The sequence below is a fragment of the Thermobia domestica genome, chromosome 4, assembly GCF_964235325.1.
Source record: "Thermobia domestica chromosome 4, izTheDome1.hap1.1, whole genome shotgun sequence".
Classification (NCBI taxonomy): Eukaryota; Metazoa; Arthropoda; class Insecta; order Zygentoma; family Lepismatidae; genus Thermobia; species Thermobia domestica.
In genome coordinates, this window is record NC_137457.1 from 88,819,101 (window position 1) to 88,891,189 (window position 72,089).

A 72,089-nucleotide genomic window follows, 5' to 3' on the forward strand; every position below is an offset into this window, starting at 1 on the left:
TATGCATAGTTTACAATAGTTTCGACGTGTTTTCCGAAACTGGCTTTTGAATTAAAGGTTAAAACAATGTCTGTGAAAGTTTCCGATCTATAGAGAGAGTGTAATTTATATTTTTCTTTTCTAGTAAATGTGATAGTTTTGCATTTAGATATGATTATAATAAAGGTATTCATCTGGGCCCAGTATTTTACATTTTGCAAATCTGCCTGGAGGGTTTTGCACAATTCCAGTCATTTAATTTCAAAATATAATTGTACGTCATGAGCAAGGAGTAAAGTATGTAAATTTTTTATGTGCTTAGTTATGTCTTTAATAGATATGGGAGATAACAACGGCCCAACATTTGATCCTTGCGAAAATCCAGATTCAGCGTTAAAATTGCTGGAGATACGCCTTTGTAAGCTACAGCTTGTTTACAGTTATGATGTAAACACTTGTGAAAAAGCACTTGTTTAAAAAAGATCCATAACAGCTAGCTTTTAATTAAGATTTCATGTTATACCAAATCAAAGACCTACTCAAAATCTGTATACTTTGCATCCATCTGGCCTCCTTTGTCAAATTTATACTTGTTATAATCCCCAATTTATTTGTGGTGGATCTTTCCTTGAGAAATCCGTGTTGGTATACAGAGATTCTAGAACTAACGGGACAAAGTAAGCGACTATATATTACATATTCATAATTTTTTGCGAATGAAGATAAAAGAAGCAATTAGTCTGAAGCTTTCTATATGTCTTGTATTGCTAGATTTAGGAATGAGACATATCAAACTTTTTTCCATCGATGTGGTAAAGCATTATATTTTACAAACATGTTTATAAGAATACGTATGGGATGTTTTATAATATCAATAGTTCCCTTTGTCATGTAGTATGGGATACCATCAGATCCACGTGCTGTCTTAGATTTCAATCATTTAATTGCTTTTACGATTTAAGGCATTGTTATTACGGTAATATGGAAAGTGTCGAGTGAAATACTTGTGGATTCGAAGGATGTTAAACCTTCAACGTTATAACTCAAAGGTTAATAATTGGAAACATTCTTAAAATAATGTTCAAAAGCCTCTGCACTGTCCCTGTTATATTGCAACTGCTGATGTTGGTTATCTATAGCAACTAGTGGTGAATATTCATCATTTACTTCAATTTTGATTGTGTGTTACAGTACTACATATAGTGTAAGGTAATCGCTACATTTCTGTCATTATGAGTAGTTAAATTACACAATGACATGAAATTAAGAATGCTTTTGCACTTAGTTGAGGAATGAGTAAAAACATAGATTTTGTTAATTTCCTCGAGATTGAAGTATAAAACACAGAGAATGGAGCTTCCCATTCAAAAATTACTTTCAATCAATTATAGAAGTTTTCGTAAGTGATTATTTTTAAAACTATAATTTGTTATAAGAACAGAATCACATTTTGTATAATATAAATCAATAAACCGATCATTGTGGGCTGAATGAAATGAATTATTACACCTCCTCAACTTCAGTTTCCAAACACTTTCAAATTTCTGTCTCGAGAAAATACTCTCTCTCTCTCAAAAAAATACTCAGACTTAGAGTAACCATGACTAAACCAACTTTCAACAGCAATAGTAATATCGTAGTTAGAGGATATAACATTAGTTTAAAAATCATGACTTTTGGATACTAAACCACACACATTTTGAAAATGTGGTTACACAGTTTGATCTGGTCATGTCCTAAGGAAGGGCTCAAGCTGTGAAGTAGAGTCGCCGTACGTCTGTCTTTGCTTGTGAGAAAAAATGAAGAAAGAAGGATAGTAATACCAGGTGCTAATTAAACTGACAATTAACATCCCTTGACGATAAGCCGCCTGCACGTGCTGTCAAATGAGCCCTGGTTTTATGATTTCCTCAAATTACAGAGCCGCGTTTACACCATGTAAGAACAGGTGTCATTTTTTCAGCTTGTTTTTGGTTACGATAGACGTAAGAGCTAAAGAAAAACGGCAAAGCAAAAAAAATAACATGTGGGTAGAAAGACGTAGGTGAAACAGATTATTTAAGCGACAGTCAACCCCTGGTTTGTTTGCTTGTTTGACCGTTGGTGGATCGTTGACGGCGCGGCTTCTAACACTCTAAATTTGTGAAATACTATTAGATATCATTTTTAATTGTAGTAACATAGATGATTTGATGAGTTGAACATGCACAAGCTTGATCCGAGAGAGAGAGCAAAGTTGAGGCGCTCGGTCAGCGCGTGAGAATATTTCATATCTGAAAATTTGAGTGTTATAAGACGCATGTGGGTATATAACTGTATTGGGTTTATAAACAAGATGAAACATTCTTTTTCATCTCCTTCGTCTTCTCATGAAAATTGGTCGTTGCTATGATGATAGTTATAAGTGGTAGGACACGTTTATTATCGAAGAACTGATGGTGATGTTGCTTAGGGTCATCGATATTATCCTTAGTTGCCAAGGGAATATAGCATTTTATTCAAATATTTGAAGACGTGGTTGGAATTTTAAGGATGTTTTGACTAATGATTCAAAGTCAAAGCAAAGTTCTTAATTAAATATAATAAGTGCTTGATTCACGTGATGACATGTTTTAATGAAGGTATTCAAGTATGTGTGTGGGGGGATGTCGTGTACCTAAAGTATCATCGCGTGATGAGAAGTTGCGAATGAAAGGATGATGAAGTCGTAAACGGAACGTAGAGCGCAGACGTATGTGTTTTTTAGATCATTCCATTAGCAGCTGTTGCGAAAGAAGAAACGTCAGATTAAAGATGGCATCGTCAATGAATCTGTTAGGTAACACTAATATGCAATCATTGGAACCCTTTACAAGGATGCAAGATTTAGAGGGTGGAGTACCATTTCGTATTGTTTACAGTGAGACAATTACAATGATATATGGTACGGGTGCTTGTGTGACACTTGAAGGAGGTGAAAAAGTGATTTTACCAGGAAGATGTACTGAAAAATCAAAGTTGATAATGGTGCATTATAATCGTATCTGTAAAGTGGAAATGCATGTTTAACATATAAAGGAATGAAGATTAATGTATCTGGACGTAACATGCACGATCTTGAATTTAATAAATTTGTATGTTTTTCGTAAGTGCATGTAACATGTATAAACAAGATGAAACATGACCTTTCCTGTTTGTCCTTCCCGTCATGCATGTACAGATATCTGTGTTCTTAGTGCAGTTATTCCGTGCTGATCACCTACTGGAGTAACATGTCTGAGTGATTGTGCATAAACTATGGCTACTAAGAAAGAGTAATTGTTAAGTGTTGTGTATGCTCTTAATTCAATGAAAACCAAATTAATTTATATTGAGACGAGATAGTGATATTTCAGCCTGTGATTCATGTTGATAAATGACTTGTGCTTGGAGTGAAGTTAAATTTGTCAGAGTAGAAGAAACTTGTACATTTGACCCCGTTTGGTTCGGTCTATTTAAATTCTCAAGGGGAAATTACGTTTATAAATTCTCTTGGAAGGAAAAACGACTGGTGGTGCCTTAACTAAAATGTGAGAATTTAGTGATGTTACAGAACAAAGGAACAATTCATCCTCCTCGAAACACTGTGTACCTAAATCCAAGTGATTGGTTTTATTTCTTGGAAATATTACCATGTATTCAACATGCTACGAAAAACAGTAAAGTTTGCAGTGGTGTGCTGCGTGAATATTTTGAGTTGTGAAGGATACTATTCGCAAATCAAGTACAATCGCAATGTCTTACATGCAGAGAACTTGCCGGAATTCATACGTGTGTTGATGAGCAGAGTATTATTAATGGAATGAACATCAGTTTTCCAACTGAATCTCTTGATATGAACAGTGATGGTGAAAGACTAAAATTGTAAATGAAATTATTTTGCAAAAAAACCCTCATATATTCAATTATGGTTGATTCATTTGATACTGTACAAACACGGCATGGGGAAACCGATACTCAACCTTCGGAGGGATCGGTGAGGTAGACACATGTTAATAAAAAAGAAAGTTGCTTTGTTTTTATATTTATACTGAGCAGTTTAGTAGTGAATTTAATAATAAAAATATAGTGAAATTGTAATGCTTCATTTTTAACAAAAGTGTTTTGTGCTCCTTTTAATGCATTTCAGAACAATATGATTTTTTATTAGTGTACTAATGTTTTTATGACAAAAATGTCTTACCATATTTTTCCTTGTATACTATAATTACTGCGTACAATAATGAATTAACAAACGTGAATTGCCTGTTAAATACAAGGAAAATTCATTATTGTAGAACTTTACCTTAAGCATGATAGAATATTTTTTAATTTGAAAGAAACATTAATTTTTAAATCAGTCATATATTATTATTATTATTATTATTATTATTAATAATAATAATAATAATAATAACGAATTCACATACTTGTTTTACTTTACGAAAGAAAAATCTTATTAAGTATTTCAATTGATTATTATTTTTAGTTATATGATTACAAAGTACAAAATAAGCTGTTTTATATGAACAAAATCCGTAATATATATAATATAAATACACAATATATATAAAATGCATAATTGATCATAAACATATTTATTAGGAAGTGGGAAAAATATTAAACAAAACATGTTTTTCAAAACAAAGAATACCAATTATTTATTGACGATGCTAACAATATTTACACCAAGACAAATGATGGTATGTATAGTTCATCTTTTTAAAAAAACGGTTTAAAACACACTTCTTCAGTTTACACGCATTCTATAATAATATTCTTTCATATGTATGATGATGTCTCCACATACACCAGTCTATTATAATTTTCGTATTGGTGATGATAAAACATAGCTAAAGGTCATACTGTACAATGTTGATGACCATAGTTACTTCAAACACACACCATAGTAATATTCTTTCACATTGATGATGATGGCTCCATACACATTGCACAATATTTTTAATATTTATGATGATGATGGAACATAGCTAGAAGTCATACTACCCATAAACCCAAAGACGATTCTTCATTTTCTGAAATGAAAAAGTTGAAAGTAACGTAAACTTTAATTGATCTACCATTATGAAAAAAATAATGGAATGATAATTATAATAATAAGTATACAAAACAAACGAAAAAGGAAAAGTAGGAAAATGATAATATGCATACAGAACAAGCTTAAAAAAGGAGAAATGTTTGCCTTCAGTAATAGATAGAATTTAAAATTTATTTTATCTATAATAATGAAGAAGAAATAAAAAACTGATAATCAGTATACGAAACTAACGCAAAAGAAGAATAAATGACAATATGTATACACAGAATACGAAGTAGAAAGAAAAAAGAGGAATGATTGCTTGCACCTTTTTCGGGTGCTAAGTAGAAGGTATGATGAAATTCGTTTAAGAACTTTCCTTTAGCTTTAAACATAAGTGTAATCATGAATAATGTCCACATATGGACGATTTCACACTTTGAATTTGTATATTATTAAGTTTTTGTAATAAAGAAAATTTCTACTTAGAAATTGAATATGTTGCATTACAAATGAAGGAAATCCAACTGTATCGAAAAGTCGGCACGTCCATCAGTAGTAATAATTATGGATACCCAATGTGTACCGATTATAGTTGATGGATGTGTGTTTATGATGATAGGTGCAAGTAGCTGGGCATGTGATGATAATAAATTGCAGCAAATACGCCAACGTAATGATTTTGAAATAAAGAATTTGTTTGAAGTGAATTTAATAATTCTAGTGTAGAGGATATCATGTAAAAATGCATGTACGTATATGTGGTGCTGGTTAAATAATAATACGTACTTTTAAAAATTCATGATAATGTTCCTGTTGTGAGCCACTTGTAAGAGAAATTCAAATCGATCATAAGAACCACCAGAGTTCTTAAAGTGAACTTCCAAGGAACACATCCATGTATAATATGGTTCTAATGCTGCACAGCGCTGGCTTCTCCATCTTGCATAATGTGGAAAACGAAGATAGAGTGTCCTTAAGGAAAGTCAAAGCGAATATTTGATCCACACAATAAGGTGCAATATGAAGAAACACAACGGTTGTTTTCAAAATTTGTTTGTAGAGGTTTTGAAGGTACCCTGTTTTCCATCAATGTATAATGTGAAGGAAGCTTTTTCAATATGTTATAAATGGAACTGATTTGAAATTATCGTTCCAGTATAAGCATCTTTGAATAAATGTAGCAGTTCTATATTTGGTAATATTGCCATAAATAAATTATCGATTGTTTTTGACTGAAGATCCTATGGAAAGACAAATGACTTTATTTTCATCTATTGTGAGAGGATATTTGGCGGCTGTTCACTGTAGAAGCTTGTTGTGTGATTGTTTCATTGTGGCACTAACACCAGTTTTTTAGTATGTAAAGCAGCCTCTAAAATATTTACTTTAACCTCAATAGACGAATCAAAAGCGATGAGACAAAAGTTATTATTTGCGGGGATTAACTTTATGTGTAACTCTACTCCATGACCTAAAAACGCATACTGATTAAAGTGTCGCAATAAAGATGCCAAAGAATGTCGAATTTTGCATTACGTTTTGTTTATTCATAACGTTTATCGTCTATTACCACTAGATGTTGCACGCATATGTCCAGCAGTATCCTGAAACCATATTTTACACATAAGATGAGTGTTTTTAGTAGAATCATCGTAATTTAACAGTTTGTTGATATATGATCGATATGGATGATTATGAGATGGAAATGAAATCGGTTTGTTATTTAAATATATATCCACTTTAACTGAACCTATAATTTTAAATAAAAATCATTAATAGGAACAACAGCCCTTTTACTTTATCCAAATGTTGAACCATCAGGCTTATCGATTTGACTTCAATGTAAAGGAGAGTATGTGTTAGATTTATGTTTTCATTACTTGTAACTTTGATGAGAAATTCTATAGGTGCATTATTAGCTAGTGAACAGTTTGGTTTTTATGCAACAACATGATTATCTAATGTACTGTTTTGCCTTGGTTTGGTAGAACAAGATCTAGTTTACTTTTTACCCACTCACAGGATTGACGATGTAAGAAATACATGATAATGATGATGATGTTGAAGGTTTAATCAAATATATCATCTGATAATTTCTCTTCTTGTAAGGCAGATATTTTTTGTTTTCCGTGTGCGTTTCCTCTTTTTAGTCTTGGACTTCTTCTTTTTTCGCTTGATGATGTATAATGATCAAGAGTTAAAGACGGAATGATGTATATTCTTCTTTTCCTTCGCTGATATCCAAATCATAGCATAGATTTCATTTTCTATTTAGTTTTTCTTGCAAGATAGACCTCGCTCCACCCATTCGTTGATGAAAGGATTGGTTAATAGGTTGATTGTCGATGTTGACATCGTTAATAGCGTTTGCTTCAGATTTAATCATTCCTTTCGTATCGCTTCATCTCCTTGTTTTACTAATGGCATGACAGAACGAAATAATCGTCCAAAGAAACTTTCAATATTTGAAAAGGTGAACGAACATAAACGTTTCCAGTTCCAGAAAGAGTATGTTTTTATACTGTAAATAAGGATTATTCGTAACTGTTGATGATGTCGCACTGGTCGAAAATGTATCTTAACTCATTGAGTTCAAAAAATACATGCCATTGGAGAGCCAGTACTATATAATATATATTTTAAAGTGTTCAAAATGCATCTTCTCTATAGTCACATAATGTGGATTATTAAAAGTTTCTATACCACTGCTTCCAAACATATGATTCACAAGATTCATATTTATGATACATAATAATGAAGCTACTGTATCTCCAATAAATACTTATTGAAATATATCACAATATATGTTCTTTGTAGATGGAAGTCCTAAGCGTAAATTTGGAACCCTTTGGCAGGTCGCATATCCTTTAAGTAAACCATTGAGTCAATTCCCAATATCACACTAACACCAGATGATAATGAACTGTCCATATTTGTTACTTTACGAAGACCTCATATAAAACAAGTATTACTTTCAAGAATGTACGAAGTATGTAAATTTGTGAAACTATTGTGTGCATTAATTAATTTTACCAACTCTAAAATATCAGTATAGTAACATAACGTAATAGTTACAAACTTCCAATAATCACTATTTTCAGGTATCTAAAAATGTTATTTTGTTCACTAATATTTAAAATTGAATGAGGATGACGAATTACAACAATACCCAGTTCCTACTTTTCACGGAATTCCAATCTTTAATGTAATTTAGTAGTGTATGATGTTAATGTGTTATCATGAGAATAGTCCATATAACTGTTACTGGGAAGCGTAAGGAGAAATCTCCATCAGGTTCCATTGTATTTCCTGATTTTTTAAAAGAATGATGAAGGTATCCAGGAATTTAAAAAGAACGATGTCCTTTCCAATGAACAAGATATTCTTTTCTTGCTTCTTTTTTTCTTATGAGTATGATTTTATCTATGTAGAACGTTTTTCATTCCTCTCTACAAAATAATTCATTTAGTATTGTTTAAGTCTTCAAATTCTTAAACAGGTGGAACTTTAGGTTTTATCTTCTTCACTTTAAATATTTCTCAAGTTCAGTTGTTTATGTATCCTTTATCAAATATACGTTCACATTTACTAATTTGTAGTGTATAACCAATCTTAAGTTTGTTTGAAAAATCCGCATTCTTCTTCTTCCTCATTTGATTATATTACCGATTATGCCATATTTGTAATAGTTTATTATGAGAAACGTTTGCAGATGCCGTCTTAATAATTAAATGATAAATTTATTATATGATTTTTACAAGAAGAGGTAATAAATTTACATAATTTTACGTTTGATACTTTGTGAAATACTTTCACATTTTTTTTATTTTAGAGTGCTGTTAAAACGCTCTGGACTTTTAGTTGTAATGTTTTTATTTTGTCTTCCTTCAAGTACTTCTCTATTGTGTTATTAGTAAACTCACTTCCTTTATCTGCTTGGAATGTAATAGGTTTTCTGTCTTTGAATATGTTTGTTTTTCAGACATCATTTGTACATTTAGATTTTAATAGTTGAACAGTCAGATCGCCTAAACACGCCTATAACTATAAGAATATAACCATATTCATCATTAGTTTATGAAGAGACTGAAGATCGTTAATATCATTTTCCAACTCATCTTCAATTATTCATAGAAATCTCTCTCGAAAGGTTCTTGTTTTAGTGTAACGTATATGTTGATTTTTCAGTAACTATTTCCCTATATATTTATGGGAATTTACTTCTTTGTAGCTATCCGCAGTATTTTAGGAGTTGAAAACGAAGCAGGACGTGAAGGGTTCTAATAAAATTTTTAACTGTTTTTATGGTTTCCATCTTGACCATACTAGACGTTTACACGCACGTTTCTTTTTCCTTAAAGGAGATAATACTTTTTCCTTTCCTTCTTCTTCTTCTTCTGCTTCTTCTTCGTCTTCCGCAAACGATTTCAGAGGCTTTTATCTTGACTTGATGCTACTGGTGATGCTTTGTTTCGTCGTCAAATATATGACAAAGGTTTTGGATTTCAAATACGTCCTTGTGGTGTTATTAAAAGATCAATAATTTCAAAATTTCTTCCATCCACATCCACTTTGTGTGTTTCCGTGCTTCTGACACACCACAAATTTAATCGACAATGTGAGATCCATCTAGCCGATCACCTTTAATGTAAACTGTTCCTTTATTATCCCACGTGATATTATCGTGTTTCATTCTATGCAATAGTAATTCAAATTTTTTACGAAACATTTTGTATATATATATTTATAACATAATTTCTTCTTTTACTTCATGCTTTTCTGACTCATATTAAGTATCACAGGTTCTTCTTTGTTTTCCTTAAATTAAACAATTTTGAAGAACATTATTTTGATTCTATTTTTCTTCATCAGTAAGACAGGATAAATGTAAAATCTGTTGCATTTCTTGATCCAAAATAGATTCACGTTTCTCCGGGACTGGTGATGATGATGTTTGTATATGATTAAGAACTTCAGGTGGAACTAAAATCATTTGCTTTGTGTGTTCCATTGCGCTAACAGAATAGTAAACATGATAATGCACCATTTAAGAAAAGGAGCTAATAGTGTCCGTAACAATCCACCTTGTTGCTCTAATAAATGCTTCGTATTATTTTCTGTGGTGTTCCTTTTGTTCACAAGATATCGAAGCATCCTCTTGTATTGCTTCAATATAGCTTGCTGCGTCCCTTTTGATACATTATAACAACATTCGAAAATACTAAGAATTACTCAAAAGTCTGCCAGTATAGCTTTACGTAATTTTGGATTTGCTTTTCTCAGCGTATGAAGATTTCCGTGTTTTACTCTTGGAGACATATTGAGAGAATGAAGAAATGAAGTTTAGAACTAGCATTATAGACACAACTTTTTCATCTTCTTCTTGTACTTCGTTGGAACATAAAAGTAATGATAAACATCATTACGAAATATATTAGTTTGAAAACGAATTTTATCGGGCATATCCTGGTTTAAGTCAATAAATAAATATCGAATGTAGAGTTCGTTGCGTCGTTAAAACTTTCTTCAAAAAAGTTTCAATTCTCAGGATGTAGTTGATAACTCGTACGCTTAATTTGTAATTTACCTCCTGGATTTTTACATAATACATGATAAGAACAATTCAAGCTTATATCTCTGCTTTCTTTTCCCTGATGGGAAGTTTTTTTTTAAATATATTACACTAAGATTTCTATGATGAGAACCCTTTGTAAAGAAATCTACTATATTACGTTTCACTTCACAAATATAATCATCAATAATAATAAGATGAAGTCGAGTTTCAGGTAAGAAGTGTTTTGTCTGAGTAATCCTTATATAAATTGTACTTTCATTGAATTTATCTGTTTTCATTTTGCCATTCTTCCTAGTATCAATTGATATTACGAAACGATGTATTAACCATGCATAAATGAAATAGGAATCGTATTACAAAGGAACTTTTTGTCCACTTGCTCCTGCAGCAATACATGAAAAGGGATTTTTCCATGTCGTATTCATGTTAAGGAGTATGATGATTCTGTCTTCATCCGCATATTTACAAAGAACCGTATTACATTCTTCTTCTTCTGTTGTTGTTCCGAGGTGTGTATGCACATGGAGTACAATCACAAGAATTTGGAATTGTATGTCGTTTTATGTTATTAACCTTGTAGACTTTTGTTTCGGGCCTGCTAACAATAGTATGATCTTTTCTGAGGCATTTTTTTTATCACTTGTCATTTTGTCTTCGGTGGGACGAGATTCTTTTTCTTGTTCTTCTGCTCAATCTTAATTATCTACTATCATTTTCTTCATTACATCAAAATTAAGTGTTTCGGACATTCATAATTTAATAAAAATAGCCTCTTATTTGACATTCTTGATACTCTTTTTTTCGTACTGGGATCACAAATACGTAACGAATAGTTCTTGGGTCCAGCTGACACATATTCTGAGATATATGCCTCTTTATCCATATTCGAGTAATTCATTTGTTAAATTACCCTGAAAGTAACCAGTTGGAATTGTGCTTTCAACAGCTTTTAGGCTATAAATTACTCAAGCATCATCAAAATACAATACTCTTTCTTGTATGGGTTCCAAATACTTGTGCAATTCCAATCTAGATTGTGCTGTTGTGTATGCAGCTATGACAAAGTTTACTGTTGCTAGTGAAAAGGAACTGCCATGTGTATTGTCAATATACGGAGAACATGTCATCATTTACTGGAAATATTTGACGTACGTCTATATCATGTGAAGGAATTTATCATATAATTCCTTGGGTCATTAATGATGTTAAGATAACCCATGTTATCACGTTGACAAAGTTTCCCAAAAATGAATTTAACAGTAATTTAGCTAAATTCCTAAGTGCAGGATTATTTGTAATTTTCTTTACATGTAGACGTATTCCTTCTTTTTCATAAAATTGTTGTATATACTTCTATTTTAGCTTATCTGTTTCACACCATGATAGCCTGCTACTACATTTCGTTTTTGCTTTCAAGAAAGTCTTTATGGTTCTATAAATAATCCGCTACTTTTTGTTTCTTAGTCATATTAAAGAACACCATAAGCCGAAATTTTCTGATTATATATTTTTACCATCTTTCCAATGCTTTTTTAACTTTATCTGCTACCCACGTACCATGTAGAATATGGTCTCTATCACTGCGATTACAAGGTGATAAAGTGCAACATGTACGACAAAGTGGAAACATTATTTGATTTATAAGGCACCGAATGGAAGAGTTGTTGGAGGAAGAAAATTTAACTAATCATTTTACCTCTTTAATGCTGGGAATATTTGAATCTCCCGGCAAATAGATACTTGTGTGAAGAATTTATAATTTCATACTTTTACATACTTAGGGATAAAGACTAATAGTATCTTTGTAAGACATTTTTTCCTCTTCAGGGTCTGGCGGTATGATACAAACGTATGATTTTCACACGTCCCCCGTAAAAACCGTCAATAGGTTCAATGGAGTTTTCTTTGTGAACGAGTGATTTGTAGCATATTTCTTCATCTCTTCATTTTCTTTTCCTTGTTTTTCAAATACACAATCTTAGGTTTCATGAACTTCACAGTCAAAATCTTCCAATTTTTGAATCTTCATCTCTGTTGCTTCATACTGTAATTCTATGGTGTCCATACCATTGTTATATATCAGTTTATCTCTGTCACTAATGTAGCAAAAATACAACCATTGATGAAATATCCTTCATAGTCCCAGCCGTGCATTTTCCCTGTATCGGGGTCTATCCATTCATCATCTACTTTCATTGATGCAAATCGTTTTTCCTTACCACGTGCATGATTGGTGATTTGAATGTTTCTTGTTTCTTCTTCCCAAGCCAACCATTGTACTGCTTCAATTGATTCTTCGTCTCAGCATCCATACCTCTTCTTTGGTATGATACCAATAGTATTTTCAATTTAAGAAAATTCTTCGATAACCAAGTTACATTCACTAGGGATTGTAATACAATTAAATAAAGGATTTATATTTGTTTCAGACTCAAATGTATTCATAAAGGAAATACATGCTTGGCCTAAAGCTTTGATATCCTGTACAAGATAATTTATGAGTTCTTATTTCATTTTAAATGTGCCTTTACAGTACACCATTCCAGGAAGTTGAGTTTTTCGAGGTCCATCAACTTGGAGTGCGGAATCGGCAAATCCATATTAAACATGTTCATAATTTTGTACATATTTTGTACAATTTTGCACATCTTTAAAACGTTTTTGTACATCCCTGTGTTTCCAGTAATTTTCGATTATAATTCCGCACTTCAAGTTGACGTTTGAGTGCGGAATCACCAGATCCGAGATTTAAGTAGCTAAAAATAATCTGCAAATTTTGTACAATTTTGTACACTTTTAAAATAATTTTGTACACCCCCGTGTACCGAGAAAATTACCGTCAAAGTTTCGTACTCGACCATCAACTTGGAGTGCGGAATTCTCAAATCGAAAAATTAACTATCCAAAAACTATCTACGAATTTTGTACACTTTTGTACACCTTTTAAAAAAATTTGTACACCCCTGTATTTCGAAAAAATATCCTTCTACTTACGGATGCCACCATAAGCAAACCATTATGTTGGAATGCCGATTGGCAATATATGACATAAAATTTCCGCATTTGATTCAATATATGCCGTAAAATTTTGTACGCCTTCCGTTGAATTTTGTACATCATCGAAATAATTTTGTACACCCCTGTGTTTCCAGTAATTTTCGATCAAAATTCCGCACTCCAAGTTGACGTTCGAGTGCGGTATCACCAGATCCGAGATTTAAGTAGCTAAAAATAATCTGCAAATTTTGTACAATTTTGTACACCTTTAAAAAAATTTTGTATACCCGTTTGTCCCTAGAAAATTACCGTCAAAGTTTCGTACTCGACCATCAACTTGAAGTGCGGAATTCTCAAATCGAATAATTAACTATCCTAAAAGTATCTACGAACTTTGTACACTTTTGTACACCTTTTAAATAAAATTTGTACACCTCTGAATTTCCAAAGAAATTGGAATTCAACTTACGGATGCCACCATGAGCAAACCAATAAAATGCAGCGCCGATTAGCAATATATGACATATAGTTAGCGAATATGATTGGATATATCCCGTAAAATTTTGAATACATTACGTAGATTTTGTAAACCATTCAAATAATTTTGTTCGTCCTTGTGTTTCCAGAATATTAGCTATAAAATTTCAAACTCAACCATCAACTTGAAGTACGGAATCTTCATATCAAAGAAATGACTAGCCAAAAATCTTATACAAATTATGTACACTTTTGTACACCTTTTAAATATCTTGTATACCCCTGTATTTCGAAAAATGTCCAACTTACGGATTCTACCATAAGCAAACCAATAAGTTGCAGTGCCGATTAGCAATATGTGACATATAATTAGCGAACATGATTGAATATATGCCGTAAAATTTTGTACATCTTCCATAGAATTTTGTAAACCATTCAAATAATTTTTTCACCCATGTGTTTCCAGAAAATTAGCTATAAAATTTCAAATTCAAGTAGCAACTTGGAGTGCGGAATCTTCATGTGGAAGACCCAAGTAGCCAAAAATAATTCACGAATTTTGTACATTTTTGTACACCTTTTAAATAATTTTGGATACATCTGTATTTCGAAAAAATGTCCCACTTACGGATTCTACCATAAGCAAACCAATAAGTTGCAGTGCCGATTAGCAATATATGACATATAGTTAGCGAATATGATTGGATATATCCCGTAAAATTGTGAATACATTACGTAGATATTTGTATATCATTCAAATAATTTGGTATACCCTGTGTTTCCAGAAAATTAGCTATAAAATTTCGAACTCAACCATCAACTTGGAGTACGGAATCTTCAACCGAAGATTTAAGTAGACACAAATAATCTTCAGATTTGAAAATTTGAAATCTGTATTTCACCTTTAAAAATTTTGTATATCCGTGTATTTTGAAAAAGTTGAAATCAAACATGAATTATACTATTAGCAAATCCAATTTGGAGTGCCATTTAGTAATATCAGACATATAATTAGTGGATATGATTGTACATGTCATGTAGAATTTTTTACACCTCTCGTAGAATTTTGCACACCACTCTAGTAATTTTGTACACACATTTGTTTTAAAAAAATAGCTCCAAAATTTCGAACTCAACCATCAGCTTGGTATGCGGAATCATCATATCGAAGATTTAAGTAGCTAAAAGTAATCTACGAATGTTGTACACTTTGTACACCTTTCAAAAAATTTGGTTAACCCATGTATTTGGGAAAATTTTGCTTTAAGCTTACCGATTTTATCATAAGCAAGCGATCATGTTGTAGTGACGATTCGGAATATCAGACATTTAATTAGCGGATATTATTGTAGATGTTCCGTGGAATTTTGTGCAACTTCCGCAGAATTTTGTACACCTCTGTGTTTCGAGAAAATTAGCTCCAAAATTTCAAACTCAACGATCAGCTTGGGGTATGGAATCTTCATACTGAATACTTAAGTAGTAAAGTAATCAACGAATTTTGTAGTCATGTACATCCTTTAAAAATTTTGTGCAACCTTAAATTTCGAGACAATTGCTCTTAAACTTACACTATCAAGCATATCAAACCATCAACTTGGAGTGCCTAATCGCTATATCGGACGTATAGGTATTATTTTTTATTGCACATATTCCGTAGAATTTTTACATCTTTAAAATAAGTTATAAGTTATTTCTCTTCTTCTACTATATGTTTCCCAATATATCACAAAACATTGAGCAGAGTACACAATTCAGATTGATTGTTTCGGAGCAATATCAATAAGCAGAGCACTTTGCTGTTATTCCCAACGTGAAGTTCTCCCCTCCTGTAATCCTTGCGTCAGCACGCTGTCGTCATCCTAATTATTATTATTATTAAGTATTCTGCCTTTCGGCCGGTCCACGGACTAATGAGGATACTTTTTTTCAATTTTAGATTTGAGCCTGGAAATGTTTCTTCCACTTTAGTATTATATTTTATTTCTGGTGCTTGTACGTGGTCCGCTGATCTCACTCTAACATCAGCAGCATGAGTTGACCTGAAATATTGAATCAGCGTTAATAACGACAAGATTTATGGCATCACTTATGTGGCTCAGGAAGGTACAAAAGAATAACATCTCTTTATGGGACAGATGTATTCAGTAGCAAATGGCTATTTCTTTGCTATTGTTGGGGTTACTATTGAGCCTAATCATTTTTGTTCCAACCAAACTTAGCTTTTGGGACATTAACGAAACTTCCCTGGTAGTCCTTGTTTTCTCTTACACGACTACTATCTTGTTGCTACCCTTTCCCTTCGTCCCAGCTTTCCAATTCCAAACACATTAGGATTGCGTTCCATAATGTAACTACACAAACGTCCTTCGCTGTTGTCCGCAATCAAATCCACGATGTGCTGGGCAGGTGGGTTACACGTATTCCATATGGGTCGGTCATTTTCAGATATGGTCTTTTCCCTGCCAAATGGCTTAAATGATATTTCGTGAATTTGGCTAAAGTCAGTCAATCATCTTGACATACAGCAATCCGTACTCGGCATTCTAAATATCATTTGCCCTCTGCTGGCTCACCATGGAATGGAGCCCGCCAGATGCAGCCAAACCATACTGTCGCATATGTATTCTGTTACTTAAATTGGGATCTCCCAACCGAGAACCCCAGTATCTGGGAAATCGATTCTGGGTCTTCCGAGGCGTAGCCTGCCCATGATTCCATAGCTGGAACTATTCTGCACTCCAGGTGAGTATTAATACCTCGTTTATGAAGAGCATAACCTATGGCTGTCCGAGCTCATGCACAATTGAAATGAGGCAACAATGCGTTCTACAGGGTCGTCTCTGCTGTATTTCGCAATTGATGAAAGAAAACGACTCTTATGACTTCTATCCCCTAAGGTTATAACTGTCGCCAGACTTATCCTTTATTTTGGATATGAACATTCTCGCTTTGGTGTGCGATAATTACTTTCATGTCAACTTGGTAAGCTGAAAATTGTGAGTTTCCGCCACTCCTCTGACTGCCCTTATGCGTAATCTGTTTTATAATATTTGAAGCGATTGTTTTGATTACTACCAACACCTTTTGCATGCTCTCTGCACTCTATGGTGTGTAACCATATTGAGTACAACGATTTTGTTTATTTTTAACTGATATTCCTATATAAACATACCCTACTGAATTATAGCAAATATTACCTCATGATGAATAAGTCCTTATCGGTCCATCTACTCTGTACACATCTAGTACTTTTGAACAGAACAAGGTGGCCCTTTTCTTAGTCCCGCTCCACCTTTACGTCATACCTCCTATGAAATAGTCAGCTGTATCAGTTAATTTTCTAATTCCAAACTGCCTCTCTCCCTCCCTAGGTTCTCTAAGCTACTAAACAGCTTTCGCGTTATTATAGTTCTTTGTTAATATACGGGTTCTGTAGTCTCTTACCGCTATATTCCGTCTTATTTCCTTTATCTGGCAGGGCCAATCCTTGTGTGTGTATATAATTTCATCTACCTTGTGTAATACCTTGATATCTCTATCACTACAAAATCGTACATTTCTGCGATATTAACTTGTACCTGTCTGTTTCGCTTGTAGGTACACTCTTATTATTCAAATCCAATATTCATTTTTTCCATTTCAAAACCTAAACTTCGCTTAACCCCAACTAGAGACTAGATATAGGTTAAACTACTAGTCATCATTACCTATAGTTCTGTTGATCAGCATTGATTTTCGTTCTCACACCTACAAAATGAAACACGTTTCCTCCCAGTTATCATCCTAGTTCAGTCTCTGGGACCTAGTGGGGCGCACATGAGGAATATCCTTGCTGAATACGGACAATCCCTTGTATAGATCTTTTCAAAGTGGCTGTAGAGGGATCTTATAGACTACCTACGGAACGATATTTTCATGACATGTTTTCTATGTGTGTCTCTATTTATGATTTTTGCCGCTGTTCACCCAATCCTCGTACTGTATACACAGCTCCATGCTCCACTTACTTTTAATGTTAAACGTTCTAGTATACTTTCCCAATGTGCATTTTTCATGTGACCTTCTTTATGACAGAACAAAACCTATATTTGCTGTATATTTGCTATCCAACTTTCACGTAAGACAAATGTACATAAATCGCATCTCAAATTGTACATTATTTACTTCTCTACTGTTTGTGTCGGCATTTAAGTAATTTAGTACTAGGATAAAGCAAGTATAAGTTACACATGTAATTTGTGAACGATTGCATTGTTTAGAGAACGAATATCGGATAAAAACTGCAATTTCGACTATAATCGTTATTATTATGTTACTTGCATCAATTACCCTCTTTGCAGGGTTAAATGAAGACAAAATAGCAATATGTTTCGTTACCAGTCATTTTTTTATTATTACCAAAGCGCTCCTTGATATTATTCATTTTTGATGATTTTTATATATCCCTTCCGCTCCCGATGTTGCAGGCCACAGCATCTTCATCTCAGCGACCAAGAAAAGTATTAATTCTACACTGATATTTTCATTTTCATTTATATATATGTATATCCGTCCCCTCCCACAATATTTGCGGGGCTGAATTTGGATTTCAATGGTATCAGAAGTATTCAACTTAGCGACCTCAAAAACTATAGATTCGACACATATAACGGTCATTTTCGATCATTTGTAAATGTCTTTCCCCTCCTTCAAGTTTTCAAAATCAATGTGACATGAAAAAAATGTTCTCATGTTCTAACTTCATGTAGGTTGAAAATTTGACTGAGGTCGGCCCGGAGTTTTTTATTTTTATATATATCTCCCTCTGCTAAATCCTCCACTAATTCTATCGTAAAAGTGAATAGATAAATACCATCCCAGGCTCGAACCTCATTTTGTTGAAAATTTGATCCTGATCGGTGATGTGGTTCAAGAGTGAAGTCGCATAGAGAATCATTTCCATTTCTATATTTTTACATATATCTTCGCCTCCCTTTCCCCCTTCCCTAAATTTCACCGTTAAACTTTTGATAGAGATCGGTTGGGTTCAAGAGTTATTCCGCCTTATGCAGAGTCGTTTTGAAGTATGATTAGCATCATACAAAAACACTCACAACTGCAGGAGACTTATGTTAGTCGAACTCTTTATTACGGTACTAATCGCGCTTCAAAACGACCCTGCATAAGGCCCATTAAATTTTATTTATTTTTATATATCTGTTCTCTGCCCTAAGCTCAACAGTGAAAATGATATGATAAAATCCGCCCCATTACCAAACTTCATCCATATTGAAAATTTGATTAAGATCGTGTGGTTAAAGCGTGATGAAGTCACAAAGACGGTCACTTTTATTTTTACTATTATTATTACATATATCTCCTAGTCCCCCTTTCCTTCGTTGCACTCTAAAAGTGAAATGAAGAAAACATACCAGACTCGAATCTGATCTATGTTGAAATTTTGATCGAGATTGGTCGGGTGGTTCAAGAGTTATTAAGTTTTATTCATTTTAATATATTTCCCCTTCCCTCCCCCATAAGATCTACTATCAAAATGAAATGAAAAAAGAACTTACCACGTTTGAACTTTATATATGTTCAAAACGTCATTGAGAGGGATCGGGTGATTCAAAAGTAATTAATTCACGAATATAGTCAAATTTATTGATTTTTTTATTATTTATATATTTATTGATTTTTTTATATCTCCCTCTCCACTCCGTCAAAGTGAAATGATAAAAAACATCCCTGTCACAAACCTCATCTATATTGAAAATTTTATCAATTGGATCGGTCTGATGGTTCAAGAGTTATTTTTTATTTATTTTTTTTCTATTCCCCTCTCCCCTAAATTGTACCGTCAAAGTAAATAGCTAAAGATACTGCCGGGTCAGAACTGCACGTACGGTTGAAAATTTGATGAAGATCGGTAGTGCGGTTGAAGAGATAAAGAATCACAAGCACTCACTTTCAATTTTATAAACCTGTTAGAATGGCAAGACAGTTCTTCAATTATACACCCAATGTTTAATAAAAACTTGTCATCAGTAACCTAATTAATAAAATAATTTCAGTTTCTAAATCAAACAACACAAATGTTCGGAACTGGACATTTAAGGATTTCAGTTGTCAGGTAAGTAGAAACTGAAGCATGTTTGTAAGGAGAAACAACACATCTGACAAAAGTAATGATTTAAAACCCTGTTAACATATAATAGGGAAAACATTGCAAGTTCATTAGTAAACATTCAGTGTAACCATAGCTATTGAAGTATAAACTTTTGTGCAAAGTGACTCCGTAAGCGGGGTTACTTTGCACAACAAAAAAATGAAGTATTTTCAACATACGAACATTACATGATTATGCAATATTTTCCCTTAAGTATTGTTGTATGTTTAAAAAAAAAGTTAAACAAATGTTATGAATGTACAAGTGTTGGTAACACTGATAAATTGGTAATCTATGCCATCTAGTGACAGCTTTGAACGTGAAATTCTGTAGATACGGTTTACGTCAGAATTCAGGGAAAATTGAAACTGGTCGGACCTTTTGACCAAGAGTTGTTAAAGTTATAAAAATGGTGTATAATATTCATCCGTTGATAACTAATTAGTGTGATTTCTGGAAATAACATAGTGTTAAACATCTAAAATTGGGTGAGTTTGTTCCATGATATTGCTATTCTGAGTTAATTATATCTTTAGAATCTGTTATAGACCGTTATTCAATTAATTTGACAACTGTAACCTGAAGGTTAAAATTGCTTAACAGTCAACTTGTAAATTCAGCTTTTGTCTTTAAATTTAATTATATATATATTTCAAAATTTCGATATTTCATGAGCCTAAAATTAATATTAGAAATTGTTATAATTATTAATACTTGAAATTTCATGAATTATAGTTTGAGCTCTTGGGGTAGTTGACTACTGGAACCATTATTGAATGTTACATTTTTTGAAAGTTGTTGTACCTATTTCTTGTTCAATTCGAAAATAATAATTATTTACATTAAATTCAGAAACTTGTTATTCATCCTAATTGATTATTGATATTTGAACACTCGTTACTATTTTTGGTACGTGGAATTGAGAAGTTGAAATTAACTAACTTAATACCGTCTATGCAGATTAATTGCGTAAATTAAAAGTTGAGTGCTTATACATGCTTATATACCTTATTTAAATGTTTTAATGCTGATTACTCTCTACTATAATTTATGGGGGTGGCGTATTGTGACCCTGACCAGTGACGATGCGATATTACTGTTTCAATTCTTTATCTTTTTTATAAAACGCACGTTACAGTATTTATACAATTTACGTTCTACACAAATCTGCATACAGTCTACAAATATTGGTATTAGAATCAGGGTACCGGTAACGATACTTAGTATGAATTAAAAATGTTTGTAAAGAAGAGAATGTCTTTTTGGTACCGGCAAAGGTCCTCACTCTAATAGTTTAGCATATGTCCTACAAAAATGACAACTAAAGAACAGAAAAAAAGATTCCCGTGAACTGATTTGCCTTGTTTATTCCCTATATCCAGGAATATCATCCCAATCCTAATCAATGGAAGATTACGAAGTTTGGGACTTACAGGCTGAAGCGCACTCAAATTGCAAGACTTTTTAACAATCTGATGATAATCATTTCTATGTGTTTTAAGCTTCAAGCCCCTTCCAAAAGTATAGAGATTTCTGAAAAAATAATGCCTTTGTGAGTGAAACCTCTCTCAAACTATTTTTCTGGATCTGACACTGTTCATAATTTATTTTTCAACAATAAATTCATTCCGGCATTTACCTAAATAGGAAAGTTACTAAAATTTAAATTGCAGGAGGTTACAGTGGTAATACATTCATATGTAACGTGTATTCTGAACTGGTGCAAAGTAACCCGAGTAGAGGCTGAAACCTCCTTTTCCCAGTTTGATTGATTTATTACTTTAAAACCTTACACACTTCAATTTCAAGTATTGCATCAAAGTTCTATTATCCACAGTAGTATCTTTCGAAACTGACTTTACTTTCACGAAAATTCTTTACGTGATACCTTTTAACTTTTGTCGGCCTTTACAGTGACTGTTTTCCATACTTCTACAACAACAAACCCTCCAGGCATGTATAACTAATGTTATCCGCGAATATTATAGCAACAATAAAGTTAGATGATCTATCTTACGGTGGCAGTTAAAACTTCCTCCTAACAGTTCATGGTTTTACCGACAGAGGACTGCAAAACTGTTTTTATATTTTGTGCAAAGTAGCCCCTTATGTGTAAACTAAACTCTTCTTACGATATCCAAAGGAAAACAATAATCAATATCGTCGCTATAAACGGTAAAAGTTTACAGAAAACACTGAATCATTCCAAAATTTGAGGACCTCTATGTGACTGTCCTAACAAGGCAGATATGAAATATTACAAATCCGAAGACGAATAGTTATCCTGAATAATTTTGATTGTAAGTTGAGGCTCCGTCCTACGTAAAAGCGCCTATGTTCCAATAGGGTCATTCTCAAAAATATAAAAAGGGAATGGGAGTGACGCATGCCAAGTTTCGTAGCATTGTAACAATTATTATTTGTCTTTTAGAGACCTTGAATTTCAATTCTTGAAGTCTCCCATAATTCCGTCGTGAAACCCGTATTTCATTCAGGTGTAATAACTTGTACACGTTACCTCTTAATAGGCTTTTTAATTTTTCAGTTCATACATACGTATTCGTGTTTTGAATAGAGACAAATTGTATATCACGTGTATGAGATTCAACTCTTTTGGGTAAACAACACTAAAATTTAAAATTAAGTTCAAATAGGAACGAAATAAAAAATACCAGTGGATCACATTAACACACACAATTATAATAAAGAGAAAAACTATATTGCGGCTTCTTTAGTATACATTATTTGGACGGACTCCTGTTCGATTCTCCATTTCGTAATACTTCAGTCACCGCTATGACGACACATATGCTTTTTTAATCGAATTTGTTTCAAATGAGAACCCGTTTAAGCAATACTGGAATAACCGAATGTAAACTACTTCCTCCTACATGTTTCTTCAGCCTCCGATTTCTAGACTCGGAAATGCTCACATTTAAGTAACCCAAATTCATTTCCGCTAAAGCCGCTCACTTTAACCAGGGATAACCATGATCTAGGTAATTGATGGTACATAGTAGAAACATTACACGACTCTGCACAAATTCAGAATACAGAACCTGGTAGTACAAATCTCTTTAGTAACACCTTAATGTTTTCTTTTAGTACATTCGTGAACATTGATCTCACTTTTCTTAACTCCTTCTATTCTCATGGAGAAGAACTTAACATAGCCTGTACGTAACCACTGAGTCGTAATAGAATCACAAAGAATCACATACTACTTGAGATTCAGGCTATAACTCCTGACCAATCCTGAACTAAGAGTAACTTTTGGAAAAATCTTAATGATACATTTAATATTTTTTCACTTCACAAATGAGAGTCCTATAAATTGATAATGTAACTGAATTTTAAATTGGTAACTAGTTGGTTGTCCTAGAGAATGATTCAAAATAGTGCTTGGTTCAAGACAACCCAGGATCCTTCCTGCGATGTGAACCTGGCTAATCCATTGCCGCCATTCGTAATGAAACACAGCGCACTGAATCGAATGAACTGGTAGCTTTTCTCAATTGCATGCACACGCTATTTGCTCATCAATCATTTCTTTACCACTTTTGAAAATAATGCACCACTTTCGTGCCCTTAAGTAACTGATGGTGACATGTGCATCATTAACAAAATATTACTAAAAAGTATTTAAGACAGTACATACCGTAAGACAGGTCAGGGCAAACTCTTTAAAACATATATCGTTAGTTTTTGGTCGAATGAATATCCGCTCTTGTTTGAACGAAACTTCCCCGCTATGCTGAAAAGATAATCTTAAATCTTAAATCTTATCAACTGTAAATTGAACGAGCAAAAAAGAAAACATACTAGTCTAATAAAATAATACATACTTTTACTGGACAGCTGATTAGGATATTCATATGAAATTACATTACCCAAAGTTACAGTAATGAAAATACCTCTTTGGCTATATTAATCAGACTTAATTCGCTAGTAATGTGAAGTTTTCAAAAAAAAACTTTGAGAACAGTTTGCTTCTTTAAAACGAAGTTAAATATTTATATCTAACCAGTATTTTCACGCGGTTCGTATCAATACAAAATATATGTTAAATAACCAAAGTTACTGGAATTTCGAACCAAATTTCTGAGACAGAGTACCCTTTAAAGCAGAAAATATAGATACATGCTCTCAAACTTATAAATCTGACAAGAATATGTGAAATACAATTTTTAATACGTCTGCCAAATCTTTCTAGGAAACACAATCTCACTTGTTTTCCAGGGTTAGATTCTATATTATTTTTCGTTTGTGATTTCTTCTCGTTTTAGTATTTTTGTCAGAGTCTAGCTGCAACCTTGCGAGTAATATTGCACAGATAAAAATCCTGAATCGAGCTGAACCCACGGTTCTGGATAAGTATTAGATATCATATCTGTAGTCTACATAAGATTGCCATACAATTTAATTGGCCATAGTATTATAAAATTTAATTTGTCAGTGTAAAGGTAAGACAAGTTTCTATCCAAATAAAATTGTTCAAATTCCGGCCATACTGAAAAAAAAGTAAATTTTTGAATCAGTGGAATGGAGTAACAAGCACTAACTTTAAAATGGTAGCTTCAAAAGTAGTGCAAATTACCTTCAAGAGTAATAAGTAGTATCAAACAAAGGGAATTACCTCTACAAGAATTAGGGGTGACAAATGATAGCTGGAATACTTAACGTCTTGACAAAACGCTCCATGTAATTATTGAAATTTTACCACGTATTATCTTTGAAGCACTGTACGTGTACTAACTAAAATATAGACTTATGAATTTAAAGAATATTTCAATTATGGAACAACGCGTGCAGTCGAGTAACGTAAGAGATACCAAATTTCATGCCAAATTTCAGGCAAAAATTGAATATAGTAACAGACTTTGTCATTAAGAAATCAAGAACACTGTTGTAAGTGGCCAAAGTTCTTAAAATTTTAATATTTGATTAAACAAATAGATATGCTCCAAGGTACCAAAAATTAATCAAGATTACTCCAGATTAATCAAGTATACTATAGATTCAAACGTGTGGGATATACCATTAAGATGAGAAAATACGTATTTCCTATGGCCTACTTTCAAAGAAAACAGACAATAAATAGTTTGTGTTAATAAATAAAAAATAAATAAATAAATAAATAAATAAATAAAGGAAAATTATGATATGAATTGTACACATAGTTAACATATTCCATAATTAGAAACACAGTACTGCTTCCCAATTTAAAACAGACCACACCCATTATTCTAGGATTAAATATAACACAATACTCACCGGACGGCATCTCCTGTAGTTTCTGGTTCATTGCCATAAGTCGAAATGTTTCAACAAATACGACAATAACAGTATGAAAGACGATCGCAGACTACATCCTTACATAGCTCTCTGCCCTCTTGCCTCATCAAAGAGGTCCAAATTCAAGTTGTTAACATAAATTACAGCACCAAACGTCTCCATAACCTCTGAAAAAGAAACTATACGATTTAGGTTGGACCACACTTCCGCAAATTACAGGATCTTTCTTCTCATAAAATTCTAATTCTTTTTATGTATACTCCTAGTAACAAAAAACGGGTACTTATATTTCCCGTAAGACCAAATGACCACTGGCAATTATCTTAATTTACATGACGATCCAGAGTTGCAGCAAAAAGTAATCTAAGTGAGAAACATTGACTTCACAGACTGTTTGCCTCAAACTCCCAGGAAAGTACAAGATATACCACCTTGAACACCTCACAATGAAAAACTCAGACACACTCAATACATGGGATTCGGACTCACTAGTCATCGTAATTTAGAAGACGAACACAGTAGACAGCTTTTCTTTCCTCCTACACTGACACTTTGCTCAAGCGAAACTGAGGAAGCACCAGCAAATCTAACATATGTAAATATCTTTCTTGTCTTACTTCCTCTTTTTATTTATTTGCTAGTTTTCAAAGAAAAACAGAAAAAAAACTAATAATTCGGACCCACATGTACGTATTCACATTAAAATCTAACCAGCTAATGTAGGTATATGATGCGTACTTTATCTTTAAAGCAATACCAATACCAATAATGGTATACACTCTATTATTAGATTTCCTTTTCTATTTGGCTGATGTGTGGTCAGTATCGGTTCAAAATATAGCTTCCAGGAAATTGAAGGCTGTATTAGTAAGTTACTTACGCTTTATATTATACCACACTGCACAATTATACTTGACAATTAGAACAGCCAGTACATTTACACTACCCGTAATGGGTACTTTTCAATCATACACTCTGTGTACACCAGGTGATATATAGTAATGAACAAATGTGCGTTTGTATCATTGAAATAAACTTGTATTAATCCTTCTTTCAGGTTCTGATTGATGGCTTCCCACGTTGGGTTACCTAGCACGTTGGGGTCTTTATCATCAGGTGCAGCCACCTAGAGACCCCTGTAAGCGCTCCTTTGCTATCAATCGATGACCGAGGCTTCTGCCCAGAGGTCAAATTATACCCGAACTGGAACCCGATGGTAGTGCCAAAGTGTTGTTCATCAACCTCCTCCATCTCCTAATATCGACAGTAGTTAATCGAGCGGATCAAAGACACTCATGATCTGTGGTCATGAACGGCATACAACATGAATCCCTGCTGAGATTTCAAAATGAAACCTCTTAAATTACTATGGATCCTGTGAACTTTACTTAACTAAATTGTTAGAACTTTATTTCTCCCCTTCACCATAAAGTCATGCGACACAAATTAGGCTATCCATCTTGAATTTCCCAAAATGCATCTTAAATTCATAAAGAGAACAGTTAATCATACTATCGACGCAAGAGATCACATATAATATAGTCAACCCACAGTTAAAAGCTAAGAAAAATATTAAAATATAGCAGTAGTACGTATACCTTGATGGAGAAAAGGAAATTTTCATTATAATCCACGCATCTCTTAATAGGGGACCAATGTCCTAATACACCAGTGTCTATCCCTATTACATCGATCAAAGTTAAGCTATTTGGAAAGAGTGCGCAAAGATAACCAATAAGGAACATTCATACATAGCCTTTCTTCTGAGAGAGCAATTATGCATTCTACTTCCTAACCAGTGGGATGGTTTCCAGCAATTGTGGTAGATGTTCTTTCAATAATAGATGGAACAGAGCCGACGTTAAATTTCCAACAATAAACCAGGGCCCAATTACATGTGTTCCAATGATTCCACCCCACACATTGATGCTCCAACGTCTTTGTCGGTTGATCTGTAGTGTCCAGTGCGGATTCTGTTAGCACCTGTTAGCACCTGGCACAAGGAGATTTTATGCGGGTGGCGTTTATGCTTCCACAGTATACACAGTACACTTTTTTGACTAGTTCCGGGACTCCGAGATCCGAGATCCCTTTTGAGGATGCATTAGGACGTACTTCTACAGCAGCCAAACATCTATAACGACATCGATGTCATCTACAATTAGAACATGTTTGTGACACCCAAATTGAGGAGCTATGCGCCCTGCTTGTTTCAGACGATTTGCTAACCGTCGAAGTACATTATGGGAAATTGATTGTCGCTGTGGGAAACTTGCGTTATAAATTCGGGCTGCAGCTCTATTGTTTTGCCTACATTCCGCTTATACCATTAACATGTCAAATGCCTCCCCGTTCGTATATGGCACTGTTCCATCAATATGGTATATTTACCCAACACTGCACTAACATACGTTATTAGGGTAGTACGTACCATCTTCTACAATAAAATGGAAGCATTCTGACACACACATACACACACACACAACTCAATTCGTAGCGTGTATTACTTTTGCACGGCACAAGTATTTCACCACAATTCGTACTAACGACTTCAATTCAAGGTCGTCTGCGACTGTTTCTCTCGAAAGGAGTATGTTGTGTGCAACAAACATAAACCAGAAACAAAACAATCCAGTTGTGTAATCGTTATCAAAGATGTGTATGTTTATTCATTTGAGTATTTCATTTTACGTTATACGTTTCACGACATTAATGTCTCATGAATTTCACTTTTACAAGACGGATAGGGAAGAAAAGGGCAGATGAGAACAGAGCTGGAACCTTGCGTTAATCCCATTATTCGCCTGTTGTTACTGAGGAACACTGAGCTTAAGATAGGTATACAGAGGAACCAGGCTGGGACATCATTCAAACCTAGGTCGGGAATTGGGGGGAAAATGCATTCTCGAACGTTAATAACACAATAACGCGGAGACAATAATGGCTGGTGCTGAGCGGTCAGAGTGTGTGGACGCGTGTTTTTTCGCTCCGCAAAGGTAGAGTTTTTATCGGGAGAAACGTGTACAACAATGTTCGTTTTTTGCAAATTGGACGTTGAAGGTGCATTGAAGTTGTGTTATTAGTGAAATAGTGGTACCTACCCCCCAAGTGAGGGTTGCTACAACTTTTGTTCTAGTGAAGATACAGAATTGGTGACAACGGGAAAAGGACCGCAAGGACATGTTGATAAAGGTACGCAAATTCCATCTTATTCCATTGCAAAACAAGAACGCTAGAATTTTTTAAAAATTGACGTTATATTTTAATGAACTAACTATTGTTTTAGCATAGCGTTCTCAAAGACAACATATTTAATCTTTTATACGATTAACAGGAAGTAATTGTGTACATTGACTTTGAAAAATGCAACGTAAACATTTTAGTGCATGTTTGTGATTGTACTTTGTATTCCAATAGTAATTCAATGTTTTCTGGAATCTTGAAGTTTGACTGTTTCTTATGCAATCCCTTGATTGTTAAGTAAGGTTGGTTGCATAACATTTCAGGCATTGAGCTGCGAGTAGATTACTTTTCTGAATTAAAATCTCCAACTAGCAACATAGTGTTCGTTTGGGTCATAAGCATGAATGACTGGTGTGTAGGCAACCCATTTGATTTTGGTGTAAGGGAGGTTGCCTGACATTTGAGGTGTTTATTGTTTGTTCATTTAATTAATTGTTAATTCATATACAAATCAGTGAAAATTGTCTGTTTATCAACTGGCAGGTAGGCAACCCAGTGTACGTAACTGAGGTGTGGGTTATCCGTAATTTTAAGGGGTAATCGCACCAGTGAAATGGAGAGGGACAGAGATAGGTTTAAGAGTAGAGAAGAAAGAGCAGCCAGGAACAGCTTCGGAAGTTATGAGGAAATGCTGGATGCACAGCTATCACAATCTGGAATAAAAACATCAAGGAATGCAACCCAAACAGACCAGGACGAACGAGAGGTTGAGTTGATTGAAAATGATAAAATGAAGAAATACGAGGATGCGATTAAATTTGTAGACACAACCTTAGACACTAGTAAAGTTGGAAGATATAAAATTGAAGCAATAAAGAAAAAACTCACCGAATGGCTGGCCTATCAATCAAAATTGGAAGGAATGATTAGTTGTCTAAAAGAACAAGTAGCAGACTTGAAGCAGGAAAATCAGATACTAAGGGAGGAGAACAACAATCTTAAAGGAAAAAATGAACAGAATCAAGATCCACACTTCCCAACTATGACTTATGTTGAGGCGATAAAACAAGAAGAATCAACGAGAAGCAAATCAATCAAAGAATCTTTAAAGAAGCAACGTCCTGTGCTCTTCTTGAAAAGCACAGACAAAGAACTCGACGCTAAGGAATTACAGAAGAAATTGGAATCTACCTTTAATACTCTGATGAGTTTCTACTAGATACAATAATCAAACAGAATTTAGAGGAGGCAGACAAGGAGCAGGCAGGAAGGGAAATCAAGGTGCGGTTCAGAACTGGGCCCAAAAATACAGCACGATGCCATCTTGTAATAGAAGCCCCTTTTAGATTATACAACAAGATCGTATCTGGGAAGCGTATCTATCTCATGTACGAATCCCTGACGGTCAAGGAATTCCTTAGTGTGGCACGATGTTCAAAATGTAAGGATTATGGGCACGTTGCTAAATATTGTAAGTCACAGAACTCAAGATGTGGACATTGTGGAGCCTTAGATCATGACAAGAATAACTGTAAGGAAATAGGAAAACCGAAGGTCTGTATTCCATGTCAGATTAGAAAAAAGAAATGTAATGCGAAAACCGAACAGGAATGCTTGACATATAAGTATTTCTACGATAAAGAAGTAAGCAAGTATGACTATGGATACGAAGGTTGATCTGGAAACAACAGATCAGATTGTTACAAGCACATCGAATACAAATATTAATATGTCAAGCAGTTCGATAGAAGTTAATAACATGTCAACGGAGAAGGAAAATTCCTTATCAAAGAAACTGGAAAGAGACTGAAATCGTATAAAGAAGTATAACCTACAAAAGAGTAAGGAGAACTTTTTAAAGTGGGCAAAATCTAATATCCCGGAAAAAATAAGGATTATACAATTCTCAGACCCCTGACTGTGGAACCGGGGACTATAAATCTTGAATTGGAAACACAATGCGTACTTCATTTCATCAATCCGTCATTGAAAACTTTTCCAGGGGGATTTGCAAAAGTTGTTGCAAATTCTCACGATAACTTCAATATAGATAATTTTAAAGACCTGGAAATTCTTGATAAAGATGGAAATATTATCAGGGTATTGCTATCATCTAATAGACATTACTGTAAATTCATACATGTTATCTCTTGTAAAGATACCTTTTTGCAAGACCTGGAAACCGTCTTGAATTTTTTCCAAGATATTGCGAGGAAAATAAATTCAAGATTAATAACGATCCCAGCCATCGGAATGGGTCTGTGGAAGAAGCGACCAAAGGAAGTTTTAATGACATTCAAGAATTACTATTGTACTCCGAATCAGAGTTTCTTTTTTAAGATATATACTACCAAGACCCAACTTTTTACAGAAATTGACTGGCAAATCAAGAGGTTTGATTATAGCATGAGGAAGCCGTCTACAACCCTATACGATGAAATACAAGAAATGTATTCCAATTTCGATTCCGTTGCAAGGCTCTGTGGTATTCAAGAGATAAAAAAGAGTAAAATACCAAATCAACAAGTCCAATCGGAGTTCTGCGGGAAAGACGGGGTTAAAGAAACCCATGACAAGATGAATACTCAATCAAACGCGGAAAATTCTGTGGACAATGCGCAAAACTTAACTGAGATGGAAGCGGAAAGTATAGAAGCTAATCAGGATGAACTGGGTGCTACAGTATCTGTTTCGAAACCTACTACTGAACCTAAGCGCACTAAAGTCTTCGGATTGTTCAAGAATTGGATAAAAGAGCGTAAACATAATCGTGCATCAAAAAATAATTCTATAGATTTATCAATTCTATTATAGAAGAAAATATGGAAAGCCTCCAGGAAAACGAGACAGAAACAAATATTTCAAATAAAAATTTAAATCCTTCGAAAATTTACGAGTCCTTTGAACTTACTTTAAAACTATCTAAACTTGAGCAGTCAGCAATCCTCAGACTTGCACTAAGACATATCATAAGAAAATTAAAGGAAAACGGTGACCAGATTATATTTCCGCAATCTGAGGATGAGGATCTGATGGAACTCAGCATAAACAACTTACCTACGAACCCAAAGGAGCTTTTAGAACTCGTGGATGCAGCCTATGCGAGAAGAAATTTAAACCTGGATCTGAACAGAATATATACACATTTTGTCAGACAATATGGGCGTATAGTATATAATCATAAAAATGATTGGCCGAACGCGTGGGTAAAAACCTATCACATCTAATATGGCTACCTATAGAAGCGGCGAAATAAACATTGTCCAAATTAATGCCATGCACTCAAAAGTTGCTATGGATGAGATTATACAATTAAGCATTCTATGGAAAATTGACATTTTATGTATCCAAGAACCCTATTTTAATATCAACGACGTACCTACATGGAATAAAGATTTTAGAATTATCGACGCAGATAAGAATATACTAGCTTCCATTATAATTTTAAACAGTGACATTCAAATTTTAAGAATCTCTCAGTTTAATAATAATTGGACGAAGTGTCTTCAAATAAAACATGGACAATTGGATTTCATTCTAATTAACTCGTATTTTCAATATTCTCTCCCAATAAATAGCTTTTTAGATGAAATCGAAAACATATGCAACTTTTATACAAACAGGAAAATACTGATCTGCGCGGATGCAAATGCTAAGTCCCCTTCTTGGCATTCAAGCAGATTGGACGAAAGAGGAGAAATGTTGGAGAACGTAATAAATGAACACAACCTACACATCGTAAACCAGGCTGGCAATCCCCCAACTTACAGGAATAGGAATGGACATGAGTCAAACATTGACATAACACTAGTATCTAATAACTTTATTAATGTAATTAGTGACTGGACAGTACTAGATAATGAGACCTCAAGTGACCACCAGATCATAAAATTTAAGATAGCTGAATTCAACCAAATTAATCGTTCGGGAGTGGAACCCAAAACCTATTATAGAGTAAACAAAATAAACTGGAAACGTTTTAATCAAATTGTGAAGCTACCGTCAATAGACTGTAAAACCGAAGAAGAAGTAAATAATACGGTCATTGCCATTGAAGAAGCGGTAACTGAGGCAATTCAAAAATTAAGTACGAAGAAACCGAAAATAATGAATCCAAGTGCTCCATTTTGGAACGATACCCTACATATGTTAAGGAAAAGAACAAGAGCCAAAAGAAGACAGTTTCAAAGGACGCATGACCCATTTTTAAGGGCTGTAAGATTAAGGCAATACCTAGAGATGAAATTAGAATATACTAATAAACTAGAAGAAAGGAAGAAAAAAATATGGAATGACTTTGTTGCCGAAAAATTAACAACAGACCCTTGGGGAATGCCATACAAAATCATTATGGAATAAGTGAACGCGACGTTAACCTTAACGACGTTAGAAAAACAAGCCGGGGTATTTACTAAGGATATCGGTGAAACTATTGAGTTTATCATCTCAAGATTGCTTCCTGATGATGACCCAAGCACAGATAATGACAGGAATGCCCTACTCAGGCATAACTATAACAGCTTTAACTGTGACAGGTATCAAACAAATGAAGAATTATACACTACAAATAACGAAATTGAGCTTATACTAAAAGGTTTAAAAAATTACAAGGCGACTGGCCCAGACGGATTAAAAGGCGAGATTTTTAAAAACAATATTCAGTTTTGGACGCCGTATCTTGCGAGACTATATAATAAATGTATCCAGTTGAAAGTATTTCCGAAGAGTTGGAAAAAGGCCAGCCTTATAATATTACAAAAGAACAAAATAGGCATACCGAGCTCTCCAAAGGGATACAGACCGATTTGCCTTTTGAACATCTTAGGCAAAATATTTGAAAAAATAATAGCCAAAAGAATTTCAGACAAAAGAGGAAATTTAGATAATTGCAAATTACAATTCAGCTTCAGGAAAAGCAAAGGAACAAATGAGGCAATTAACACACTTTTGGAACACGTTGAGAAGATGAAAGATGTGGGAGAGAAATATACCATTGCCATTTTCGTGGACATTTCAGGCGCCTTTGATAATTTGTGGTGGCCGAAAATGTTCCATGAACTACAAGAATTAAAGGTGGATAAAGAGATTCTTATGTTAATTAAAGATTACTGCACAAATAGGATTGTTATTTACAAAGATCAAGACAATGTTGTCACCAAAAACATTTCTAAAGGGTGCCCACAGGGCTCAGTTTTGGGGCCACTTCTGTGGGATGTAACATTGCAACCTGGGCTAGGAAAACTAAATAACCTAGAAGACACTACGGGAATTGTAGCCTATGCGGATGATTTGGCCTTAGTAGTCAACGCAAAATCCAGATCAAAACTCGAAGAAAAAGCCAACCGAGTAATGCAAGAATTAGCAAATTGGACACATTCAGCTAAACTAGAAATCTCTTCAACTAAAACCAAATACGTGCTCGTTAAGGAAACACTGGAAAGAGATCCTATCATTAAAATACAGAACGACAATATCAGAAGAGAAGAGGTCTACAAATATCTTGGCGTATGGTTAGATGAGTCGTTGAAATTCGAGACGCATATATCTAAGCAAAAGGAGAAAATTATTGGCCTCGCTAATAAAATATTTTATGTCATGGCAAAAGAATACAGACTGACGCCCAGACATTGTCAAACATATTATAAGGCAATTTTTCTAGCCATAGCAGCGTATGGCTCAAGCGCTTGGGGCCACAGACTTAATGAAAATATTAAACTCAGAATTAAAATTGACAGCGCACAGAGGCTAATACTTCTGAGAATGTCTGAAGCCATGGCCACAACATCAGTAGAGGCTCTTCAAGTTTTACTAGGAATAGAACCCCTACACCTATCAGTTTTACGACAAACTGGTAAGTATTGGCTTAAAAAAGGAGACCACAAAAATTAGTGAAACTTTTTGAGAGAAGAATACAATCAATGGATGAAATAGATATCTTGCTCCATGAGAAATGGCAAAACAACTGGAATAATAGTAATAAAGCAAGAAGAGTCTATGAAATATTTCCCAACATTAGGCATAGACTTGAATTGGGCCAACTTAATTTAAACAGACACGCCATTCAATTCTTAAGTGGCCATGGCCCTTTTCGCACCACTTTTAATAAAATAGGCCTCTTAGATTATACTTACTGCGACTGCGGAGAAGACCAAACGCCAGACCATTTAGTGTTTGACTGTCCGAATATTCACCTCCAACAAGAAGATTTGGAATTAAGACAAAGACTACGCCAGGCCAAGAATCAGCATGGCATGATAAATATTTTGTATAACGATGATAAAATTAGCAACTTTAATAGATTATGTACGAAAATACTAGAAATAAATAAGGTACAGATTAGTATAGACTTAAGTAGAAGAAGAAGAAATAACTAGGATTTTCCACCCGATATCATGATAATTCATTTTAAAAAATATAACTAATATTATATAACAATTTTATAAAAGATTTATAAAGCACCTTAAATGTAGTTAATCTCGTGTCGTGTTGTGTATCGTGTTGTACGTGTTGTTTGTGTTGTGATATTAAAAGGATATGGGTCAAATAATGGAGTCTGGTGGAGGACCGCAGACTCAATATTCTCAAGAATTTTAAAATACGACGTATTGGTAGTTTTAATTTTGTAAGAGTATAGATAATATTGATCTGTGTCGGAGGACCGCACAATCACACTGGTGGAAACCAAAAACAGGTGAAAACCAAGTTAAAAATAATTATAAAAATAAACAAATGAAAAAAAGGAAAGAATGAAAACTAGGTGAGAAACCAGCACTTTACAGCACAGGTGAAAATCCATGAAATGTTGGTTAAAATTAAGTGAAGAATTTCGTGGTTATACAGGGGAAAACCATATCCAAAACTATTTTAGGTTTAAACGAAAAAAAATTAGTTTTATATTTGCGAACTCTTAAGAAATTTTAAGTAGTAAGGGGTTGTTACTGTATGTTTGTGTGTGCTTTGTGTTTTGTAGATTTTTGTTGTGTAAATGTAATATTCAGTTTTTTATTTCATTTTAGATTTGAAAATAAAGAAGAAAAAAACAGAAGCAAAACAGGGCCTGATATAATAATCAGGAATCAGGCTAATAAATAAGCCCCACCCCTTGCTTTGGGTAATAAGAACGAAAAGAGGGAAAGAGATAATAAATTAAAGAGAGAGATTAAAAAGAGTCAGGGGCAGATGCGTCTGCCAATAAGACCATAAGAATTGGCATAGGCAGGGGTAGTGGAGGAAAAAAAAAAGACAATAATCCGCAACGTGACACTCGGGGATTGGCAAGATTTATACGTCATTGAATAGCACACGGCAAGTCCAGAATACAGATCTATTTATACCGCCGTTTTGGGGTCTTTGATGAATGCGGGCAAATGATGCAAAACAACATGTCCCAGGGGAATGTTCTGTCTAATTGCTGTCCCTGAGAGTTATGGTGTGCATCATGGAAACAAATCATCTCGTAGTGTACACATCTGAAATATTTCGTCCGTTGAACTAGCCAGTCGGGAGGATACAGTGTTCAATTTCCTTGATATCGTAGTGTCGGTGGTCTGGGAGGGGAGAGGCCACCCTAAGAAGCAACATCAGAACTACCGACAACGGGCTTTCAAACACATCCTGTGCGGACACTAAGGTCAAGATCTGGGAAGAGCCCCAGGCCTCTTACAAAACAGATGCAGGAAACATTGGTAGAGCATGCTTGCCTCGTTCCACATCTCAAAGAATTATGTCCAAGTAAAGTGAAAACAGTTGTTTTCTCTCGATTGACTAGTGTCATTGAATGAATATTTCGGTTGTGTGCATCACTCACGGATGTGTTTTTATGATGAACACACAACTCCAGGACTACCGGGCACTGTCCAACAATTTTACCGCCAATTCCACTGGAACTTTTTATGACATTTTAACCCGGTTATAATTCCACCGTGGCAATTATTTTTTCTTAATTGATAGGTGTAGTTTACGGAATTCGTATTTTAATTCTAATGTGTACAACCAACTTTTCACGCCTACGTTTATAAATAACACCACAAATTTTACGAGAAGATACGAAACACCACATGGATCCACTACAAATTTGCAGACGACGGACTTATAGCTCCTCCCACGAAGCAGACGACTACAACGGAGTAGCAACACCACCGACCTCTGGGGACCCCAATAAATTTGATGGCCAACAGTGGACCAGTATTAGTTGTCTGGTGTCCCTCCTACTGTTTGCAATGAAACATTAGGAGTAACCTTACTCCAGGCCTCTAGTCTGCTAAGGGACTCTTGGCTTTTCTTTCTCCTGGCTTAGCCTGCTACGGGGCCCTGTCTGGAATTCTTACCTTAGTCGCTTAGCCTGCTACGGCGCTCTGTGGTCACATAACCAACCCACTGCTTACCACGAAACATTGTGAGTTCTAACGTCACTCTGCCTAGCCTGCTATGGAGCTTTGTGGAGATCCTGTCTGCGACCTTTTCGTCAAAGACTACCTATATCTAACCTTACAAACTTAGAGAAATCAACTTTGTAGTATTTTATAAATTAGTATTATAGTGGAACCTTATTATTAAAAAAGCTTTAGTGGGAGTCAATTCTCGACACTCTGTTATTAACGCTCTACACATCTACAACCTATAGGGGACAGTCTACAGTCTTAATATATATATATATATATATATATATATATATATATATATATATATATATATATATATATATATATACATGTGTGTGTGTGTGTGTGTGTGTTTTGCTCATACAAGCCTCTTCGGTTTCGGCACCTGAAGATTTGAACCGAAACGGGCAATCATTATTCCAATATCATTCGTCAACCTTTATTTCTTCAGTCATATTTATGTTTCAGAAACTGAGACAAGGACAAGGACGAGGACAAGGTTGGTTTTGCGAAACAACAACACAGTGGATAAGAAAAACAAACAAACAAACCAACAAAACAAAGCGATAAAATTTAAAGAGAAAAACCAACAAAACAAAAAACGATAAAATTTAAAGAGAAAAACCAACAAAATCCTAGCTATTAATTATCATTATCTAATAATGATTAAGTCTTCCTTATAGAATCTACCTAATATACCCTAATTTTGCATAGCCTTATACATGACGTGTCGCATCATTATTATCATCATTCATTGCTTCTGATTGTATATAATCTGTTTATTGCGTTATCTTTTATGGTCTTTTTTGTGAAAAGTAGGAAAAGAAAACAGAGACACGAAAAATATCAATGAAGCAAAAAATTACTCTCAGAAATATGTTAAGCCACCTATATGCGTAACTTGTTTAAACTAAAGTGAATTTAAAAAAGCACAAAAAATTGTCCCGGCGTGGGCTCGAATCACCTACCTTAGTACTTGTAGGCGCGTATTATTCCAACTTCGACACAGAGACGACGAAGATGACGTCGCATATAGATGGATAAACCGCTGATATTTTTTTTTAAATCTGGCTAGTCGAAGTGGTTCTATAAACGTGTATATTCTACAATATCTGTTTGGTATCAGATAAAATTAATTCCCATTAATTTGGTAATAAAATTACGTCTTCTATTTAGTTTTTTCCATAGCTCTCGCATATTAACTTTCTAATGATCGGCGACAATTGCCATTGGAATTCATACAATTATACGCACTCATCTCAAAGTTTTTCACTTCATGATGTGTTAGAAGGTGTTACTCTTGAACCCCGCAGCTCACTTCAGAAACTATTCTGCAAAAACTAATAAATAATAATAACTGCTTACACATGAGTGGCGAATTGTCGTGTTGGACCCTTCGTAATTTTTAAGCGACGAATCAGAGCAGTGCGTCGAAAATGAAATCCTCGCTGCCAGCTGCGGACTGCCAAGGGCGGGATTGCGGTGTTCCCGACTGGTTCGCTTGAGTTAATAATAATAATAATAATAATAATAATAATAATAATAATAATAATACTAATAATAATAATAATAATAATTTTCACATACTACCACCGAAGGAAAACTAAGTCCATCCAAACAGATACGGAACCCTTGGTACGGCCACGGTCACATGAACCTTAAAAATCTGTTTTATCGAATGCCTGGCTAGGCTTTCCTAAAATGACGTGAATCAAAAGACGTGTACACATTCCCATAGTAAACGATACTGTGATCAATATTCAAAGTCACTTTTGCAGATAGGCCAAGTATGAAATTACGTTAATCGAGCTTAGGAAAGATGTTTTAATGGTTATATATATAATCGAACTATGTAATTCTGACAAAGAGGTATAAAGACGTAAAAAATATTAATCCTTCGAGCTCCTCATTTCGAAACACTTTAATGCTTTGAAGTTTTTAATGCTCTCTCTCTCTCTTTCTCTCTCTCTCTCTCTCTCTCTTTCTTTCTCTCAAAAATACGACCCCGGATCAAAGTGGTGTTAAATCGTAAATAACAAACCGAAAAGTAAAAATGGGGTAGAAAGAAATTCAAAGAAACAAAATGATTGTAGCTGCGTTAACTTACGATTTAAGATTTACGATGTGCACAAAATCCATTTTGCTGTGAACTAGGATCGAATTTGATACTTCACGATCTAGAATATAATTAAGTTTGTCTTAGTGTCTTTTTCTGTACCGCACATACGTTGTTTTCTCATGACATTAGGCCACAGGGTGCATGCAGAGTATTGAATAATGTAATGATAATGAAAATAAAAACTAGTGATATTGTTGAGTGAACATTTGGGTTTCTGCAGCATGTCCTTGCATGGAAAAAAGAATTTCACGTATATAGCACTTCGTACTGATTTTCGTTTCACGAAAGAAAGGATCGAATTAACTTAATGACCCCACACCTCGTCCCTCATGCGAAGTTAAGAACAGAAGCTTCTCATAGCATTGGATAGCTATTATGAACCCCTTGCCCCCGTCCCTTCTGCATGGTGTAATAGACTGGACGGTGAGTGGTAAATTTCGAAACACGTTCCCATAGAAAACACTGGTTCGTAATCAAAACCACGAAACACGTTGTTGCTAAGTGTTAGGACCCTCTGTGCGAAACTTTTTGCCAAGGGAACGTTACCTGGGCGTTTGGTTGCTGAGAAGGACATCGCAATTTATGATTTTTTTAAAACGTGTTGGATTCAAATAATTAAGCATGATCTACTAACGGAAAATTTTCCCTTTTCCACCTCAGCGGAAACGATGCTATATCTAATTTTGTCTTGGGATTCTCATGAAATCACTTGTAAGTAAGTGTCCATGGGAATAGGATTTGTTAGCAGACTGTCCCTTGATGGAATTGAGGTTTGTTGCTAAGATGAATATCGCATTGCATGATTTTTCAAACGTAGGATGAGAATTGAAGAATTGTATTTCAGATTTCATGTATTGTTTATTGTGTTGAGAAGTACAATACTTGTTCTCTTCACATTCGTACATACATACTGCGGTTGTAGATAAAATGCATTGTCATAGCATTTCCGACTGCGAATGAGTAATATCCATATCTCTTTTCTGAGAAATGCCTTTATCTGAGAACTATGCTTATCATATTCTGATCTAGACCATTGGGAAAGGCTAAAAGAAGTAGTTTATTACTACATGTCCTGCAGTGTGGCAGAACGCTTACATCTGTTTCGTGCGGCCTCTAGTTCGATGACCGAACAAGTACGCTTATGGTGAACAAGATAGGGTCCGTGGGTTTTCATGGCCTACTTACAAATTCACATTCTACTAATTGTGCCGACTTCATTCATTCATTCGTACATTCTTCATTCATTTACCTTAATCACCGTCTCCATTAGCATAATGGGCATAACCATGGTACGTTAAACTGAGATATTTTCTTTCCAGTACCGGGACTATATGAGGTATGAACCACCAGTTTAACTGGCCCGTCACATCTCTCTCCCTCTTTTTTCTTCTCTCTCTCTTTTCAACCTGGCACGAAACATGAACACGGTGGATCAGTGGCAAAGCGTTTAATTTTCCGTGCATGGAGTACTTGGTTTAATCCCAGTTCATGACAAGTGAACTTTGTGATGAATAAACATCGTGTGCTTGGGTGTTCCCGTTGTTGCAATTTTCTTTTCATCATTTTCATTAATGTCTCATCATTACCGTCTAATTTAGCCTAACCTTTATCATCGTGGGATATAACACCTTACCTTCATGTTACCAACGACGTATTCTTAAAGATGGATACTTAATGTAGTAGAGCAATGTTACGCAATGTTTTGTACTCGCAGCACAGGATAGCTTATCCATCAAAATATATTTTAAGGACAGTGTTAATTTAAGTACATACTAGGACAAAAAAAATGTACAAAATATCACAAACACTAACGTAGTCCAGGAAATCTTAATTTTGTGGCGAGGACACGTCCCTCATGATACAGATCGTTCTCGAGACGAGACAGAATACTTCGAGAAGCAAGACCAAACGAGACTTTTGAGGAGGTTAAATGTCCGACTGAACCCCTTATAAAAATCGTAGAAAAAAATGCTTCATTCTGTTTGCACTGTTGTAAATTAAGGCTATAATTCTCATCAAAAATCGAAGGGTACTCGCTAAATCATGTAATATGGCAAGCCGACTTGGAAGCACAAGACATTACATACAATCTTGCCTTCCATTCTACATTTCCATAGTTCTCTCTGAATGGCTGTATACTTTCTAGATAATAAAACGTGAAGTTCCTAGCCTCAATGAATCGATACTTCACTAACTAGATCTTATTACGAGCCTTCATATAGTTCAACATTTAATTTTGTTTTCTTCAATAATTCCTTATTAGTCCACCTCGGAAATTGATCCCAGGAATAAGACGAGACTTTTTAAAACTAATTGTTATTTGTGATTAGGAGGTAGTTTTCCTACGGTTAAAACATTCATGGGATGTCAAGCAAACATTGCGTGAGTACTGTAGTGACCTATTTCTCGTTCCAGTGGGCCACGATGGATCAGTGGTACAGCGTTCACTTCTGGTGCATGGGGTCTTTGGTTCCAAATCCTGCTCCCACCAAGTGAACTTTGTGGTCTACAAACACCGTATGCGTTCACCTCTGGGTTCTCCCGTTTCCTCCCACTTTCTTCATTCCATCATATCATTCAATTCTCATAATCACCGTTTCCATTAGCCTAGCTGGCATAAATGTGGGACGTAAAATTCAAAGATTCTATTTCATTTTTTCTTCCACATTTTTATTCTCTTATCAATCACCTAGGGATAAGGCGGCTCGGTGAGCAGTGCCCTAACAAAACTCTTCTGGAACCCGGTGCAAGAGGCTTGTACACCTTACATCTGGAGAACTACATATAGTGTAGTCACTATAGTATTTGTGCGTTTACTTCTATTGCGGAGGTCTTTAGTTCGAAGTTTATCGGTGCACGATTAAGTTCGTCCTCAAAAAGTGACTCGGCTAAACTCGAATTCGTGTCGAACAGAGTTTAGCCCGACTCATGCCCAACCCTATTCTTCATTTGCTGCGAACATAAGGGGGATCTTGGGGAGGCTTGAACCCCAGTCCTCGACATTTCGAAGTTTCTGTAAATTTTGTCTAATTTAGAAATGGTATCAGAAGTTTGTCCTCGGTTGCAGCCATTCTTTATTTTTATATTACAAACGTTTTTCATTAACGGTTTGCACGAACGAGTTTTCTTTGAATCGCGACTCGACTTGAAATAACCGAACTGACTTTTCTGTAAATATAGGTACAGTATTACGTGAACGATAAGTTTTAGTTTTTTCCTTCTTCGCAAAGGAATTTATGACCTACCTTGAAAATTAATAAGTTCATGGAAACAAAATAGAATAAATGCTAATTACATGAAAACTTTGTGTATTCAAAGCAGACACAAATTATGTGACATCAAATTGTTTGAAGCACGTAGATATCAAACGAAAGTGATACAATCTAGATTTGAAGAGTTAATATTCGAAACAATTTCTAATAAGATCATAGGAGAAAGAAAAAGCAATACGTAGCATTAATCCACTTTGATACAGGGAACGGTACGCACCACAAAGTATGAATGTTAGGTACGGTTCAGATATTCTGAGGAGAAGCTTTTAACGTTTTTCGTTTGGGTGATCCATCGGAAATCGAACCCTGAATCCCCAAGATTGAACCTACAGCTTATTGTGCCCTGATCTCATCGTGATCAAACAAGAATCTTTTAGCTCTATACGTCGCGAATATTAATATACGTATTACTTGAAAATAACTAGAAATTTGAACAAAAAAACTTTCAGTACTTTGTCATCATAAGAGCAATAATAGAAAAGGACAGGCAATGAAGGCGTGAAGCAAACGTGTCGTTCTCGTAGTAAGAAATAATGCTGACTAACAAAGATAAGACAACATAAGTTTTAAGAAGAAATACTGAACCTACCTGCATACATAAACAGAGTTCAATATCACTTAAAGAGAGAAATATAATTACACACGAATGGGCGTAACATGAAAAATCATACACTTGATAATCTTATCAACATTTGATAAATGGTATAAATTATGATCTTCCCCTGTAAGTTTCCACCATTACCAATTCCTCTCCACTTGTAGTCGGAATATTCGTCTTAGAATCATGTTTTCAAATACTTACACTTTCAGTTTTACCCTAAAACTTAGTGATCAAACATACAGCACAATAGGTATGATTATCGTTTGTGTATGTTTTAAGCTTCTAAATCCTTAACAGAAATCGTTACGGCAAAAGATTTTTAACTGATTAATAACATGAAATTCTGCTTTCATTTAATATAAATTTCCACGTGATCCTAGACATTTGAAAGTAACTGTTTCGTTGGAAGTGTTATAGAGTATTTTAACACATCCATAAAATGCACTACTACTACAATCCCGCATAACGTTAATGCATTTAGTTTTCTCTGTATTTACATTTGAATACATATCCTTGCGAGTGTTAATTAATATTTCTGGGGGGAACAAATGGGAACGCTCTACCAATGATCTAACCTGTCGCTTACACATACATGCTTCGTGAATCCAAACTAAAAGAGTCAGTTTGTTTATATAAACATAAAGAGGCAAGTAACAAGCATCTCTCTTTATAATATAACCTAACCAAGCTGTAAAACTTTTCACCATTCAAATGAAGCGAGAAACATTTTTCTCTTGATTAAGAATCCTAGAATGAAACAAAAAGAAAATACATTCACAGATCTTTAATAGCATAGCCGAGCACTCTAGTACTGAGCTACCATGTCCCTGAAATCTTCAAATTCATTTTCATACATACTTTGTAAAATCAAAGCAAGGAAGACAGTTTGTTTTTTATTCAACATGTCTAACAACATGAGAGATGGAAGAAACATGTCTAATAGCAAAGGTAAACGCTGTACCACTGACATAACTGTACTTGTATACATACATAACTAACTCAAAGTTAACATACCTTTCGTATTATAATATTTCATTTTCTTTATCATCCTTCATTCCATTTATTTAAAATATGTACTGAGATCGATTTCCAATCTATGGATAATAGGTTATCCCCTGTATCGAAAAATTATGGATAATAGGTGAAAAGTTACCATGATGATAATAAAAGTGTACGAAACGAGAAAACCCACAAGATCTTGCGTATTCCGTAGAGAATGGACCTCGTAATCAAAACAACAATTACTTTAAAAAAAAGTCTCATTATCATGATCCTGGGAACGATTTCCAAGGTGGTATGATAAGTAAATATAAGGAAGGAAAGATTAAATATTGAACTATATGAAGGTTCATAATAAGACTATAAGAAAGAACTATAGAAATGTGGAATTGAAAGCAAAAATTGTATGTGATGTCTTGCGCTTAAAAGTAGGGTTGCCATATTACATGATTTAGCTGGCACTATATCCGAAATTCGAGAATTATTTTCTACTTAATTTACAACATTCCAAACAGAATAGTGCTCTTTTGTATACCTCCTCCCATGAAGGTCAAACCGACGGTGGACCTCCTCATAAATTTTTGTAGAAATCTCGTCTGATCTTGCCTCCCGAAGTATTCGATTTCGTCTTCATTATCAAAACTTTTATCGCCTCGCCTCGTTTTGGAAATTTAAGTACAAAATGTATGCCTTATTTTATCTAAAAGTTGTCAGTACCCTTTCGTAACTTTTGACGCCTCATCTCATTTTGAATATTTAACTACAAAATGTATGACCTGATTTCATCTAGAAGTTATCAGTGTCCTTTCGCTTTACTAGAGGTCCACGAACAGTGTTATAAGGATAATATATAGAATGATGTATTTATTATTGGAGTGAATTGCACACTGATTAGTATATTTAAAACCTTGATAAATGTTATTCATGGTGTTCGTAGAGATACTTTAACAAATTCTAGTTTTGTACATGAATCATGTAATATTAAATAGTGATTCAGATCAAAAACTTGGGTGAATTAGTATTGCCTATATGTCTCGGATATTTTTGTATCGTCTTGAATTTGAAAATGCATCGTGGTCATACAAGTACTTTATCCATTTAAAGTTTTCATAGATCACTCATGTAACATTAAAACTGTGTTTGAGATCTAAAATTTGAGTGAAATAGTATTGCCTACGAGTCTAGGACGTTTCTGTATCATATCGAATTTGAAAGTGTACTTGTCGATTCGAGACTTGTCTCCTATCGTACAATTACTTTTATTAATTTCTAGATTTTACACATTACTCATGTAACATTAAACAGTGATTTAGATCTAAAACATCTCTAAAGTAATATTGCCTATAAGTCTTGGGTGTTTCCGTATCATCTTGAATTTCAAAAATGCATCGTGTTCGTACAATTACTTTATCAATTTAAAGTTTTTATACATCTTTCATGTAACATAAAAGGAGTGATTGAGGTCGAAAACTTGAGTGAAATAGTATTGCCTACGAGTCTCGGACTTTCTGTATCATCTCGAATTTGAAAGTGTACTTGTCGATTCGAGACTTGTCTTCTATCGTACAATTACTTTTATTAATTTCTAGATTTTACACATTACTCATGTAACATTAAACAGTGATTTAGATCTAAAACATCTGTAAACTAGTATTGCTATAGGTATCGGGTGTTTCCGTATCATCTTGAATATCAAAAATGCATCGTGCTCGTACAATTACTTTATCAATTTAAAGTTTTTATACATCTCTCATGTAACATAAGAGCAGTGTTTGAGATCGAAAACTTGAGTGAAATAGTATTGCCTACGAGTCTCGGACGTTTCTGTTTCATCTCGAATGTGAAAGTGTACTTGTCGATTCGAGACTTGTCTCCTATCATACAATTACTTTTATTAATTTCTAGATTTTACACATTACTCGTGTAACATTAAACAGTGATTTAGATCTAAAACATCTCTAACTAGTATTGCAAACAAGCCTCGGGTGTTTCCGTATCATCTTGAATTTCAAAAATGCATCGTGTTCGTACAATTACTTTATCAATTTAAAGTTTTTATAGATCTCTCATGTAACATTAAAACTGTGTTTGAGATCTAAAATTTGAGTGAAATAGTATTGCCTACGAGTTTAGGACGTTTCTGTATAATCTCGAATTTGAAAGTGTACTTGTCGATTCGAGACTTGTCTCCTATCGTACAATTACTTTTATTAATTTCTAGATTCTACACATTACTCATGTAACATTAAATAGTGATTTAGATTTAAAACATCCCTAAACTAGTATAGCCTATAAGTCTTGGGAGTTTCCGTATCATCTTGAATTTCAAAAATGCATCGTGTTCGTACAATTACTTTATCAATTTACAGTTTTTATAGATCTCTCATGTAACATTAAAACTGTGTTTGAGATCTAAAATTTGAGTGAAATAGTATTGTCTGCGAGTCTAGGACGTTTCTGTATAATCTCGAATTTGAAAGTGTACTTGTCGATTCGAGACTTGTGTCCTATCGTACAATTACTTTTATTAATTTCTAGATTTTACACATTACTCATGTAACATTAAACAGTGATTTAGATCTAAAACATCTCTAAACTAGTATTGCATATAAGTCTCGGGTGTTTCCGTATCATCCTGAATTTCAAAAATGCATCGTGTTCGTACAATTACTTTATCAATTTAAAGTTTTTATACATCTCTCATGTAACATAAAAGCAGTGTTTGAGATCTAAAATTTGAGTGAAATAGTATTGCCTACGAGTCTAGGACGTTTCTGTATCATCTCGAATTTGAAAGTGTACTTGTCGATTCGAGACTTGTCTCCTATCGTACAATTACTTTTATTAATTTCTAGATTTTACACATTACTCGTGTAACATTAAACAGTGATTTAGATCTAAAACATCTCTATTCTAATATTGCCTATAAGTCCCGGGTTTTTCCGTATCATCTTGAATTTCAAAAATGCATCGTGTTCGCACAATTACTTTATCAATTTAAAGTTTTTATAGATCTCTCATGTAACATTAAAACTGTGTTTGAGATCTAAAATTTGAGTGAAATAGTATTGCCTACGAGTCTAGGACGTTTCTGTATCATCTCGAATTTGAAAGTGTACTTGTCGATTCGAGACTTGTCTCCTATCGTACAATTACTTTTATTAATTTCTAGATTTTACACATTACTCATGTAACATTAAACAGTGATTTAGATCCAAAACATCTCGAAAGTAGTATTGCCTATAAGTCTCGTGTGTTTCCGTATCATCTTGAATTTCAAGAATGCATCGTGTTCGTACAATTACTTTATCAATTTAAAGTTTTTATACATCTCTCATGTAACATAAAAGGAGTGATTGAGATCGAAAACTTGAGTGAAATAGTGTTGCCTACGAGTGTCGGACTTCCTGTATCATCTCGAATTTAAAAGTGTACTTGTCGATTCGAGACGTGTCTCCTACCGTACAATTACTTTTATTAATTTCTAGATTTTACACATTACTCATGTAACATTAAACAGTGATTTAGATCTAAAATATCTCGAAAGTAGTATTGCATAGAAGTCTCGTGTGTTTTCGTATCATCTTGAATATCAAAAATGCATCGTGTTCGTACAAATACTTTATCAATTTAAAGTTTTTATAGATCTCTCATGTAACATTAAAACTGTGTTTGAGATCGGAAACTTGAGTGAAATAGTATTGCCTACGACTCTCGGACGTTTCTGTATCATCTCGAATCTGAAAGTGTACTTTTCTCTTGACGTGCCGAGAAGTTTATCATTTCGTTCGCCATACTAGTTCACCCAAGTAATTTTATTCTAAGGTTTCAACTTGAGTGAACTGGTGCTGCCTACGAGTCTTGGATGTTTCTGTATCATCTCAAATTTGAAAATGTACTTTTGGATTCGAGACTTGTCTCATTTCGTACTGAGATGTTTCTCGATTCATTGGGAATACTAGTTTACCTGAATAATAGTGTTTTAGGTTTCAGCATTAGATCTTTCTAATAAGTCTTTCAATCTCTGCATTTGTACATTTTGTTTCTACTTTTCTATCTAGGTAGTTAGAGAACGCATATAATGTGAACGTGATTAAAAAACAAAAATAGAGTAGGAATTAAGTAAGAAACATTTAAATTAAGAAATAACCTATTTTTTGAATGTTTGAATAAGAAGAAGTTAAGAAGGCTCTGTGGAATAGAAACAAACGTTACCCATGCACAGACGATGTCTGCACACCGCAGAGTTCACTTGTCGGAAGCTGCGAATGAACCTGAGACCGTACACAACATTTGAGGTACTATTCATGTTGATTCTTTTTCATCGTTTGTTGTGATTAAAAGGTGTGTTAGAGGTCCGACCACCCTCATACGTTAACATTTCTTCTTTTCTGAAAATGTGTCTAATGTGAACACCTGTCTCATCGTGAATTCCTGTTCACGTCCCTCGTTGTAAGTATTAAACAATATTAATATGAGATATTAAGCTTCATATTTTTCGTCCTTTTTCTCTGGCTGCGAATGTTTAAATAAATTGTTAGTATTTAGTTTATATCTATCACCACAAATTACTTATCCATGGCTAATATGAAAGACTCACAAAAGTAGAATCTTCAGAATTTGGAAAGGGAAATGATATATTCTTTATTTACATCTGTAAATTAAAAGGTATCTACTTCGCAATTAACTCTTCCTGAAGTTTAAATTAGATGCTTTGTAGCAGTCACATTTATAAATAAAATGTGATGTATTTGGAAACGATCCTTTCATATTAGTCCCGAGTTCACGAAGCATTCTTGTATGAGAGAAATCCAACCACGATAATGTTTTATTCATGAATAACAGTATAGTGTTCATTAGTTTTCTTAAAATTCTCCTGTTTCCTTGCACACGTTTTATTTCATTAATTATTTCATAGTCACTAACTTTCAGTAATTACACGTGTACTTTAGTCTAGAGTGTATAAGCGTTGTTCACCTGTTCCGATTGAACAGGATTGTGCTAGAACATCCTGTGTAACTTGTATAGATATCATATCAAGATATCTTATAAAAATTCTTATTCACAAACGAACATGAATTTTTGATATATGTTCATTTTACCATATTCACTAGTGCAGATAAAATCACATATAACTTCCAGGAAAATTACAATATACCTCACTGTTTTGAAATGAAACATATTGTCAATGATCTATACACCATATCACCATTTTTATATGAGAGAATTTCTAATAATTTTGTGGGGAATTTCCTCCAAAAAGTAGTTTATAATATTTTTGTCTTAACTGCTATTTGTATATAATGATACAGAAACAGGAATTGCACTAAAACATAGTTTTATGTCTACTTAATGAATAATACAGAAGAAGTGAGTGGTATCTTCTTAATAAATGAACACTTACTTACCTTAAATAAAATGTTTTATTTGTCGACTTTCTTCTGTATTTGGCTTCTGGAACATCTCTTTTGAGTGTCCAAAATTATTCAACTATCATTTGTGAACTCCACTGTCCCTGTTACCTCTTGTTCATGGAGGAAATGTCCTGACGAAAACGTTTCCGAATAACAGCACCAAGGGTTTCAGGAAAGAAATCCAGGTGGGAGTCTAGAAAGCGAACTTTAAGGGACATGCTCAACCCATTTCTTTGAATGATTGCAGGGAATTACTCACAATTTTACGGTAATTTGGGGCTTTCTGGTTTCCTGAAAAATCCTCTGTTAAACATGTAAATGAACACCAAGCTGCTTTCTCAACCGGAGTTAAGAGATCCTCAAATTTTTGGTCACGAATCAAACATCTTATTTGGGGTTACAAAAATCCCTTCCTTTATTTTAGCGTCACTAACCCGAGAAAGTGTTTCCTTGAGGTAACAAAATCCTGCGTTACTTTTGTCCATTGCCTCAACATTTTTTTAAGAGTCCCAACTTTATGTGAAGAGGAGGTAAAATTATTTTATCAAGGCTCACCAGTGAGGAATAAACAACATTCTTTTGTACAGGAGTTAATACACGCTTTGGCCATTCCTACTTGATGTAATGTTCCGCTTTGTTCCTGCTGTCCCATTCGTAGAGGAAACAACAATATTTCGTATAACCAAGTTGCGAACCCATTAACAAAGTAATAACTTTTAAATCACAGCAAACGGTCCACTTGTATTTCTCATGCTGAATTATTTCTAACAGTAATTTGATGTTTTCTTAGGTTTCGATCATATTAGTTGCATAAACCAAAGGCATTGAAGGAAATTTTTTGCTATAATGAAAAAGGACAGCCTTCAAACTAGTTTTGGAAGAGTCAACAAACAATCTCCACTCTGTACTTATATGTGCATGTCCGAGTGTATCCATCGGAGCCCAAGCATTATAACAATACACTAAGTCATTTTCTTGAGAATAGTAGTTTTGAAACTCTGTATGACGATTTCGAAAAATAAACACTTTAGTATGACGATGGATCTTTTTTAAGTCTGCCTGTGTCTTGGTAAGTTTTAAATCATGAACGAGGTCATTTAGTTCACCCTGAGTTATCAGATGGGGTCCAATGTAGATGTGCTTCCTACATAAGTAGGATAATCCAGTGCTTCCTACATAAGTAGGATAATCTACTTTATTTGGAACTTCAGTACTTGCCTCATGTACGTAATCCTCATTTCCGTAAGACGAGCAGGAGGTATTGGTACAGGTAATTCTGCACTGTGTGGAACTGGCCCTATTGCTGATTTACTGTGTGCTTAGATTTACTTGTTACTCCTTTTATCTGTGTCATACAAAAGTAAGAGTCTGAAGAATGATGTTTTGGTTTCTTACAGATCATCCGTACTGCAAAGTTCATTTTTCGTTCACCATTTGCGCATTCAGTCAGACTTTTCACGCAAGTACATCAAATGTAGTGAGGAGATCAATTCGTGTCTTGGTCTCCTACACAGCAATCAAAATATAACTGATAACGCTTCCTCATAAGTGGAGTAAAACATCGACGTTGCGATTTTAATGTCAGCTCCCCACATAATATAATCTGTCCGGATGATTTACACGCTTGCTCATCATCTTGTATCCTGTAAGGTATCAAACACACATACACACTCAAATCTACACTCCATTAATCATGGAGCAGCACAAACGTAATCTAACTCAAAGCATCACCACAGAACACAATCTGTTCGAAATCCGCAATGCACAAACACTTCAACTTACGCGCGGCCTCATCTAAAAGACGACCAACTTGGACCGTTACTACTACACCGTTTGTAACAGTGATGTTCTTAAAATGTTTTCATCTCGATAAAGGGGAACATTGTCATCGAAGCTTTTCTTTTGTTTATTGGCACGCTACACCAAGCTTGGATACTACATTTCACCTTTCTATATCTACGGGAAGTACTCTAAAGGTTGTGATGACTAGTGACTTAAGCGTTAGTTTCATAATGTTGGGGACGCGAGTTCGATTCCTTCTAATGTATACTAACATGAAAAATATTCATTTTCTCTGGGTCTAAAGGTTGAGACGACTTCATCTACAGGTTAAATGCCAACAGCACAAAATCTTGTCATCCGTTTCTTCCTTCCTTCGTAACTGTCTGCCAAGTAACATGTTTGGACAAGAATAGATGAACACATAAAGATTACACACGTAGTTACTGCTGCAGTATGGGCTAAAAGTGAGTTCCAATGAATTGTTCCTAGCTGTGCACAAATTGCAAATAGTGATCAAACTTAAAATAGGGATCGCTAGTCATGAGGATGGTCCTATTTAAGACGTCACCTCACCTTTCTACTTAAAAGGGCGAATCAAAATGTATTAGTGTTATCAGCTAAGAAATATTTATATTCCATTTGATGTTATAAAATGATAAAGCCATAAACGTAATAATATTATTGCGTTCATGTGTAAACCTAAGAAACATCTGACATACTCTATATCCTTTCCGTTCCTTTGAATGCCTTCGACTATGTCGCGGAGGGAGCTCATGTGGTTCGGATTCCACGTTAATCAGTAGGTCCACGTCTTATATAGACTCGCTGCTGAACGGAAAGTTAAAATCAAATTCAACTCAACTCAACCTTCGACTGCCATTTTTCTTTCCATAATGGTAATAATAATAATATTATTATTAATAATAATAATCATAGTAAATTAATATCATAATTACAATACCAATTACATAAACATTCTCTTCCCATTCAGAAAAAATACTAATTATCAAGACGGGATTTGAAATCAAGTAGCTGCAATGGGAGTTTCCCGTTTTCACATTTTTTAAAACAAATCGCCCCAACCGGAGTATTGTTCGCCACTGGAACCTAATATCCTTTCGACGTATTCCAAACACTACAGGATCACATACTCAAAAATACTGAGGACAGATAAAATTCAAAGGCGTACCAATAAATATTACTGAAATGAGTCCACGACTCATTTTTGTTCTATTTACCTTTCGTGTGTTGTTTTGTTTATGTAATGTAGCGACCCTATTTGATGCTTCATTTCTAATTTCATGTTCGTATCGTAATGGAGTAAGAAAATTTGGTTTAAAAATGGGCCCCTTCCAACGGTGGGTAACTTCTCTTTGGCGGTGGTTACTCCCCACACATTACGGCTCTGCCGATGATGTAGTTTCAAAGGAGTATTTCGTGATCTTTTCCTGATTGAGCAACGTCTATATAACTGGTTTTTAAGCTAAACAAGGAAAGCTCGAGTATGTCATCAAAACACTTACACAACTGTCTTATATTTTTTGTTTATATTTTAATTTTTATTTTGTTTATATTTGTTTCTGTTTGATATATTTGAGAATATTGTTTATATTTTTCCATGAAACGATTTTAACTAGGTATTAGTTTTGACAGAACGTTAAGTGGCGTGGTGGGTCAGTTGAGCTCGTGGTCTCGAGCTGTTGAAATCGTGAGTAGTGTTGATCTCATTGGAGTGCTTGATATCGCTACTTATATCTTAGTTGAAAAGACTCGTCCTTCTTTCACAAGTTTAGTGCTTTTGTGTGCTCGGTGAATCTCACCCCGTGTGTACAGTGTTTTGCAGTTTAATAGCTTGTTACAGTATGGAATATAAGAAGGGCTTACAGTTTCAATTAATATTTGACCGAAGATATACAAATGTCAAACGTAATGCTAACCAGTGGTTGGAAAATAAGTTTCCTCGTATCTTCTACAACATTTGTGCGCTCCAGTTACATGCGGTACGTGCGCTCCAGTTACAGTTTAAAGATCTTCAATCCTATGAACATTTCACAGCAACAGCTTCTTCGTCTGTAGAATTCACTTATGTGTCTGGGGAAATAAGCACAGTAAAAATCGTACCCGCTGATTTCCCTAATCGGTTGGTGCGTAGTGCGTATCCTATGTGATGTCGTAAACAAGCAATTCCACGCATTAATGTTTACAAACACCACCATGTGGTTCAGCAACAGGATCTCCCACCAGAGGGACCCAAAATCACATGCAGACGACGACTTCAGGCCTCTCCCACGGAGCAGAAGACGACATCGGAGCAGCAGCGCCACCGCCACCCAAAGGACGAAGGCAACTCAACACCAGTTTTCTGGTGAAACTACTCTAGTCTGCTTCGTGACTTTACGAGTAACCTAACCCCAGGGCCTCTAGTCTCCTTCGAGACTACGCCTATCCTTTCTCCTGGCTTAGCCTGCTTCGGGGCTCTGACTGAGAATCCTAACCTCAGCCACCTAGTCTGCTTCGGGGCTCTGTTGGCCATCTAACCTACCCACTGCTTGCTTCGGAGCTTTGGGCAACTAATTCCACTCCTCTTAGCCTGCTTCGGGGCTCTGTTGGATGTCCTGCCTGCGACCTTACGGTCAAAGACCACCTATAACTCACCTTGATTCTAGAGATATCAATTTGTATAGCATTTTGTGAATATATTTTTATAGAGGAACTTTTTTATAATAAAACTGGTAGTGGGAGTCGATTCCGTACGCTCTTTTTATTAAATGCTTTACCCAAAATCCTATATGAGACAAAGTTTTACATGGTAGAGGCTTTGACCGGCTCAGGATCGATCTGAATACTCCCATACCGGACAGCATTTTATTAACTTGAAAGTGAACTATTGTTTTTAAAGATATGTGATATTCTTAAGTGTACAATTAGTGAATCGCAGTTGACTTTATTTTAGTGCATGCCTCAAACTAGAACTGGAAAGAACACTTTCCGGGTAGGACGGTGCAAATATGGAGCAGAATTCGCGCCTTTCTTTTAATATACCATTCCTCACTAAGTATACGGGACAAGTTACGGAGGATCCCAATAGATTTTTTATGCTTTTCGACCATCTTGCATTGTTGCATTCGTGGAATGATCATGAAAAGAAAGAACTATTAACTATGTACTTACAAGATGTAGTACTTAATTTAGTCCTACAGTTAAAGACCCAGAATCAGTTAGACGCTCTTAATTATGAACAATTAAAAGACAAATTAGTTGAACTGAGTAGCCCAAGATTACCGCTAAATCGGACGGAATTCGACATTTTTTCAAGTCCAACGAGGTGAAAACGAGCCAGTAGATGCGTATTTTCTCAGGAAATCGAGGGTCATTACACAAGGTCATTACACCGAGGAGCAGAAAATAAATTATTTACTCTTAGGTTTAAAGAAAACTTTTTGCAAAAGATAACGTTAGAAACATTTACAACTGTTCACACCTTGAATACGCATTTACACAATCTCGAGAAAACAAACGACCTAATGAAGAAACGTGATTACGTGTAGTTACAACAGGCAATATATTCGTTCTGCGATTAGAACTCACGAGTCAGCAATTTACACTCATTAGCAATTGCTGGTGCTTCCTTCCCTGTGCAGCAACAACTGATCTTTCCATTATGTAAGCCAACACCTAGTTGGAATCAATACCAACAACCGACTCCAATTTTTTCTACACCTTCAGCACCGAAGCTACAGGGTGCATCACCAAATCAGATAACTCCAAATCCTCCCCCCAAGTTGCTAATCCGAATCCCTCTCTCGAACCTGCCGCGCCTTAGTTTTCACTCAATTAGCAAATCAAATGGCTGAACTATCTCTTCTTGTAGCTCAAAATGCTATAAAGAACTCACAATTTAGGAGAGGTACACGTAAGAATTATATGTCGAAAAATACAAGTAATGGTAATCAAAATCAGCATTAAAATGAAAATAAGAACAGTTCTAAAAATAATAAAAATAATAATAGTAATCCTAGGCCGGAAACAGTTACAGTATGCCGTACATAATATAAAAATGTCATTCTTCCAGTACATGCTATAAAAACAATCAGCAGGGAAACGCCTAGGGGGCCCAGGACAAACAATCTCAAGAACATGGTCTGAGGGCCGAGAAAAGGAAAGAAGTGAACAACAAAAATTGGAAAATACATCATTTTGTGCAGTGGCTCCGTTATTAGATAGAAGGCAGAACATTAAAATGTTAAATCAGGAACATAAATTATTAATGAATGTAACAATTAATAAAAAATATCCTGTAATCATAGATACTGGCTGTTTATTGAGTTTTTGTCCTAAAAATTGGCTTCCACCAAACACAAAATTGATTCCTCTTTAGCACTAATCTACGAGGAAATGAGAATTCCGTCGTAAATTTACGCTATATAGCTTTGATTACGTTCAGGATTGGCTCAACAACATTTTCTCATTATTTCAGAATTTTAGAGCATGGATATTTTTTGCCTTTATTCGGTGAAGATATTCTAAATCGATTACTTACCAAAATTGACTTAAAGAATAAATATTCTCGATATACCAGAAAGCACGGCCTCTGCAGTATCCAATTGGAACTGATACCCAGGAAAAATTATCTGCTAACTCTATGCTTGCAATACATCAGCACAAGTCGGCTGATGTTTTTACAACTCGAAAGGTTACCATACCAGCCAGGTCACATTTCTTTTTACCAATTAATGTCAAGAATCGTCAAAAGAATAATGAATATTTTTTACCTCTCCATTAGAAAATTTGCTGGACAAATATGGACTACAAACGTTGCCTACTAAAATACCGAAGAATAATTTCACTTTATTGATATCAAATCCTACTAGTAGGCCGCCAGCGTTAGTAAAGAACATCCCAATTGCTTATGTTGAAGAGAATTTTCAAGAAGTAGATTTACAGGGTGATTATCAAAAAGTTGAACAAAATGACGAAACGTTTTATAGAACGGAACAAGAAATTTAGAATAGGCTAGAAGACATGAAGTCACTCTTTGATGTTAAGCTATTTGACATCAATCCAAATGTAACGTGTCAACAGAAAAAAGCTGTGCATGATATAATTTTTAGATACAGGGATGTCTTTGCTTATAAACCAACTAACGTTGGATACTTTCGTGGTTATGTGCATAAAATAAGGATAGATACAGGAGTCTCTTTTCATCAGAGATCACCTCTCATTCCATTAACAGTAAGACTACAAATTGATTTACAAATTAAACAACTTTTAGACGCCAATATTATTAAAGAGACTATTGACAGTTCCTTTTCCTCGCCTCTACTCATAGTGAAGAAGCCAATACTTAGGAGTTCCGCTTAGTTTTGAATCTATAGGCTTGTAATAAATTCACACAATATTTAAGCATTCCGTTCCAGTGCACAGAAGACATTTTACATGTACTCAGAGGCAAATCTTGCATTTCAACTATCGACATAAAATCCAGTTATTTCCAGTTATTATTGCATCCCAAAAGTCACAAATACATGACTTTTGAGCTCAATCTTACTAGGAAGGCGTATAAGTTTCAACGCTGCGTAATGGGACACACTTTGTCCGCCGCTGCCCTAAGTATAGCTGTACGAATGCTTTTAGGGGGTCTATCACCGCGCGTAACAGCCTTTGCGAATGACCTCGTTATAGGAAGCAAAAATTGGAAACAACCACTATCAGACTTGGTATTGCTCTTTAAAAGGTTAAGAAAACACGATTTTAGAGCAAACCTGAACAAGACCCATCTACTCGGAATTAGAAGTTTCAGGATTCACAGTTAATGGAAAGGAGATTAAATATCACCTAAAATTGCCAACAAAATACGAAATTTTAAGAAACCAACCTCTAAACGGACCTTGAAGAGTTTCTTCGGACTATGCTCTTATTTGAGGGCACATATTAAAGATTTCACGGAAAAGGTGAAACCATTTCAAATTCTTTTAGACAAAAATTCAAAATTTAAATGGACAACACAGCATGATGAGCTATTTGAAAAACTTAAAACGGATATTAAATAAGCTCCATCTTTGTTTCATTTTGATCCATCGTTAGAAATCCGAGCATATTCAGATGCATCGTCAACCTCCTCAGGCGGCATATTAGCTCTTTATGATAGTAAAACCAATCAGGAACGTGTTGTTTCCTATTGTAGTTGACGTTTTACCAAAACTGAGAGAAACATGGCAAAAAGAACTATTTGCACTGATATATGTTTTTCGAAAATTTCGATATTTCTTACTCAATAGAAAATTTAAATTTTTTATAGACGCTAAATGTTTGACTTCACTCACTACCAAGACGGACAAAGTCGAGAAATTTGTAACCACATCAGTTCGAGGTATCTATTTGGGTGAACATTTATTTGTAACCGTTTCGTGTAATCTGGTCGCTGCTCGTGGTTCGTGGTTCGTGGTCCTACCGTGGTATTCTCCTGAGACTGGAACTTACCTGGACAGGACGATGAAGGATCTCTCCAAGAAAAGTTACAAACTGTTCCCAAATCGATCGTCGGTCACAATGATGAGATGAGCATTAGGCGCCGAGAGGTTCGGGTGTCTCGTCTCGAAAATCTCACGGACGATCAGACGGTCATCCAGACCATAACGCACACAAAATTCACTCATACAAACAACGAAAACACACTGGATTAAATAACACTATACTTATTTATTAGAACACTATTATATAAAAAATAAATAACGAAGAGGAATGAACACAACACTAAACACTGAATATGTATAATAATTTTCGTCACTGAAATCACACTTTGCCTTTTCAGTGTACGATAGCCCTTTAAATATATAAGATTATAATTCGGATTTTACTGTAAATGCTTCTCTCACACCATTGACACACTTGGGGGATTAGCACTGGAGAAAAGTTGTCTGGATCGTCCCACGATGAATCCAGTTGTTACGCTGAACAATCCTAAAGCGTAAAGGTGATTCTTCAGCAAATTAAACAAGGAATTCTACAAAGTAGAATGCTGATGTTGGAGGGCGCATGTATAAATTTTTAAACCCACTAGGTTTGCGGACCTGGGACTTCACTGGTTTGGGGCTAGCTGTAAGAAAACGTCCTTCGCCGGCTAATAGCTTGTGTCCCTTTACACACAATCGTACTTGGTTCCCAACGCAACGTGCAGTATCGGAGTCAAACTCCCTGAGCACCGAAGCTCAAGGTACTGGTTGCAATGGTCAATTAAAGAGGGTTGGCAGTTCATTTCAAAAATCACTCAGTTAACTCATCTGTATGCACATACAAACAGAATACGGAAAATAATTTATATTAATTTTATTCAACTGCCTATAATGCACTAGACACGGCGATAATTCTGGCATGAGAAATACAGATAACGAGCTACGAAACAACGCAGTTGGTGCGACTTTGGTCACTGGAATAACTGGTCAGCCCGTATTTCTCTAATCTATTGTAATGTTTCCATAAGTCCACAAAAAATACTTCTATAACCTGGTGGCGGTTATAAAGTTAGTGGCTATAAAATATTCTTGGAGGATTACAATTTTGAAATTCAACACATTAAAAGTCAGCAGCATCCCGCAGACATTTTAGCCGCTTAGAAGACAAGCAAGATATACAAAAGGCCGAAAACGAAGAAGTTTATAATTTCTCCGACACAGAAGACGCTAAAGTTTTTGCTTCACGTTCTGGAGAGCACACTTTTCAAATTGACCAGTCCATTATGTTACCTAATTTAGCAGATAAACAAAGGTGGGACCCTTCATTTTTGGACATCATTACTGTAGGCCTACTCAAGTCATTTGGAAGAAAGAATCGAAGATTTGGAAAATAGATGTCGATGAGTGAACTTAGTGTTCTATGGTGTCGAGGAGATTGCAACTGAAAACAAAGTGCGGAGTGTCATTAAAGATAAATCAAAAATCGATTTGGCGGATGATGACATTCAAAAAAGTCACTGTGCAGGAAGAAAAGTTAGTGGTCAAAATCGTCCTATGGTGTGCAAATTTTTGCGAGATAAAACGAAGGAAACAATTCTTAAATCTAGGAATAAATTGAGGGGCACCAAAATTTATATTAGTGAGGATTTCTCTTTTAAAGTTAGACAAGAACGCAAAGCCCTTCAAACGTATGTTAACGAAGCTAGACAACGTGGGAGTTATGCTTATTTGCAATTCAGGTACGCGTGCATCGATGGGAAGAAGTTTTCACTAATTTCACTACAAGAAATGACAAAAAGCGATAAAAATCTTTCCAACGTGCCAAACAATACTTCTGTCCCCGAAGAGCCTGAGGCAGGTTTGGACGAAGTTGTAAGTGTGCAGAGAAGTACCCCCCCCCCCTTCACTACCCCAGAGAGTAGCCGTACCAAGCAGATCCCATTGAAGCGGAATTCGAATTTCAATCGGTGAGAAACAGGTTTCTAGGAACTGCAACTAGTAAGTACCACGGCACAATTTTTTGCTAATGAAAGTAAAAATACATTTCTCGTGTTAAACAATGCGAACTTGACAAGCGCCGTAAAAGTTCAAGGTCTGACTCAACTACGAAAACTGATGTTTTTATTTGTTATATAACAGTACCATATAACCGGCATCGCACTATTAAACTTTCAGTGTATTACCAGAATGTTTGTGGTCTCAGAGGTTCAAAAAGTCAAGAGTTCTTTACAAGTATTGTATCGAATACATACGATATAGTAGTCATTAGCGAAAGTTCCCTAACTGCTAGTTACTCAGATTCTGAAATATTTGATGATTGATATTGTGCCTTCCGTCAGGACAGAAATTTTGAGCTGCTTAACAAGAGTAAAGGGGGTGGGGTAATAATAGCTATTTTTTTAAAAAAAATATAACGTGTACTATGTAAGTTCCTGCGATACAAATCTGGAGAGTGTTCTTGTTAAATTAGTGTTACATTCTTTAGATGTATTTGTCTGTGCCATTAATATTCCACCGGGTTCAAATTTAAAAATATACGAAGAGTTTTATCAATTTATCGAGACTAACTGTCCACCAGGAAGCACAATTCTCTGCATCGGAGATTTTAATATTGCAGAAACTACAAATTATTCTTTTGATTTTATGTCCTCAACAACCAAGTGTAAAGATATGTATAACATTGTGTCCTTATACAATTTATCATCATTCAACGACATACAAAACACAAATGGCCGCACATTAGACCTAGTACTTTCTAATATCAAAGATGTAGTTGTTTCTAAAGAGTAACCACTTGTTCGAGAGGGTAGACATCACCCAGCAATTCTAGTACCTTTAACACTTAATCATATTACTTAATTAAAGCAAGTTTCTAAAGTAACTGGTTTCAACATTAAAAGGGCTGATTTCACAAAATTATATATAGAATTATCAATATTATCTTGGGATTGGTGTTAAAAAGTTGATGTTAAAAATACAATATAATGGATTTTCCGTGGAATTATATTCTTTAGTCGATTGGTTAATTAATCCATATTACCATTTTGACGAACTATTGATCGGATTGAATTTTCCACAAGTGGACTGTTCGTGTGGGTGGTCAACTGAAATCTATAAATTATGTCAATTATCCGGAAGTGTTTCGTTAATATTGATATATTCCGTAATCTACGAGTTAAGTATGGTATATATCTCTCACTTCGTAAACATATTATGCTATTTTAATAAGCACCAAGGCAAAAATGTGGAGCCCTATGTAACGAAGAATTGCTGTTCATGAATTAGCCTGTACCATATATTAGGTAAGTTATAGACTTACTTTCTAATATTGTATTTATTTATCCCAAATAGTGAAATGCTAATCATGATTGTTTCAAATAATGAATATGTGTTAGAATCATATTCTTCTATGTGGTGGGTTCATATTGTACTTATTGATGTAAATTTCAGAAGAACAGCTGAAATAGTTTTGATTTGCAAGAACGTTTCTTATTCCCTATATATATATATATATATATATATATATTTAGAACCCTATCAATTTGACGTCCGTACATTGCGTTTCTGCATAACATTTGACGTCCGCGAACTTTTGACGTCCGTATACCGGACGTCAAATTGTAAACCATTGGAAATCGACTTTGTGTTTTTATTTTTCTATGTTTGATGCTTGAGTCTCATAGATCAATTCATTTATAAGGTAATTGGAGCTAATTTATTAATTTAAAACTTTTAGAACGAAGTGAAGAAATGGAAGAGGACGTTAAAATGATAGAAAGTTGTAAAATAATATACGTTTGGTAGTTCCAACTTTTCCCGCTAGGCGTACCATAGTCGGTTTTGTATATACATTTAGGAGTATATTCTATACATCTTGCAGATCATTTGACGTCCCCAAGCTGGCAACGTCGCAGTTGATCTTAAATGAGTATATTCAAAGTTCTTCCGTACATACTGACAATTTGGCGTCCTTAAATTGGAAGCGCGGAAATTACTGCTGTTATTACTGTATGTAAAATTCATTTTCTGTCCATTCATTTCTGTTTGAAGAAATATTTCTCTGAAACGATAGAAGTGGGAAACATAAAACTCTGTAGCCAAATACCCTTTAATTCAGAAGACAACCTGAGTGTTTCTTCATCAAAAAATATTCAACGCAGGACCAAAAGCTTAATGTTTTAAAGCAGCTAAACGCAACACAGCTACCCTCGAAAGGGAAAGAATTTGCAGCAGAATTTTTCAGACAGATACTCTTTAGTTCTAACAATACATTTGCATTATGGTTTCGTAATCAGCAGTTCCCAACAGAAATCCCCTCACCCCTCATACCGATAGGGAATGAAATTGGAGTAATCTTAAAGAGATTATCACTATGCATCTCAGACGATCATTAATCTATTGATGAAAAGCTAATATCGGTCGTTTTATAATATTACATCACACATGCATAGAATAATGTTAGTTGTGACTAAATTCCGAAAAATTCTTAAGTGATTCAAGAAAGTAACTACCTAACTAAAATTAGCAACGTCGATTTTAATAATAATCATTTAAAATTTCTAAATAAGCAGAAAACTCACATGCAAACCACTGTTATTATTATTATTATTATTATTATTATTATTATTATTATTATTATTATTATTATTATTATTATTATTATTAGGTGCTATCATGTGCATCACTGGCCAAAAACATAGCATCCCTTAAGTTCTCTACCAACAGTGACACAATCTAGGCTGCTTTCTGTTGTTTTCCTTCACTTTCTTTTTCTAAAACGGCAAATAACTTCGGGGACCAAATATTTCCTAAAAAGATTACCCTCTCTTAGATTTCTATTCACATCGAAACAATGTATGTGGTCTTTTACTAGAATGAGACTAGGAACTACATTTCTGAATCCAAGATGACTCCGAGTCCAAGACGACCCCTATTCTTTAACAGAGGTTTACAAGAAATCAATTACGTCATTTTAAGTTTTGCCAGGTAGAGCAAGATTGTAAAATGACATGAGTCTCACATGCTTCATTAGGATATTAGTATACCTGGTATACAATGCATACTAAAGCAATGCACTAATAATCATATCAGATACAGGCTTCCCTTACTCTTCCTTACTGGAATGGTCCACGCGATATCCTAACGTTCAATGTGGTAGGCGAGGAGGTGGGTAAAATTGTAGCTTAATGGAAGGTCGTGGTCCTGTTGAGAGAAATTTTGTTATGTTTCAACGAAACCAAGACGACCATACATGTCTGAGCACAAAATTTCGGCAAAAAAGCTCGTCTTGAATGTACAAGTATACAGTAATTGTTCAAACTACCATTTTCAATAGTTTCAAAGTTCATGACTCTGATTCAGAATCATATTTTGATAATATCTTGCACACTGTATTAAAACCAAAAGAACAAGTTTTATTAAATAGTGGAAAACAGTTCTCAATTATAAATAAAATGAATCTGACGTGTACGTACCGTAAAGTAAAAATTCCAATGTTACTAAAGATTGATTTAGTATAAGTATTCGTACTTTGCTAGATTTTGGAAAATTTGAGAATATACGATTGATAAGCAGAAAATCACATGCTTAGTTTACTTATACAGTTGCAGGTTATAACAAGCATACGTCAAGAATTAACAACTTATTTACCGAGATACTGTCAGATGTAATTCCCGCTGATCCAATGGCCAATGCGCGCGCTTTCCGTACACTAGATCTCGAGTCTCATTCCCGGTAAGAAGACATTTGTGCAGTACGGTAGTTTGGTTTCCGCTTTAAACTGTAGGTCTATATCTCATCTAGACTCGGGACGCTAAACTGAAACAAATACCTCCATATGAATACACCAGTATATAGCAATATTTTAGAGCATTCAATATTAATTGGTTGATTATAGCATCTTTGTCAGCAGGAAGGTCTTCACTGAACTGAGTTTCCCTATTTAATAACGTTAAAACTTTTCGGCCATTTTTAAAGTTAGGAATGAACAAACGGTTACAAAAATTATCATCGAATTCAGTCCATTACCAAGGTCTGAACACATGGATTTAGAATTTTACAAGCATTAATTAAGTTCTCTATTTGTCCCATTTTCTAATGTGAAAATTACCAATAGCGCATTTATTACGCTTCGTTCTCTCTCTCTCTCTCTCTCTCTCTCTCTCTCTCTCTCTCTCTCTCTCAGTAGGCTGCGCTGAGTAACCTGTGTGAGCTTTGAGCTCCGTCCACAGTTGTCGGATGGTCATTTTCAACATTGCCATATGACATTTTTGTGAAGTGGCTTTCGAACCCAAGGATGAGTTAGTTTCCCTGCTGAAAGCAGCAAGAAAGCGAGAACAACTTCAGTTTTCTTTTATATCAGTTTATCCCGTCATGTGTATACATTTGTTAGAAATAAGATACAAATTGTCTTTTCTTAATAAAGATATTTTTCTGTAGGTGAAAGCGAAAGCACTTTATTGTTCTAACTTCCTTCTTTCCCCAAATGTTATTACATACACATTTCTAATTCCAGAGAACAGTTCCCTCCCTCGTAACTATTATTGGTAAACGTATATATCTTTGGCACGGTAGACACGTGTTCATTTCCGTTCGGGCCCACTCGTGTGTCGAATCACACGTTAAACAATAAATCCAAACCTCGAAAGGGTGGGTGTATTGCCTTCTTGGTGAAAGGGATGCAAAGACCTAATCCAACAGCAACAGTAATCCAAGAAATAGCCTGAGAAGACATTATAACTTAGTCATTCTGTATACTATATGATTAATTAACTTCTAAAACAATAAAAGCAATATGATTTCTGTGAATACAACTTATCGTTTTGGGAAAGTTATTTATTTATTTCTCAATTTAGAACAAACTAGAATTGATTACCCTCTTAGCTGGGTTAAAATAAAAATTCTCCTTATCTCATGTATTTGATACCAGTGAAATATGCTGTTTATGTTTTTAGTGGCATGAATTTAAACAGTATCTAAAGTATCACTGTTCATCTGAGCGATCTAGAAATCTATAGATTCAACATTAATATCGGACATTTTTGATCATTTATATGCATCATTTATTTCACTGTTCAACTCAGAGAACCAGCAACTACGGATTTGACACTAATAATGGTCATTTTTATATATCCCCTCCCTTTTCGTTCAGTTAAGGGCTGAATCTGGATGATGATGATGATTTTGAGTTTAACGTCCTTGAACACATGAGCTCCCGCCAGGAATCGAAACCGGGTCTTCCACGCCAAAGGATCGCACGCTAACCGCTTAGCCACGGAGGAGCTCAGGGCTTGATTTGGATTGAACAAGGTGTCATTGTTCTTCTCAGCGACCCAGAAAACTATAGATTCGACATTAATATGAATCATCTTCAATCATTTTCAATATCTCGCGTTGTCCCCCTCCCCTAAGTTGCACCATCAAAGTGATATGATAAAAGTCATCCCTGGTCCAAACCTCATCTATGTTAAAAACTAGATGCAGATCGGAGTGGTGGTTCAAGATTTATTAAGGCACAAAAACAGTCACTTTCATTTTCACTTTTATTATGTCTCCTCTCTGCCTTCCCTACGATCCACAATCAAAGTGAAATTATGAGAACAATCCAGGTCTGCTGCTCATCTATGTTGAAAGTTTGATCGAGATCGGTAGAATGGTTAAAGAGTAATTAATGTTTATTTATTTTTATACACCTCCCTCTTTCCTTCCCTTCTCTACTGTAAAAAATGAAATAATAATAGGCTTCCCGGAACGTCATCTATATTGAAAAATTAATTCAAATTGTTTGGATTGTTCGAAAGTTATTAAGTTTTACTTATATCTCCTTCTCCCCTTCCCTAAGTTTTACCGTCAAAGTAAAAAAAATAAAAACACTCCCAGGCCAGAATCTAACCTACGTTGAAAGTTAGATCGAAATCGGTTGGGTAGTCCAAGATGTTAAGTGTAACAAACATCGTGTCTTTCAATTTCATAATATAGACTAGCCTTTGGCTAGATGGGGGCTTCATGCCCAGACCCTGGTATTTGCTGGGCCTATGGCCTTGCATCATTATGGGGGCCGCGGTGGCTCAGTGGTAGAGCGTTCACCTCTGGGCTAGGGGTCCCGGGTTCGATCCCAGCCCCCGCCAAGTGAACTTTGTGGTGGACAAACACCGTGTGCGTGGGTTTTCTCGGGGTTCTCCCGTTTCCTCCCACTTTCTTCATTCCACCATTTCATTCATCACTCATCATCACCGTCTCCTTTAGCCTAACCGGCATAAACGTGGGACGTAAAACTTAAAGATTTCATTTCATTTTTGCATCTTTTATGTATCAGCTTTTCCATGAAAAATGAATTTCATGCATTTGTCCTTAATATTTTCGAAATTTGGCCTGTAGTCGGATTTACCTCCAAACCCCCACGTTTCCTCGACCTACGGCCCAGCACTTCTTAAACCCACAATTCTAATGAATTTCAAGTTTCTTTGCCTATTTCAACTACCTAAAAGATATGATTTTGTATCCCATAAAAACGTACTTATAAGTAAGATGGGAATTTCTACATCCACTCTTTAGACCCCTTGAAAACTAAAAATATTCACTTTAGGCAATTTTCCTGTATGTTAGTCCCGGAAGGCTACAATCATGCCCAACTTCATCTTAAAATCCTGGCAGAAGTGCCTCAAGATGTTCGAGTGAAATATGTCCCATGCAAACATAACACAGAAACCATTTTTCAGTTTCTCGTAAGACCACTCTAAATTTGGAAAATTTCATATTTGGTGATATAGTTCGGTAACGCTGAAAAAACGTACATACATACTGAATTTCAAGTTTTTATTCCAATTCCAAGTACCTAAAGTAGGAGATTATAGGTCAAACACATTCCACTTAAATAACATGAAGAATTTCTTCATCCCCCTTTTAGGCCACGTAAGAATATAAAACATTTACTTTTGGCAATTTTTCTGTGGATTAGTCTCGATAAGCTACAATCATGTCAAATTTAATCATTGTAGCACTCAGGACGAGCCAATAATTCTGAGGTGTAAAATATGTCTCATGTAAATAACATAGGGAAGATTTTTAATTACCCACAAATTCCCATTAAAGTTATAATTTTTTTATTTAGTTATTTTGATAAATAATCCTATAGAAAACATAAGCATACCGAATTTCAAGTTTTTATTGCTATTCCAAGTAACTAAAATATGACATTATAAGTCCAAATAAAAAGGCCATTGAAAAAACATGGAGAATTTCTACTTCCGTTTAGATACCTAAAAATTAAAAATATAAACTTTTGGCAATTTTCCTGTGGTTTAGTTTTAAAAAGCTATAATCATGTCAAATTTCAACTTTCCACATTAACTTGGAAGTACCCGTTATTTTATGTCAGTGAGTCAGTTCTAGTTTTACATATTGATTATACGGTTTTTATTATTAATATTTTACCACTTTAGTAACGAAAAGTGTTGAAAAGAGAACAAAAAATTACCAGTCAAGTTTAGTTAAAGACCAAGGATTTATTTCTATAAGCTGTTTAGGTAAGACTTCTCCTTATACAAAGTGTAAATTTTCATTATGTCTTCAACATTAGTCTCGATTCCAACAACTGAGAAAATAGCTACGGTTCCTTCAAACTTAGAGACAAGAGGATTTTCAGAACACTAAACCTCTTTATGGCGTGCAACAAATCGCACATTCCCTTCAGTTCACCGCAGTCTGGCTGTTGTTTCTTTCAATTTCTAAGCTCGTTCTTCACTTACAGGAAAAGATGTAAACAGCAATTGCATTTTTATCAATTTTATTTGATGTTAGATGAATTCCTAATATATAGTCGAAATACTTGGTCTTCCATTCAAGAGTGGGGTCACCGTGGCTCAGTGGTAGAGTGCTTACCTCTGGTGCATTGGTTCCTTGGTTCGACCCCTGGCCAAGTGAGTTGGGGGTGGACAACATCGTGTCCGTAGGTTTTCTTTGGGTACTCCCGTTTCCTCCAACTTTGTCATTCCACTAATTCCCCCATCATCATTCACTTCCCTTAATCATCGTCTCCCTTAGACTAAAGGGCATAATCGTCGGGCGTGAATAAAGGTGGGGTGTGAATGTTTCAGTTCATTTTAATTTTCCATTCAAGAAATCTCGCCAAGTTAGACAACTTCAGAGATACAGGAAAGCGAGAGAAGAGTTTCAAACTAGTCGGTATTTTAAATATATATATAAAAAACGAAATGATATATGCAGTCTAAAAATTATAAACTATGGGTGGCGGACTCGCAGTGTTAAGGATATGTACGGGACAAGACGAGCTAGAGGAAATGTCCCCTCTTCATATAAGACAAAAATTGTTCTAGGTAAATTACGTGATACATATTTTTTTTGTTGAAAATTTGCAAATTTTGGTCAGGCACGTTACATGAATTTATTTGAGAAGGGTCCAAAGCTTTTGGAGGAATCAAATTCATTATCAGGAAAAAATATTAAAATTTGTAAACTCACCCGTAAAGAAAACAAAATTTATAGAAAAATTAGAATTTTGGAATGATCAGAATATCAGGACTCCATTCACTGTTTACGTCACAGATTTTGATCACTATTTAGCGTCCCCACAACTTGTTAGGAAAGAACTGACCTACAAACACTATAACGACGATGAATTTGCGAACGAGGCAACATTTTTCTGCCATTTTGGACTGTTCGAATTTGAGATCTTCTTCTTTTTCTTTCTTTTACTTTATTGTAAAATTTTGTTTCTTGATTATTTTTCCTTTTAGACTATATTTGTAGTTTTGAATTGGAACTGTTTTTGAATCTTCCTTTACTCACTCATGGAGTCTACTCAGAGTTTTTTTTTAAGATTCGTAAATAGTGGTGAGAGTTCGATTAACTTTTGGTATGTTTTAATTTATTTTCTTATGAAATATGCATGTTTACAGAATTGAGACGTTTGGTCTTTCAATATATAGCACAATATAACAGAAAATTAGTTTCTGTGGTGTTCGGTTTAACAAAATTCCGTTATAAATATACATTTTCCGTCCGTCCGGGAGATAAAAGTCTCAAGAACGAATTGATCAATCATCACCAATTTGGTCAAACTTTAGAAGGTAAAAGTAAGGAAAGGAGTTCGTTTTTCGACCCGATAATCAAGTCTGTAGCGGTACAAATTATTCATCTCCGTTTTTGATATTGATCATTATAGGGTGAAAATGGTAACAGATAGAGAGAAGCAGTTCCCTGCAATCGATTAAAAGTCTCAGAAATTTATACCATGTCTTGTGTAATATCACTATTAAAACTGGAAGTAAAAAAAATACTTTCGGTTTAGCTTTGATAGTTATATAGTGAAAATAGTAACACATACCGGGAAGACGTTTTCTGTAATTGATTAAGCGGCGCAGGTGTATATTCCACCTCCTCTGTATTTTCTCTATTAAAGGAAGTCAGAGAAAATCATCCGCCTTTAATTTTAACGGTGATTGCTATAGAGTAGCAAACGGTAATAGATAGAGGAAACCAGTTTCTGTAATCAAATTAGCATCCAAAAGTATATTTCACTTCCATTTTTAAGTGTCCACAAAAACTGAAGTGGTAGAATAGCACAACGATTTCCGGTTTTAATTACAACGGTATGTTGTATATTTACCTGTACCGGTCTTAGAAAAGGTGATCAGAGGTGCGACAACGGAGCATATTTTGTAAATAAGAAGAAAAATTGTATTGAAAAGATTTTTTTTAGTGCTCCTTAGTTACAAAAGATAATATAAATAAGTAAGATTGTTGACTAATAGATTGCAGGGTTATCAGAAGAATTTGATGTTTAGGAAATTAATCGTTTGTAATAAGTATATTAACCGAAGGTGTAAAATAAATGATATTTACGCTTCAAAGTTCTGTTTTTGATATTGTGGCTCAAGAAATATTTAATTAAGAACCGGTGGTGTTACATAATTAAATGGTACCTTCATACCGGGAGTTAGTGTATCGTTCTGAAGTACAGTAACAACGGACACAATTGAGCCCAATATTTATGTTACTATATTAAGAAGCGGTAAACGAATAAACCGAGGTATGTCGGAAACTGAAGGTATACAAGACCGACCTATGCAAAGTAGTAGTCATGCTCCTGATACCGTGATAGACCTTTTAAAGCAGATATCATGTCAAATGAACCAACTTCAACAGAATCAACAGGAGTTCCAACAGAATCAACATGAGTTCCAACAGAACCAACATGAGTTCCAACAGAACCAACAGGAGTTCCAACAACAATTTGAGGAGTTACAGCAAAAAATGGTTACACAACAACAATTTGAGGAATTCCAGAATGTAACCCATCAACAATTGGAGGACTCCCTAAAGCAATTACAACTTAAAATTGAGGAACGACTGGAAGATAAAATGGATCAATTACATTGTAAAATAGAAGGTCAATTGGAGGAACAGATTTCCACGAGATGTAAGCAGTATGACCAAAAGCTGGAACGAATATCCCAAAATTACACTGAGATGCAGGATGTGGTCAAAGCCATGGAATCGGTAATTAACGAACACACCTTTCACATTCGAGAACTCCGGGAGGATATGAATTGTTTGCAAGAGTGGTACCATACTACTACGGAAGAGCACGACGGTGGACATAGACATCAGTCTCACAGTGGACATAGAAATCAGGCTATGTATAATGGATTAGAACCAGTAATCTCTCATGATGGTGGTTATAGAAATCAGTCTCCTTTCAAGGAACCAGAACCATCAACAGCTCATCGAGTTTTGGAGGATAGTGAGTCTTCGGGATACAGTGAAGGAAGTACCGAAGTTGGAAGAAGAAAGAAATATACATCCCGTAGGAATTCAAAATGTTACGGTAAATATTCAAAATTTCATAATAATGACAAACCTTTGCGATTTAGCGAAGTAAAGTCATTGACCAAATTTAGCGGTGGACCTGATGATATTCCTGCACGGGTATTTATCGAGAAGTTCGAGGACGAATGCGACTTGATAGGAATCAAAGAATCAAAATTCCTGAAGATACTTCCACACGTCTTACAACCTCCATGTTTAACGTGGTTCAAAGCCATTCGAGAAAATCTCCATGCTTATTCAGATTTTAAAGCGGCCCTACTGTCCAATTATGAAAACGACTTTATGCTTGCTAACAGGGATGCTTTATTACGTACCAAAGTTTTCGATCCCCGAAGCCACAAAAATGTTACGGAATTTGTAGTATCGACATACAACGAATTAAAAGCTCTAAATCCTAATCATCCGGAATCACGTATAATTGCTTCAATTCGCATACTATTGCCGTTTAGATTACAACAAATGTTGATGTCTGCACAATGTGTCAATTTCAGTCATATGGTCATGTTAGTGCAGAACTTCGAGAGTCAATATTTGATGCAGAAAAATAATAAAAATCCCAATAGAGGTCAGGGTAATGTTAGCCGCAATCCTATTAATTATGCTCATATTCGCAATATAAGTGTACAGAATGGAAATAGCTCTAACACACAAGGAAATGGCAATCGTCGTTTTAATGTACGAGCGTGTAATCCAAATAATACCGGTAACTCAACTCAACCTAATGGAAGAAATAATAATAGGAATTTCAGAAATAATCACCGAACTTATAATCGAAGTAACAACAATTATCGTAATTATGCACAAAATCGGTTCATAGGTGGTAGCAATTATAATAACAGAAATCCAAATTCTGTGTATGCATACAATCGATCCGATTCTACTCAAGAATGCGGAATACAATGTTCCTTAATTGCGCCCTTTGAACGAATAACTTGAACCATTAAAAAGGCGTCCGACAGATTTGTTTTAGATCGACTTTGCTTATGTCTATGGTTAATGTGTTCTTTATTCAGTTTATTATTTTGGCAACCTACCGAAAATACTAGAAAGATATGAATGGACTTAGTTAAAAATGTAGTCCCTCCTGAGATCATAAGTAAAATTAATATAAATTATGTATAATAGAGGGAACTCAATCTCAAAACGAGATAAACGTCGTATTTCATAATTATATAACTTATTTATTGTATTTTTCTTCATGTTATTTTATCTTCAACTATTTTTCTAGTGTAACAATTATTTTCTTCAATGTTAAAGTATGTTATATTGTTTTATTATGTTCACAACACTATAATTACTCACTAAGCCCTTTATGTGTTCTATATGTATATTCACGTAGAATGTTTATGCCGTGTTTACATCTGGATCAATTCTATTAGAGAACATATTTATATTTAATTCAGTGCAATTATATTTAACTTCATGAATTAAACTATGCACATTATAGTAAAAATAGTCCAATGAATCAAAAAAATTGTGGACCGTATTATTGTTATTTTCCTGTTGATGTACCTTGATATTTATA